The sequence below is a fragment of the Ostrea edulis genome, chromosome 6, assembly GCF_947568905.1.
Source record: "Ostrea edulis chromosome 6, xbOstEdul1.1, whole genome shotgun sequence".
NCBI lineage: Eukaryota > Metazoa > Mollusca > Bivalvia > Ostreida > Ostreidae > Ostrea > Ostrea edulis.
Window position 1 is genome coordinate 48,214,108 of NC_079169.1, and position 72,089 is coordinate 48,286,196.

The 72,089-nt window shown below is 35.0% G+C and overlaps 5 protein-coding genes across 9 annotated transcripts in view; 2 read left to right on the forward strand and 3 right to left on the reverse strand.

Moving 5' to 3' along the window:
- The first annotated feature begins 5,935 nt into the window (after positions 1–5,935).
- LOC125683066 (nuclear receptor ROR-beta-like) lies at positions 5,936–23,795 on the forward strand. Of its 4 annotated transcripts, none has more exons than XM_056139812.1 (9): positions 5,936–6,104; positions 6,338–6,412; positions 12,253–12,322; positions 13,019–13,203; positions 19,507–19,651; positions 19,797–20,317; positions 21,082–21,310; positions 21,734–21,958; positions 23,451–23,795. In XM_056139812.1, the coding sequence occupies exons 4-9, from the start codon at positions 13,027–13,029 to the stop codon at positions 23,696–23,698; spliced, it is 1,545 nt and encodes a 514-aa protein (XP_055995787.1). In that variant the 5' UTR covers positions 5,936–6,104; positions 6,338–6,412; positions 12,253–12,322; positions 13,019–13,026; the 3' UTR covers positions 23,699–23,795. The 4 variants fall into 4 exon arrangements, with proteins under 4 accessions (XP_055995787.1, XP_055995788.1, XP_055995789.1 ...); XM_056139813.1 differs by having other exon boundaries at positions 5,947–6,104; positions 11,093–12,322; XM_056139814.1 differs by having other exon boundaries at positions 5,947–6,104; positions 12,304–12,322.
- A 22,366-nt stretch (positions 23,796–46,161) lies between these two features.
- Positions 46,162–53,123, reverse strand: LOC125646821 (uncharacterized). Its single transcript, XM_048873367.2, has 4 exons — positions 52,739–53,123; positions 52,346–52,609; positions 49,170–49,415; positions 46,162–47,234 (listed from the first exon to the last, which is right to left on the reverse strand). Exons 2-4 carry the CDS (start codon positions 52,572–52,574, stop codon positions 46,471–46,473), a joined length of 1,239 nt encoding a protein of 412 aa, XP_048729324.2. The 5' UTR covers positions 52,575–52,609; positions 52,739–53,123; the 3' UTR covers positions 46,162–46,470.
- A 27-nt stretch (positions 53,124–53,150) lies between these two features.
- Positions 53,151–55,427, forward strand: LOC125646822 (uncharacterized). Of its 2 annotated transcripts, XM_048873368.2 has the most exons (3): positions 53,151–53,412; positions 53,607–53,625; positions 54,102–55,427. In XM_048873368.2, exons 1-3 carry the CDS (start codon positions 53,389–53,391, stop codon positions 55,283–55,285), a joined length of 1,227 nt encoding a protein of 408 aa, XP_048729325.2. In that variant the 5' UTR covers positions 53,151–53,388; the 3' UTR covers positions 55,286–55,427. The 2 variants fall into 2 exon arrangements, with proteins under 2 accessions (XP_048729325.2, XP_055995791.1); XM_056139816.1 differs by having other exon boundaries at positions 53,152–53,625; positions 54,184–55,426.
- Positions 55,428–55,562: 135 nt separating this feature from the next.
- LOC125646820 (uncharacterized) lies at positions 55,563–58,838 on the reverse strand. Its single transcript, XM_056139815.1, has 8 exons — positions 58,764–58,838; positions 58,236–58,411; positions 57,914–58,059; positions 57,518–57,737; positions 57,195–57,388; positions 56,863–56,931; positions 56,406–56,641; positions 55,563–56,255 (listed from the first exon to the last, which is right to left on the reverse strand). Exons 2-8 carry the CDS (start codon positions 58,258–58,260, stop codon positions 55,835–55,837), a joined length of 1,311 nt encoding a protein of 436 aa, XP_055995790.1. The 5' UTR covers positions 58,261–58,411; positions 58,764–58,838; the 3' UTR covers positions 55,563–55,834.
- A 9,387-nt stretch (positions 58,839–68,225) lies between these two features.
- Positions 68,226–72,089, reverse strand: part of LOC125647216 (MAM and LDL-receptor class A domain-containing protein 1-like) — a 35,744-nt gene continuing 31,880 nt past the window's right edge. The window contains exons 26-29 of the mRNA XM_048873910.2: positions 69,882–69,970; positions 69,587–69,707; positions 68,746–68,924; positions 68,226–68,595 (exon numbers count right to left, since the gene is read on the reverse strand). Coding sequence (XP_048729867.2) covers positions 68,509–68,595; positions 68,746–68,924; positions 69,587–69,707; positions 69,882–69,970 — 476 coding nt within the window. The 3' untranslated portion in view covers positions 68,226–68,508. The remainder of the gene's footprint in view (positions 68,596–68,745; positions 68,925–69,586; positions 69,708–69,881; positions 69,971–72,089) is intronic.

Genomic DNA, 72,089 nt, shown 5'->3' on the forward strand with positions numbered 1-72,089 from the left:
GTAATATCCATACTTCAGGTGCCTGTGACGAAAACCACACAAAAGGGTTTAACCAGACACAAACACCAAACAAAACCACACAAAAGGGTTGAACCAGACACAAACATCAAACAAAACCACACAAAAGGGTTGAACCAGACACAAACACCAAACAAAAACCACACAAAAGGGTTGAACCAGACACAAACACCAAACAAAAACCACACAAAGGGGTTGAACCAGACACAAACACCAAACAAAAACCACACACAAAAGGGTTGAAACAGACACAAACACCAAACAAAACCACACAAAAGGGTTGAACCAGACACAAACACCAAACAAAAACCACACAAAGGGGTTGAACCAGACACAAACACCAAACAAAAACCACACACAAAAGGGTTGAAACAGACACAAACACCAAACAAAACCACACAAAAGGGTTGAACCAGACACAAACACCAAACAAAAACCACACTTGTAAAGGGTTGGACCAGACAGAGACCCCCCCCCCCCCACCCCCAATCGTTATCCACATATAAGGTTCATATTATATGCAAACAGTGAAAACGAATCGCATATATTTATGTGGACTAAAAAAAACCTTACATAAGGCCTGGACCAAATACAAACATCAAATAAAAAATAAAAAAAAGTTAGAGAGGACTGGACCAGATGCAGACAACACACACAAAAAGAATCACACAGAAGGTTTGAATGATATGCGCACGCTAAATATTTAAGAAATAAGGTATCATTTAAAAATATTTATCGGGATATAAATACGGGTTGGTCACGTGATCAAATTCCATAAAGCCCGAATGGGCTTTATGGAAAATTTGATCATGTACCAACCCGTATTTATATCCCGATAAATATTTTAAAATGATACCTTATTACTTATATTTACATTTTTGGTCGGTAACATTGCTGAATTGTGTTAACAACACGTTTCCATACATTTCAAATTGTTGACGTCCACAACGAAGCGTCATAGATGTTCAAAATGACGACAACACAAAACAAAGTTCTATAAAATGAAGAACTGTTTTAATTATTAAGACGCTAGAAAGCAAGTATATCAACATATACTTATACATTAACTCGGGAGTATATAATGGAAAACTCTTCCATATGTCTAATTTTAGGGGGTGGGGGAATTATGATTTAAACAGGGATGCGCAGTGTTACACTTAGAGTTGTGATGCGCTTTGATTTTTGAAAAGTGAAGACGTTGAAGACCGACTTTGAAAGATATTCTATGGATATTACGGAGTTAACAGAAGACTGAGGAACATGAAGAACAGGGCGGCAGTCGTCAGGTGTAGGCAAATCATTTATAGACAGGACAGAGGACGCAGCACAGATGAATCTCCGGAAAGAACTGAACATCGCAGAGAATGTGGAACTGCACGAAGGTAAGGGACGGTTTGGATTTGGATATGTAATTGTTGATAAACATGAGCTCACTGAACGCTTCTTTTGACTCGATAATTTTTTGTAATAGGTTTTTAACGACGCCTCGCTTCGATGTCCCGACATAAACTTGGAAACCGACATCAAGCACTATGGCTGCTGTGGCACGGAAGCAGTGTGGTGTGTAGGTCTTAATGCACTTTGACGACTTATCGGCCATACATCCTGTGAATGACCTTTTTGCTAAAGCCTAATGTCATCGTCTAGCAGTAGGTACAATTCCGCATCACCGATGACCAGGGTGAAGTTGTAGCAGACGAAATTTTAGACATACATTAGGCCTAGTAGGCTAAAGACATTGTTTACAGAAATGCTTTTATCAATTATTGATGAAAGTCCACTGCTTGGAATACAAATAAAACCGTAAATACATTTTGTGATGTTGATTTCATCTATTGAAAGATTTCTGTAGTAAGTGAGAGCGATTGCTAGATGTGTATTGCCTTAGTAAAAGTAGTACCTGTTACCTACTTTTAACAAATGTTCATACGCACAGCCGTGACCTCTGTTGACCCCGTAGTAGATTTATCCAGAAATAAATACGTATTGCTCGTAATAGTGTTATGTAGGAGAAAACAGTTGCAAATGTATATATATATATATATATATATATATATATATATATATATATATATATATATATATTTTAGAGCACAATCAGACATTTTTCAATTTTCAGTAAACACGGTTTATTGTAGACGTAAAGTGATCCATTAGTGTATAGCCTGTTACTGAGCACACTCACAGATTTTCTCTGAAAGATTTTTTGCCAGGAACTTTGAGGAAGTGGGCTATAGTATTCGTGATCGAACTGAATATATTAAACCATAGACCTATTAAGCTAAAGCAATTTCCTGCATATCACAATGTTTAAAACTACATTTTGTACAACCTGTATTTAGTTTAACCTTTCTGTTGATAACTCGTACCAATGCTTTTCGGCAGACGGTAAATGTAGAACTTGAGAAAGTTCTGGATTGTGAAATTTTACTATTTCTCTTTTGATGCTGAATAAAATGAAATCAATGTTGTTTTATTGTTAAATAAGAATCATATATAAGTTTTCCATGTAATTCATATATATATATATATATATAAGCACTGAAAAGTCCACGACACTGTTGGTTATTTAAAACTCGAATTTTCGACGCAACCCGCGTCTTTATCAAGAGACATATATTACATAAACAAATAACACGCAAAAACGACAAGTATCGATAAACTACATTGGTGACAAGAGTGATACGTCTCTTGATAAAGACGCGGGTTGCGTCGAAAATTCGAGTTTTAAATAACCAACAATGTCGTGGCCTTTTCAGTGCTTTTATAAATTTCTTTACTGGCCTTGTATCTTCTCAGATCCGACACTTTAAGAAAGTAGGGTGTTGTTGGGTTTTTGTGCTTTTATATATATATATATATATATATATATATATATATATATATACACGGACGTATCAAAACAGAGTTATCACTTTCAAAGATGTCGAACACGGTCGATGATCACAACGAATGGAATCTAATTTCAAAATTTTTATATGTTGATGAATATTTTCCATGGAATTAAAGCAACTAGTGAAATAGATAATCGGTGTGTTTATATGCGATTTAGCTTTTCACCCAACATATGTTAATCCACCAATCAAGCATGTCAATGATTTTATCTTGTACCTGGTGAAACAAAGAGTTTAATGGACAGACCACCAAATGTATGAACAAGTGAAGATAACGAACGGTAAGCAATCTCATAAACTGTGTAAAGAATACAAAATTATAAGAGAAGGACAACAGATCCCTGGACATGTACCTATACGAGAGGTGCGGTAAGCCTAGGTGCCTTAAAGTAGTAGGCATCGGTCCCCTGTTGACCGGCTACACCCATCGTCTTCTACTCACGAGTAGAAGACGAGATCAGCCGTGGGTATCCGACGATGGTTACACCTGCCGTGAGCCCTATATTTAGATAGGGTAAACGGAGTAATCTGTAGTCAAAATCAACATCCAAAGGACGGCTTAAGAATGGGTATGAAACGCGTCAGACAGTATTCAACCTAGAGATAGCATGTCATATCTTATATTAAGCTGAAATGGGTCAAAAGGTACCTTGCAGATAATGAGGGTATATATATGGCAACATATGCTGAACAGTAAATTAAATCTTGGAAATATTGATTTCATTTTTCACTTATCCAAAGAAAAAGTCAATGAATTTGTAAATCATATTGACAATGTGTTTTGGAAAGATGTGTTTAAAGCACTATCAAGAGTTAAAGAAAGCTATCTTTGTGTGACAGATTATTTTTATCTAGATATAAGCAACTTTGTTAATGTTAAAGAATGGGGTTTTTATGCAAATTGGGTTGACAGGGGCATTAAGACCTCGAATGACTTAGTTTTGCAGAATGGAATATTCAAATGTTGTAATGATGTAAAAGATGTGGTTAGTACAAAGAACTTTTTGAGCTATTATTGTCTTATTTCAAAAGTACCCCAAAAGATTATAAGACAAATTGCTGCTTCCCACAACAAAGTAAATCATGAAATGTTGTGTCCAAATCAATGTATTGTACAGAAAATGAACTCTAGTTCTAATGTTAAATTTTTAAATCAAATTTTGAAGGAAAAGGAGTTCATAGCCCCACAACTCAAAAGAGAGAAGTGGGAAACTTATCTCAGTGAAACTATTTCAGAAAAATATTGGGAATTTTATTATATGAATGCATCATTATGCACAAAAGAAACGAAACTAATTTATTTTCAATACCGTATACTTATTTGTTATATAGCTACAAAGTCTTTCCTTCACAATAGATACTGACTTGTGTTCATTTTGCAAAAGCGAAAGAGAAACAGTCACTCATATTTTCTATGACTGTGTGTATGTGTCTGCCTTCTGGAGATATTTTGTGAAATGGTACAATGCGTTTGAAAAAGATCATAGAATAACAACAAGAATTGTGTTACTAGGCAATATTGATTGAAGTTGTTTGGAAAATTTTCTTCTTTTGTTAGCAAAAAAGCACATTTATTACTCCAGATCACAGGACTCAAAACCCAAATTGTCGGATGCAATTGATTTGTTTAAATACTATAGAAATTTAGAAAAAATATTGTAAAAATGTATTTCATAGCAAATCCAAAATATTTGGTAAATGAACATTGTATGATAATATAATGACAAGTAGTTTGTTGAAAATCATAATACGTTTATATGAAAAAGAAAATAACCTTTATCTTTGAATGTGTATGTATGTACATGTATATATGTATGTGTGTATATATATCTATGTGTGTGTATGAATATAATGTTATATGTATAATTCATTGTTATTGTTCTGGGTGCAAAAGGTGCACAGAGTAATTAAAAGTGTGAATGAGTGAGTGCAGTTGTATGTTTGTTTGTATAAATGTGTTTAAAATACAAAAAATCCAACAACAACAACCCCACCAAAAAAAAGAAAAAAAAAAAGAGATAGCATGTATTTGCAAATTAGGTCATTAAAACGACCATATCAAAGAATTTGCAAAATGCTGACTTTAAACGAAACCATTTAAACCCCTGTAACATCAACTTATTTGTCAATAGCTAACAGGTGCGTAACCAGAAAGAAAATGAAATGTACGCAAAGTATGACAAGGGGTGTTAGGGCCGCCTAAGGCCCCCATTGGGTCCAGGATAAAGCCCTGGTGGGGCCCAGGAAACAAAGCCCTCGGAACGTCTGGGTTTTACCAATGAAATCTATTTTTGCGCATAGAAACAGGGTTTCTTGTCAATTAAAAAAAAAAATTCCACAAAATTATTTTCTAAAGCGTGCTATAATGCCAACTCACTGCGTGTACATGGACTGACTTTATATTTGTTTATGAATCGGGTTGTTATACTCTTTTCGTTGTTATCGACTGGTATATGTAAATGTTACATATTTAAAAATGAATATCTTAATCCGTCTACTATTTGTACATATATGATGTATATTAAAGTGATATTTGACATGATATTGATAATTTGAAATTCAAAATGGACTTTAGTTTAATTGAATGGACATTATGATGTTGATTAAATTATAAATCGGAACTACATGTATATATAATGTAAAGTAAATATTTGAAGCACAGATATTTCAACGGCAGAAATCTCTCTCTCTCTCTCTCTCTCTCTCTCTCTCTCTCTCTCTCTCTCTCTCTCTTAAATGATGTGAACGCAGTTGCGTACAGACAGATCCTGGCTAATACAAATACATTTTATATCTAACATGCAGCCCGCCTCCCAATGACCGTCGGGGGAGGGGGTGTCTGTCTTTTAAAAATATACTTTATTGATTTTCAAAAACCATAAGAACCTTAATTGCACTTAAAATAGATAGATAAAACGGACTAACAAGGTAACGAGTCAATAACCCTTGACTTGTGAAGAGGATAATTTCGTCCCTGTGATCGATGTCAAAATCCAGAACTTCCGGTTTTTCGGCTCTTAGTTGAACTATATTTACCACTTTCTGTGTATTTGGATATTGAGGTTAACCTGAATTACCTGAGATGTGTAAACATTAGTATAGTCCAGTGTGAATGTAAGTGCGATAAGGTTCGTGCACCTGGAAGGACCTGTGAATAGTCCAGCATGTGATTACAGGGGATTCGGCAGTTTGGTATTTCTTAATTGTCCGTTCTTATTTCAGTAGGCTAGACGATTTACTTAGTTGATTTCGAAATATTGAAAGGCTTTGTCTTAGATCAGTTTGGCATTCATCAGTCCATCGTCTAGTTTATTACATAAAAGTACATGTTGTTTATCAAGCATATCATTGATTCATCGTTTAAGCCTCCTACACAACCCTACTATTCGATGATTGTAAATATTGTCTTTATTCGCCTTTTAAAGATAAAGAAAACAGTGGATCGTTACATTTATTGGCTCCAAAATTCGTTGATCAGTGGCGGATTTGCGTTTTTGAAAGTAAGTGTTCTTTTCTTGTATATTTTTAAGGGGGGGGGGGGTATCGTTACATACATATAGAGAATATACTAGAGAGACAGCGAATTTTTAATATTTCCTTTCTTAGTGTTCGCTCAGATTGTGAAATCCTGTGAAAAGGTACACAGTGACGGATCTAGAAAAGGGGTTGGGGTGTAAAGCCATGTTGTTGAAACTCTTTAACAAACTAGAGTCATATTCTGCCATTTTGGGTTCTGCAACCGTCCACTTTGGTTGGTAAAGATTCCGTTTAGGGTCACAGCTCCCGTTTGAAAATGTCATGGACCATGATTATATTCATGATATGTATATACATGTATATGGGAATGAGTGTACAAATTCTTCTAAAGGTATATTGCAAAGTGTTGTTTTTAAAATCACTGGTTTAATTCAACAAATCAAAAACATATATTTAAAGGTGAATACATTTAAGTCACTCAGTTGAAGCCAATATAACTACTTAGTATAGATATTTACTTCCTTGTTTAAAAGGTTAGGCCAGACTACTGGGACTCAGGGACGCTGCTTTCTTTGTGTTTAATGCTTTTTTTCAGACATAAACAAGAAGTCTGAACATACCTGTATATTTATATTACAAATCGCATTTTTCTCTATGAACCAACCAATTTCAGCACGCGACACAATCCGTTTACATTGACTATGAACGGATTATGAACTAGCTTAAAGCACGCAACAGAAAGAGCATAATGATTTGAAAAAAAATAGAACGTCTGTTACAAAGATCTCGCAAGTCACACCTTTGGATTAAGATTGTAAACTTACGTGGATTATCATCCCAATCTTGCGGTCTCCTACCTCCAAAATACAGTGCACCTTGCAATGCTCATAAAAGGCATGGCGAGACTAAATGTGACGTCATGTCTATGTGTTGACGTACGTCACAATAACTACTGTGACAGAGGCTAGGAGTTCGTTTTATGCAACAAAATAGAAGCAATGTAAACAAACGGTGTTTTAGTAAATGAATATAAATATAAGAAATGAACATCACTTTTGAGCTGTTCATGGTCAATATGAAGGAATTTGGATTTGAGGCAAATTCTCTATGAATCGCTAGCGCAATTCACAGAATTTGTCTCAAATCCAAATCCGTTCATACTGACCATGAACAGCTCAAAAGTGATGTTCATTTCTTAGATACACATATATAATATCACACACACATTCACACACACACAGACACGTGTAACTGGTATACACATAATATCACACACACACGCATGTACATGTACACACAACCTCCCTTACAAAAGCACTTTCTTTGTAACTGCATACATTATTTTAATAGTATTTGATGGCTGATCCATATCTAAATGGTATTCAAAAGATGCATATAAACAAATTCATAAAAGTAATAATAATGTAGCGATCAGCCAGGTTTGATCGCTGGTAGCCAGATAACTCATTTGATAGAACACCTGACAAGAGATCCAGGGACCAGAGTGAGTTCGAATCATGGTCTTGTCGGTTGTATTTTCTCCCTTCCATTTACATTTGGTGCCATAGACCAGCCCCTGGAACTCACAGGTGAAAATGCCTGCCAAGGCATATAAGATCCTGGTTTGATGTCTTCAAGTGTAAAACCATTTAAGGAGGGAGGAATGTTGAAGTCGGACTGGTTTGATAGCCAAGTTTGTAGAACACCTGACTAGAGATTCGGGGCCCCGTCAGGTCCGTTGTATTTTCTTCCCTTTCTGTCACAATTATAACAAATTAAGGTCTGTTTGTTTTTTCATCACTTACCATACACAAAAAAGAATAATGCCCATTTACTCTATTATTTTGACTTTACATCGAAATTCATTTTCACAATATTTTTCTGTTTCTGTAGTACTTAAAAATAATATCACTGCCTTAGAAATAGTTTAAGGTCTTGTGATCTGTAATGATATATATCAAACTTTTTTGTAAACTAATATAAAAAAAACTCTTGATTTTCCATATTAAAGGGTTTTACTTCAGCCAGCTAGCTTATGGAATTTCTCTTTCTAAAGAACCTGGGTACAAAAGTATCACCTAAAAAAACAGAGTCCTTATTTCTTGCCACATATGTTATTACCTTACTATGGTTAATATACAATTTTTAAATGACAATTTTATTGGGTTTCCCTGGCAACTTTTATTATGTTGTCCCTAGTATTACTTCATTTTATTGGGACAAAATGAGAAACATAACAGCATTCCATGTAATATCAAAAATACCCTCAAAATTCAAAAGAGCTATCATTGCATAGAAACAAAAAGTCCACAGGCCTTATACATGTTATAGGTCATCAGAGTATTAGTTAAAAGTATAGTCCCATTAGGGCTATGGAATTTAGAAAAAAATCCTGATCTGCATTATCTAAGCCAAATTCTAATATTCAGCAATATGTACTTAAAATTCTGAAATTACTCCCTGAAAGTACCTTTTCTGATTAAAGACTTTACATAATATTTTTATATGTAACATTAACACAATATGACTAATTTGAACCCGTCTTGCAGTCAAAATCCTGGGGTTGCGAAATTCACAATTTTTGTACACCCTTTTCCTAAATATGCAACAAGTCTTCTGAATGATAAGGACAATATTACTATATCAACAATTTTGGTCCCACCTTGGAACCAGATATAATATTGCTACCAACTACTTTCTGAAATGAAACTTTCAGACAAAATTCACAAAAATCTATGTACATGTACATTTTGTAATTATGAAACAGACGATAATTCACATGTTCTAAAATTGTGTATATGTCAACTCATTTTGGAATGATTTCATGCAATGATTCATGTAGTTTATGAAAATCATTTACTTTTTACAATATTAGACAAAAATAACTTGTTCTACATTTAATTAACTATACTTGCAAGGACCCACCCCCCCCCCCCCTCCCCCCACCCCCCCACCCCCATCTGGAATATGTCAAAGTATGTACCATCGTTGAAGTAGATATTTTCAAGTACAATCTATGAATAAAGACTATTTAATTGTTTATCAATAGTTGTGATTGTACATGTAACATCTTTTTCAGACTCCAGGTCCTCCACATTATTTTTTTAAAATACCTTTATCAAGCCCTATTTTTTTTTTTATAAAGAATGCCCATCTTTTTTTGATTTAAAAAAAAATAAATTATTTTACATTTTCCGTGTTTTATCCCCAAATGAATTGTAAAAAATATTTAATTTATTTCATTCGAAATGTTATTTGGAGGGTACGACAAGACAAAATAAATTACTACTAAATCAGTACACAAAATCTCTGCCATACCAGCTCTACATATGTACTAACAATCCGTTATGCATGTGATTTTGTAATATACCTGAAATTCTACCAGACTTATCAAAACACTCACTGATTGTCTTAGACTAAGAGAGTATTCACTTCCATCTAATACTGAAAAAGAATCATAAGCATATTGCCCCAATTTATTTTCTTCCCTTAGTTATACCCTTGATATTTCATTTTCTTTTGAGTGAAATTGTTAACTTAACTCTACTGATTAGGATAAAACCAGATGGAATCAGAGGATCTCCTTGTCTTTAGACTGTCTTAAGACTAAAAAAATCTGATAAATGGCTTTTATTTATTAAACAGCGGATGCTAGATAGATAAAGTGTAAGAAGCCTATAATTTTTGAATCACCAATAATGAATGGCAATGAAATCCCATTCCAGTGAGTTAAAAAGCTTTTTCAAAATCTAGAAGTATTGCAGTCCAAACTGCTTTTCTTTTCTTGGATAGTCAATAAGATCATGTAGAAAATGAGTAGTTTAAGCAATGAATGGTCAATTTTTATGTCTCCTTAGTATACTCTTGTGACCCATTGCTATTGCCAGGTTTTCTTCCATCGTTGTGCATTGTCTGTTGTGCATTGTCTGTTGTGCATCGTTCAATAACAATTAGAATATATTCAACTTCTTCTTGAATATTATCAAACCAATTGTCTTCAAATTTGATTAGAAGCATGACAAGGATAAGATGAACATAAATTGTGGTTTTTGTAATCATTGTATCTCTGGGAATCCAGGGGCAAGGGAAAAACTAAAAATGTCTAAATGTTTAAATCTCTTATACATTTGTATCCCTACACACATCTTGAAGAAAAACTGAATGCATATGAGGAACAGCATTAAGCTTTCTACAAAGATTGTCTATTTCATGACACCCCCCCCCCCCCCCCCCCCCCCCACCCCCAGGCCAGGGGTTCTGTCTCTAAGGTGAGCCAAAATGGTCGTATATTGAAAATATACATAATCTTAGATAATCTTCTTCTTTACCCCTGCTCATCTTGGAGGAAAACAAAATCCATAATTAGGAAGAGCATTCTTTCTACCAAAACAGTATTTTCATAAATTTCAGGGTAGGGGTTCTTCTTCCTGGGGGCTGGGGTTCTTCCTCCAGGGCAGGGGTTCTTTTTCCAGGACAGTGACAGAATTAGTTTTATTGTGAAAATGTACATTATTTTAGAAATCTTCTCTTCTTCTGTACAACTGAATGCATGGTTAGGAAACACAGGGAGCCTGCTACCAAAATAGTGTTTTTCATGACCCCCAGAGGAGGGGTTTACTCAGGTGACCTATTTCAATTGATCTGACACTGTCTCTATCTTTGTCCATCGATTGAAATAACAATTTTAAAAACATTTTTTACAGTGAGTACTCTTACAATTCTTTTCAAATTTGATCTGACGTATCTTTTGGAAAAGGGGGACTTCAGGGCCCAGCTGCACAAAGCTCAGCTAAGTCTGACTTACAGTTAATCTCTAGTTATTAAACACTATATATACATGTAAGAGTTAATGGGAAGTTAACTGTCTCTTAAAGTTAACTGTCATGCAACTGGGTCCAGGATTCTTGTGCCTCTGGGGCATTAGGGGTAAAGTAATCTGTGGGGGAAAACCAATTACATAGTGTGAATTTCATGATCCTTGGGGTAGATGTTATGTTCTTGACTCCAGGATGGGGCCAAACTTGGCATATATATACTGTTCCAAGTGTATAACATTTAAAAATCTGTAATGCAAATTATTCTAAATTGAAATGAATGGACATTTAAATGGAGCAGGTAACCCTTTACCAAAATTGTAAATTTCATGATCCCAGGGGTTTTGATACCAGGGTTTGGCCAAAATGGTCATAGTGAATGATACTATATTCAACTATAAATACACAGTACATAATTAGGAAAAACAGAAAGGAGTGTGCCAAAATTATTAATTTTGCAACCCCAAGGTTCTGACTTTAGGGGAAGTCCAAAGTAGTCATAATATGTTAATATAACTTATATTTATATGTAAAGTCTTTCATCATTGGAGGTTCCAAGTCAGGGACAAGGTCAATAAGGCCATATACAGTAACTGTTGATGTCCATTACATTTAACAACTTCTTCAATAATATTACAGTCACTAGATGAAAGTAAAATGAGTATTTACGAGGAGCATAAAAGAGACCACCATCTGAATTATTCGGTATGATGAATTGAAAACCTACTTTATATTGTAAAATTCATTACTATGCCTCTCAGTCAGGGTCAGACTGTAGGGAAGGGCTAATATAATAATGATTTGTAGTAAAATGTATTGAGAAGATCTGGCCAGTTTTTCCATATACATGTATATGTACATGTACCGCCTATTTTTCCACTTTGCAAATTTTATACCTTGGGATTGAAACGGATACATTTGTTCTGTAGGATACATGTATATGCTTTGTTCAAAGGATGATAAACAAACACACGTAAGTCCATCCAAAATCATTTATGAAATTCTACAGTAAAACTAACTGAGCCAGGCAACATTTTGTTTTTCATAAGTTTCAGGACTTCTAAACACTCTGAAAGCTTCAGACAGGGATATTTCTGTAGATTTTTGGGGAAGAAAGTTCCCAGAGCCACAGATTTGCAGCTGGGACACCGCATGTCTAGGCCTACAAAAGGCGCGTATTTAGTCTTTAAAAGGCTAGAGTTATTTTCTACAAACAGATGTTAACTTTACATGAATCAATTTTGTCAGTGGGTTCAGGAAAAAGGTTACAGTACATTTCCTTTGTGTAGACAGGGAGTTGTGAATATCAAGACTTCAATGTGTAGTTGAGTTATATTTTTCTCTCAATCTCTTTTATAGTAAAGATGGTGTATATGGAGAAAAAATTACCTTCTATCGGCTTGTATTAGTTGGAAATTCCCCTTGCATAGGTGGTACAGGGAAATACACTTCTCAAAGTTTATGTTTGATCGAAATTTCCATTGCAAAAATATACACATGTATATTCCCCAAACAAATAACCCTATTACATTGTGTCATGTACATTGTATTCTGCTTTAAAAATCGTTTGCACATGTTAGTTTTTTATTGTTGCTCGGCTGCGAATCCAAGATTCTGGAAACAAGCGCAGAACTGTCCTAAGTCTGAGAGCCAATACAGACTTTGTGTTAAATTTTACCAATTATGTTAAAAAAAATAATTTGTTATGAAATATTCTTGCTGGAATGCAATGCACATGAGTACCCCCCCCCCCTCTCAACTTTTTACTAGTAGAATGCTACTAATGACTTCCTTTTTGGTAATGATGTAGAAATACGGTAACAATGAATAAAGAGAAGATTGACTTGGGCAATGAAATCCACGAGGGCGTTAAAAGGAAAGGAAAGAAGCGAGATAAGTACATCCCTTCGTCAGAACCACTGGAGCTACCTTTTTGTCGTGTCTGTGGTAAGAGGGCGTCTGGAATACACTTTGGAGTGTACAGCTGTGAGGCCTGTAAGGTATTTAGATCTTTGCTCATGTTTTATTTATTGTCTTTCTAGATAAGTTATTTGCAAACCGCAAACTACAGAATGCAGTATACAATGTTTTTATTTAATCACGTTTTTAATCGCCGAATAGGGTACTATCTCTGTGTTAGGAGTTAATTCCTTTCTGTTATACATACCAAGGGTACTCAGACATTTGAAGGGCCAGTGGTGATTACAGGAACTTGCCACTTGTATATTTAGCATATCAACAAACGAAATCATATAAAGCAGTGAGTTCGGTTCACATGAGGTCTTGATGAACTTTTGAAGTTGTGTTTAGATACAAGCGTTCATACATGTAATGGGAAAATATTCGAGATTTTTTTCATGTTAAACTTTTGAGACGACAATACAACGATATAAGACCTCATTAAACCATGTGCTGAAAATAACCTACTCCGTAAATCGAAGATTATTAAGGTAGTTCCATCCTCATGTGACTTATCAATATTAATGGTTGAAAGTGGAAAAACTGTATTAATTTTTACTCAATATAATTTAATTTAATTAATAACCAAGGAAAATGTGTATGTTGCCACGTTTTTAAGATGTCCGACATACAAAATTTATAGGTCAAGGTCAGAAAATCACACATGTTAAAAAAAACAGAATAAAAGAGAAATAAAAACTTGTTAAAATTACAATGTGTTAATGTCAACGGATTATAAAACCTGCTTATTTATAAATATGTATAAATTAATGGTGGATATTAGGGAAACCATTGTATGATAGACATACAGTCGAGGAAATACCAGCATAGGAGTTATTGCCCTTGGCAACGTGTGATGACGTCATGACTATATACATCTAGTGACGATCGATGAGACAAGCAAGGAATTTGTTAACCGTGTCATATAAATATCGATAAGATATAGAGTATTTGAATTTTATGTCTAGGAATATATATGTGAAACACTGAGAATTTATTGATATTATGAAGGCATGTTGATGTCATTTGCTCACAGGCACTTGTTTCTGTAAATGACTTATGACCTCTGTATACTAATAACAACACAAGGTACCTAGCTTCAAATGACACAGAATGGCACCCCTTGAGAATGTCGGCCTGTTGAGCCTCCAAGGAATATGCGATGCTAATGTATTTACTACTGTTGTATTGTACAATCATTCAACTTAAAAACCATGTATGACATGACTGCATTCATTGCCTCTTATCGCCGAAAATTGCAACAAAAAATGGCTTTTCCCTTTTATACCACGAAGTGCTATGTACTGATACCGCACAGAATACGTGGGCGATTTTGACTGGCTAGCACGCTCTTCTAAAATTACGTTTGGAATTCTTTAGAGTTATATATAGAAAGATAGAGCATCAGAGATGAATTAAAAATAACAGGCAAAAGGATGATTTTAATGGTGACCATTAACCACAATTGATCTTATTTTATATAATTTAGTTACTAACATTAGGGGGGGGGGGGGATGCTACAAAAAATAAAGGGGACTCCATCCCCCCATATTAGACACCTGATAACTATAATCCCCCCTTCTGATTTTTTTTTGCAGTGACAATTCCTCCAAAATGTGTGGATTCCTTGTCTCTCTCAACCCAATTTCGATTGATGTAGTTGTTTCACACTTTTCAAAAGCTTTAGAGATTGGCCTTCTACTGGACTGGTATAATATAGAATATACTTATTATAAACAGTATAAGGTATTTAAGGCTTACAAAAAAGCATGTTTACGATTACATAAATCGAAATTAGGATGGAATAGACGGGGAATCCACACATTTCGGAGAAATAATCGCCGCCCCAAAAAATCAGAAAGGGGGGGGGGGGGTGTTCATACTTCAGATGCCTGTGAATTTTTCCATATCGGCACAGATCCGTAATATTAGGGATGCGGGGGAGGGGGTTCGCCGGAGAAGTTGTAAGTTGCACATGGCTTGTTTAAATTTCCTGACAGACAATGATAAAAATATGATAGTCATGATAAAGACCTTCAGAACCTTAATCAGTGTGTGCATGGGGGTTGGGGGGGTTGGGGTTATATAGTGTTCGTCATTGCTGTCTCAATTTTCCCCCTCAGGCTGGGAGGGGGGGGGGGGGTCATTCTTTGCTCCAGGGCTTCAATTCATAACTTTCAAGCTTACATGCATTAATATCTTCTCATTCACTACTACATAGTACTATCAAAAATAGTGGCGGGGCCATTCTCGCAATATATCTTCATTTGCATGCATGAAAATAAAACATTGATATATGCCTGCAGCGTTCTTGGTACTTATGGTGGGTTTCATAAAATTTCAATGTAACAACAGGTACTTGCCACATCAATACATACCACAAAGTCAAAAACACACCACTAAAAAACTTTCCTTGCTCTATTTTGCATGCTTCCAAATAATCTTTTATCTGTATTTTCTCCGACTTTCCATAGATCTGCATGAAACATGCAATTGGCAGAAATATTTCTCATACTAGTTAACGAAGTTGTATTTACAGTAAGTTATAATTTCATTATTATCTTCATCAGAAATGATTCCGACACGAAAATATTTTTAAATCTCCACTCGGGAAGTCTTAGCTTCTATCTTCTGATGACATGTAAAATCCCGAAACGTACGAACAGCTTTGGTTTTTTTGAGTAACTAAAAATAGCGTACAGCGTCTTCAATTCAAAATTTTTATTTTGTTAAGAAAGCAATATGTTCAAGATTTTTTGGTAATAAACATCGTATCATATTTATTATGATAATAAAACAATGGGACTTTATTTTTCAACACAACGAATATACAATTTTCATTCTGTGCGGTATCAGTACATAGCACTTCGTGGTATAAAACGGAAAATCCATGTTTTGTTACAGTTTTCGGCGATAAGAGGCAATGAATGCAGTCATGTCATACATGGTTTTTAAGTTGAATGATTGTACAATACAACGGTAGTAAAATACATTTACATAGCATATTCCCTGGAAGCTCAACAGGCCGACATTCTCAGTAGGTGCCATTCTGTGTCATTTGAAGCTAGTTACCTTGTGTTGTTATTAGTATACAGAGGTCATAAGTCATTTACAGAAACAAGTGCCTGTGCATTTGCTCCACGGATTCCATTTCGCATGTCCTTCCGATTTCCCTTTATCATACACTGAAATAAAACTGCAAAAATATAACATCATGCCGCATACTTTTATAGCCTTTTTATACATAGGGTGAAAGGTAATAGACTAAAGTACACACCAATTGCTTCTAAAATCGTCTGTTAAGAAAACTTTCAAAGAAAACTCTAGAAGATCAATTTAGAACGTAAAACACTGAGATGGTTCCGTGTTAAGATGTTTAATGATCGTTTTTTACTGAAAGTGGTAGGATTCTAGCAGCACTTTTAATAAACGTTGGATGTTTTGTCGTTATTATCACCAGTTAAATCAAGTTTTAAACCCTAGGGTACTTTTCATTTCATTCGTAATCTATTAATGCAGTTGCATCATATCGAAGCGCATACGAAGGCTGTTCGATATGTAATGTGTATTGTACGATATCTCAAAAGCATTCGACTCAAATAATGAAATGAACATCACATCCTTTCAGAGTATTCTCCACTGTTTGAAATACATAATTTCAATCTCTGAATCCATTTCTGAAATGTGTCACGGTACGCTGATTTAGGTAGAACTCTGAGGTATTGACTGATAGCTGAACCAAGGGCTTGTCGGGACTTGTAACGACGACCAGATAAGAACTTTTGTAAGTTTTGGAAAAAGTCGCATGGGGCTATATTTGGAGAGTATGGTGGGTGTAGCAAGACGGTAACCTTCTCCGACCTCAAAAATTGCTTCACGCGCTCAGATGTATGTGATGGAGCATTATCATGAAGTAGACGAACATGTCTAAATCCTGACACAGGGCGTCGTTTGTGATAATATTTCTTGAGCTTTTTAGCCGAGTTGCAACGAAGTTGAACTCGGCTATTGGTTTGGTGATAGGGGGGGGGGGGGGGGGGGGGGGCGTCATGATAACTCGAAAAGTTTACAATCTAATCAAATGAAACTTTGATGTATTGTTGGGTACCAGGTAAGGAAGACCCCTATTGATTTTTGAGAAAAATAGTCAAAGGTCAAGGTCACAGTGACCGAAAATAGAATGAAAATTTTTTCAGAAAAATTTGGTTTCCGGATGATAACTCAGAAAGTTTAAATCCGAATCAAATGAAACTTTGGTATATTGTTGGGTACCAGGTAAGGAAGACCCCTATTGATTTTGGAGAAAAAAAAGGTCAAAGGTCAAGGTCACAGTGACCGAATATAGAATGAAAATTTCAGAAAAATTTGGTTTCCGAATGATAACTCAGAAAGTTTAAATCCGAATCAAATGATACTTGAAGATATTGTTATGTACCAGGTAAGGAAGTCCCCTATTGATTTTGGAGAAAATAGGTCAAAGGTCAAGGTCACAGTGACCGAAAATAGATTTAAAATTCCAAAAACATTTGGTTTCCGAAGGATAACTCGAAAATTTTTAATTTGAATCAAATGAAACTTGGATATATTGTTGGATACTAGCAAAGCAAGGCCCCTATTGATTTTGGAGAAAAAGGGTCAAAGGTCAAGGTCACAGTGACCGAAAATAGATTTGAAACTTCAGACAAATATGGTTTCTGGACAGCAACTCAAAAATTTAAAACTGAAATTAGTTCAGAATTCAGAATTATAATTATGCCACATCATTCCTGACTTTACAATATATCCCATGCAACTCGGCTCATGCATCCCTAGGTGCATATATTGAGTTTTTAGTATAACATCTCAGTAATACCGACCTGTAACACTTTTGCCCTTTGGCACCGAGATTTGTTCGACTATACCATCACATGAGAAGAATATGCAATAAAGAACCTTCTTTGTGCTTATGGTTCTTTTGGCAACTACAGGCCTTCTACCGTGTTTAGATAGCCACATTTTGTTTCTAAAATTTTTTACTGGTTCGAAATAGGGAACCCATGTTTCGTCACCAGTAACAATGTTTGCAAAATGTCTTCTAATGAATTTGGGAAACATTTTGAGCAATTGCTTAGCGGTTTGTACTCGAACCCGTTTTTGGTCATCTGTCAATATATGCGGTATCCATCTGGCAGAAATCTTTCGTACTTTCAAAATACGCTTCAAAATGATATGTACTCGCGATAGCGATATGCCATGCCAACAGCTTTGACAATATCACGAATCGTGTATTTGCCATTACTTTCAATTATTTCCCTGACTTTTGAGACAGTCACAGGTCGGCTAGATTTTGCTGCATCTTTGACAGACTCTGCCAATCAGAAATTTCTTTCTCCACCTACGAACTGTCTTATAAAATACCTTATCAGACCCATAAACTTAAAAATCTGTATTACTGAATGATCGAGTTCTGTGCGAGCTTTGATATAAGCTCTAGTTTCTTCAATATTCTCAACCCGTTTCACAACGAGTTTTACAACAAAGGTCAACGACTGGCTCTATTTAAATGAGTTTAAAACTATGTGGAGCTGAAGGCTGGCTTGTGTTTATAACGTTGGAAAGGTATTGAATAGAGCTATTCAAGAGTATCATCATCCACAAAATCATGCAAAGCGTTATCACGCTGTGGTACAATACATATTACATATCAAACAGCCCTCGTATTTATAACGTTGTTATATGATACAAAAAGTTCTCATGTAAACACTAAAAATAGTTTTAGATTACATAATAGTCTTAACATGCCAGTATATTTTGATATACATGTACATGTATACAATGTACTCACACGCAGTGCTATCGGATTTGTATGAATGTATGTAATATTAAGTGCCCAATTCATCCAATAATATATTGCTGTCAATCCTCATATCGTAGATATCGAACGTTTACACCCTGTGCTATTTTATAAGGAGTTTCAACTATCATTTTCCTCATTATTTTCAAGTAAAAAGCAATGAAGTTTTGTAATTAACAAAAGAGAGAAAACGCCAATATAACATTTTGAAATGTACACTTGTTATTTCCTCCCCTTTTATTCCCTTGTATGTCAGTGTAGTGTTGAAACCAAAGACAATTTGGTCATTGATGTTGTGTTGATTCTATCTCAAGTTCAAATTCCAATACCGTATATGGGATCAACATTCTCGAGCTTATGAATGGGCATTGCCCTATTAAAACGACCCTAGAATTGCACATGCTGATGTTATAGGTGTCATCACGGTTAAAAACAACTCCATGGATGCATAATTTATTTGTACCGTATTGTATTTGAGGGAATTGGTAAATTCTCTGGGTTTTTTTTGCAGGCATTCTTTCGGCGATGTCTCCAGCGAAAAACTCCGTATAAATGTGACAAAGGTGGAGACTGTGTCATCGACGAGCAACAGAAAGGGCTCAACTGTTCAGCATGTCGCTTAAAAAAATGTCTGGATTTGGGCATGTCAAAGGAGGGTTAGTTCAGATATACTTTGATTTGAATATGAGAATTTCCTTCACACTTACAAAATAGTGTGGATGCTAGACTTCTTTGAGATGCTGATAGTATAGTTGGTGCTATATTGCCATTTCATGAAAGAGAATGGTGCTGTGTTTTCAGGCATACGACAGGGTCGGTATACGGTTGCAGAACGAACGAATGTCATAATGGAAGTGAAGAGACTACATCGGAGTGGTGTTCTGCAGCAGAAACATCGACAGGACATTTTGTCTTCAGATTCCAGCAATGGACTTTCAGTTCCTCCTGAATACACATATAGTTCAGATTCTTCCAACCACTTTTCTCCCGATTTGCCTCGTGGGGATGAGGTTTTTACTCCCCCGAACTGTTCTCCCTCCCCATTATGTTCAAACGGATCGCCTTCATGCTCGTCCGTCCGCTCCACCGACTCTTTGAATAGTAAAGATTCTTCTTTTGTTATTGATCTTTCGGAAGAGGTTATCAAGCATGTAGCAAGACCTTGCTCAGTGGAACAAAGACTGCCGTGTGGTTCTGAGTCCGATTCTAGTCAGGAGGCGAGAAAGATCATCGAAAATCTCATTATAGGTTACAGTGCCCTAAAGCCCTTTGAAAAGTCCTTGAATGACGACGAACTTGAAAAGCTTTTTGAAGAAGGATTTGTAAGTTGAACTAATTTATTTTGCTTTAAATATATAGAATTACATACATGTTCCATTATAATTATGAATAATGTGTTTTAGAATTAAGGCAAATATGACCGTAAATTATCCATTTTAAGTTCAAGGCAATGTTCATTTTGAGATGGACTGGTCGTTGTAGCCTTGAGGTTAAGGCGCTAGGCTTCGCAATTGGGAGGCCCGGGGTTGATTCTCGATCTCGGCGCAGCGTCAAACCTAAGACGTTTACTGTTTTCAGTTACTTTCGCCATGCACCCGGCAATAGTAGTGAAAGCCATGGGTCATTAACATTTGGATAATACCTCAAAAACGGGGGTCCGTGTCAGGGTACATGTAGGCGTGGGCAAGATAAAAAAACACCTCACTGTTGCGACCGTAAATACTAAGGATGTCTTGGCGTGGGAGGTCATTTGTGGAGCTTGTGACGTCTCTATATGAGTGAAAAACTTAAATGGAGACACAAAACAACACAATACTTATTGGTATGAAGACAATAAAGTAAGGCTGAACTCCCGAGAGTTTGAAGTAATCTTGTCCTCTGCTCGGCAGCTATGGAAGTGAATGTAAATCTTCAAATTGTAGCAATCTAGAATCAATCCTGTTAAAAGATATGTGATGAACAACCTAAACTGCACTTCTGATCACGTCATTTTGGAATGGGGAGGGTGTCATATTTTATCATTTTATAAATAATATTTGTTTGATACATTTCCCAGCTTGATATGAGTTCTGACATTTTGATACAGAAAAATTACGAAGAGAAGACCCGACTTTTTGGTAACATGAATTTCTTACCGGCGGATGAATTTAAGGAGATCTACGAGAAAACGCACGTGGATGTTGATGGGCGGATTAAATTACTGCAAAATGGTCGACGGGATATGGTCCGAATTGTAAAGGAGTACGTACAGTTCACGCAAGGAATACCGAACTTCAAGGCGTTGTCTCCGAAGGACCAGTCTACTCTCCTGAAAGGTAGTCTTCAAATATGCTTTTGTTTGCCCTGTATATTGGAAGAGCAGACCCCTGAATTATAACCCATAGCTCCACTGTTACAACCGTGAATTATACATTTCTACTTGATGATAGAAATATTAAAGGGCGCGTTATGCATGTGCGGCAATAATGGATCAAAAAGCTTAATGATACAATTTTATCATTAGACCTGTCATTAAAAGCTGAAATTTAATCGTTGATGCTATAATTTTGACCATGAAAAACACAGGACATTTTCCCTCAATTTGCGAACAGAAAAGCCACAAAAGAATCAAATAACCCTTGTTTAACTCTGTTGGCGGATGTATAGGGTAGTATGCAAATATAAATTATTTAGAATAAAATCAGAATACAATCTCTTGGTTTCCTGGAATATACTATGCGTGTCAATAAATATTTCAGCCTCCCGCTTTGAGTTCTTCGCCATTCTGCAGTACCGGGCCTTCGATGCGGAACGAGAAGTTTTGATCAGTTACACTGGGAAGCCATATCATTTTACACAAGTTTGTCCCTACACGCCGATAAACATATGCAAAAGTTGGTTCGAGTTCTCCAAGAGAGTTAAGGAACTGAAATTGACACCCGAAGAACATGCATTGGTGCTCGCCATCTCTTTAACATTCCGAGGTATTTTGCGTTTGTAGTGAGATATTACTATTGTAGAATAGGTTGTATCCCACATTTCTAAAGCTTATAAAACATTATCAAAATACTAAACATGATCTTGAAGGCTTTGTTGCATTTGTAGAAATTTCCTTAATTAGATTTATTATATACCACAGACAATCGCTTGGGGTCGAATTTACTATTAAAGAGTTAAGGTATAGAACTATAAATATAGGGTACCCAAATTAGCCGATGTAAAAACAATAAACCAAATGATATAAAATTCTACTCTGTATTATAATATACTCATACATACTACCAAAGTTCATCCTGAAATTCCTTATACTTCCAAAGATATGCAGAAATGAATTTGGAAAAAATGTCTATTATTTTTGGGTCGACTTTTAGCTGATCCCTGGCACTAAACTACTAAACAGAATGTTTAAGCATTGCAACAAACTATTACATAGAATGTGCAGCATATGATATCATTTGTAAAATTAATTTCTTAACCCAATTCATAAAATGAAGACCATAATAGGCTAGCTCCCATTGACTGAAAATTATAAAATCCGTCTGTACTTTCACTATCACAACCATTGCACTAATTACCCAAAAAGGATAAAAGGACTTATAACGATTTAGAAATTCAAATACTAATTTTTATCAATATTGATTCATTATAGTACATAGATTATGCTAATAACAAGTCTTTATAAATATACAAATGTCTTATTATGTCTATTTTTATCTAAACCACATTAACACAGGTGTTTGATGATTAATTAGAATGATGCTAATTTGGGTAGTTAGTGGCACCGATCAAAATGACTATGATAAGTGAAAGTACAGACGGTTTTAAAAAAAAATTTGGGAAGTATACGGAATTTCGGAATGAACTTTGGTATTATCGTAGATTGATTAGGAATGAATATATTAGAATACAGAGTAGAATTTTACACCATGTGAGTTATTGTTTTGACATTGATTAACCTGGGTACCCTATATTTAGAGTTCTATACCTTTATTCTTTGATAGTAAATTCGACCCCAAGCGATGCTATTGCCTGTGTTATAGAATCCATCAATAATCCGTGTGTTGATACTGTTTAAAAGGACATAGGATACTTCCAAACATTTTTATGGAATTTAGTTAAACTACAATGTATTTGTAAATATTTTAATATTGCTAAAACCCCATATTTAGTACAAAATTTTCCTTTGAAACCATCCTTACTTTTGCATTATTCACAAATCTTCATTTGAAAATTCAATGGAAAATGGAGGAGACTTATACCAAAAATTAAAATCCTTCAAAAACGTATTTTTATTGGTGTATTTCATGTATTGGTGACCGATTTACATTGTTGTTTGATAAAATAGGTAATAGAAAATCCCTCTAAACACAACAAAATCCTACGTCGTTTGAAAGTTAACGTACATCTATATAAATTTGTACGAAGTATGCAGGTCTCAAATATTCAAAAGTACATGGATTATCTTCATCCCAACAGATAGGTGTTCTTTGGAAGCTCCGGACAAAGTTGAGGAAATTCAGACGCAGTTGATCGAAACCCTTGCAGCTGTTTTAAAGGAAACACACAGAAATGCAGAAGGCAGACGATTGGCAAAAATAATGGACTTGTTTGTCCGTCTAAGGGTACTGGGGGAGGAGTACCTCCAACTGTACAAAACCTTGTGTAAGGACAAATTTTTGACCGAGGTCATTCCGGAAATGCTTCAATTTTTGTTCGATGAATAAGCTTAAAAAAATGACTTCCTTTGTTATGAAAATGAAGAATGCAATTGATATTATAGAGAAAAATGTTATTTATGCAATAAACCGTACTTTTACTGTACATGTATATTTCCTTTCTTTGAATATTTATACAAATCTGAATTGTTCAAATTTCAGGAATACGTTATACATATATGTACATCTTTGTGAGTTGCATGTACATACATTTGTACCACATGTTTAGATAATTAAGTCACACGTACTGTAGAATCATTAAGTTCGTGGGGGGCCAATTTTCGTGGATTGCTGAATTTTTACGGGTTCATGGGGACGTAATTTCGTGGATTTATATATTTGTAAGATAGATAACTCTGGAATGTCTTTATTCGGTGAGGGGTGAGGGGTACCCACGAATTCCACAAACATTGAGCCACCACGAATTCTAATGATTCCACAGTACACGACGTGATGCGTTCGTAGACTAGGTGCAGAACTGTAGCTCTCTTGAGAAAATATTGGGACGGATCACAGAGCTACAGATCCACCCTTTATAAAAACCTTCGATTTACGAGGGACAAAAAATATGTACGGTTGAGACCTTGTATCGCTATATTCTTGCATCACCGTCTCATGAATTTGGTATAAAAATTCCTAATATATTTTCCTACTCTACTTATGCCCAAACATACCTTTAAATATTCATTAAAGCCCCACACAACCCGAAAACTCACAGCTCTAAGTGAGTTTCTTTAGTGCGAAGTCTAAATAATGATTAATTCAGATATACAAGTATATACAGCACAAGCTAATTAAATTCAGATCTTCTTTAATCGCTACACTAGAGAAGGATCGGACAGCATTGCGTTTGAGGTCATGTTATTTCACCTTTCACACTTGACCAGTCGAGTGACTGTTTTCGCTAACATGACAATAGTGCCGTTATATCGGAACATACTTGAACAGTGCGACATTTAACTCTGGACACGACAAAAGTCCGGAGTTTCGCCAACCCTTTTATTAAGGATACAAATAAACCCTTTACAAAAAAAGATGGGATTTTATGTCCACAAGACATGCACCAACATTTACACTTGTAACTATTATAGTTTTTAAGATATTTCACCTGAAATCAAAAAATCCCATGGGATTTTGGAGGGATTTTTAATCCCACTTGGGGGATTTTCACTCCTACCAAAAATCCCATGGGAGAAAAAATATAATTTCTCCCATAGGATTTTAACTCCCATATTTAAATTCAAAATGGGATACAATGTCCCATAGGAGGAAATGTCCCATAATGAACATGAAATGGCAGTGAATATCCTATTTGAGCATGAATGGGAATAAATATCCCAAATAAAACACAGGATGGGGACTTTTATCCCATGAATATAGTAATAAAGCAGAAAATTGTATCTTAAAGAGTGTTGTTTGTCATGATTCTTAAGAATGTACTTGCAAGCTAAGGAATGACATTAACTTTATATCTAGTAATTACATTCCTAAATTATGTAGACCTATACATGTGTTAATGGATAAATGTCTAAACAACATGAGAAATTAAATTATATTAGAGCTCTGCATTACTAAACTCTTTCCCATGCAATTTCAATTGTATACATATAACCCTATCACAAAAATATTAGAATAAAATTGAACGGTATTAAATTATGCAGTTAGAACACTAACTTATTTACATGCAGCTGTTCACATTCTCTATTTACAACCCTTTACAGTAGGGCTGGGACGATTCAGGGTTAGCTCGATTCGGTTCGGTTTCGATTCAGAACAGCACGGTTCGGTTATTTTCGATTCGGTTCATGTTAGATCCAATTTATCTAATGACACCACAAAAATTAACAATTTTAATGAGTAGCATATTTGATTTGATTTAATTCAAGTTATATAACTATATGTTGTCATTTGTAAACATCATATCTATTCATAATGGCATTTTATAACTTTGATAGAAAAAAGAAAACACTGACAGTCTATCAATTTTTTGTTTATATTAATGTGCTGCATAAGTTTTGGATTATTAAACAAATCTATAGTGACTCTAAAATGTATATGATATTGTTTTCATTGATATGCAAAAATTCAACAATTCTATCAATTGAGAGTCTTTGAAAATCTCTCCTTTATTGATTTACTTCTCTCATGTTAACTGTCAAATCTGTGTCATTACTTACGATGTTGATTTCACTCCACCACTGACAGAAATGCTATATGTCATGTAAAGATAAACTGCAATGATCTTACGGACCATATTCTGTTGGTATCTGAGTGGTGAAAATGCTAACTCTTAACACAGTAGTGATTTAAATCTCCGTTGCATAAAAAACCACATGTTTTCAACATCACTCGGACGCCATATTTGTTGTTTTGGTGTAAGTAAAATCTAAACCGAACCGAACCGAAATCCGGAATTTGTAATCGGTGCATCGAATCGAATGGTATGAATCGCGGTGCACCGAAATTTTCGGTGCACCGCACAGCCCTACTTTACAGGTCGTCAGGTGTGAATATTCACAGGAACCGGTATTTTTGTCTGTAATAATAATAGTAGGCCCTATGGTACCATCCCCAATGAAAAAAATAACCCAAAAGGAATGGCACCATTTCTTACTCAAAACTTAGCTTCAAAATAATTCGAAAATTCTGCTTTTATCGTCCCCACCCCAATTGTCATTCTGATTCAGTAATCCCAGTGCTTTTATTAGGGGTGTGTGGTATATACCCCTACTCTTATCATTATGTACAGGCTAAATTACCGGTTCCTCTGATATGTTGTGGAATTTTGGAATAGCCTAGCTTACAGTTACAATTTGTTTACAATATATTAAAATTAGTGTTAATTAAGTGCTTACGGTGAAATCTGCTACTGCTAAATGATGCTAAGTTGTTTCGTGAACCGAATCAGACATCTCCAACAAGATTCTCGAAGATTTAACAACACAAGAATCATTTTACAAAATGCATGCTTCGGTCCATCATTCTCCCTCTGACAATCACATTCATTCTGAAGTCAAACCTGAAGCGTCAAAAAGACTTTGACAGGGAAATACGAATAAACGGTTAACAGACATCTCGACCCTAAGAAAGTTCAGTCCTGGATGTTCTAGTCCAAAAAGAAGTACGATCCAATCTTATGCATTCATTTATTACATTTCCGGTTGAGCAACACCCAAATCCTCTAGAGACATTGTTTACAGTTATATGACATTACCTAAATGTGTGACACAATATTAATCCACCCCTGTTCAAAGGGGCATAAGCACCGAGCATAGACCTAAATGTTGCAGCCCTTCACTGGCAATGGTGACGTCTCCATACAAGTGAAAAATTCTCAAACAGGACGTTTACGTTTTTTTTGGTTTTTTTTTTTTTTTAATTTTGTTTTCATTTTTTTAAATGTTAAACATGAAAAGTATAACTGAATCTGTGTTCACAGCCAAAATTTTAACCTTCTGGATGCAGGAATAAAAGCAATATTTTAGCCTTCATTCTGTGTTATGTAAACAAAGACTGGAGTCTTTTTATGTTTACATTTAAGGTGGCTCACTACACCGGGAAATAGTTTCTCAAATCAGTACAAATAGATTTAATATTTTAAAAAAGATCTGATGATATACAATAAGTGTGTATGCCAAAAACAGCAAAAAATGCAAATTTGGATAAAAACATGATTTTCAAAAATATTATTTCAACACATGAACAAAAGACTGGTGGATTTGAGCTCAAGATCTGTAGTTCACCAGCCCAATGCTCTCTCTCTCTCTCTCTCTCTCTCTTGCCCAATGCTTTATTAATTAACCACTTAGCTATGGTGTTATAGACGAATATATCGATCAATACAAATACTTTCCCAAAACATTTAAATCGCCATCTTGTAACATAGTGTCATAAAGCTTTAGTGTAGTGAGTACCTTAACAAACCAGTGAAATGTTTAATTTTGTAATTGAATTTTCAAAGCATCTTTACTTTTGCACATGCAATTTTACAAAGATTATTCAATAAAGGGTAAAAAAAAAAACAACACTTAAAATACTTGTTTTTGATCCACTGTAGATTTTAGGAAAATATTAGATTCCTAGGTCAGAGAAATCTAGACATCATTAAATGATAATGAAGTATTGTATAAAAAAAAAAAAATAAAAAAAAAAAATTCAAGACTCTGCAATATGTTTGCAACTAGGAGAAATGGTCACAAGCTATTTTACACCCGCATCCCTCTTGGATCGAACCACTATAACTTTTAGGATAACAATAAATCCTCTCCCAACAATGTGCACATCTGCAAATGGCAATGAAGCATTGTACAAAGTTTCAAGTTTATCAGATAATCCATACAGGAGGAGAAGCATTTTAATGCACAATTTAAGACTTTGTGACAGACAGACTTACAGATATGGACAGAAAATACAAAAACCATATAATTATATGAAATGATTTTGCATGTAAAAAGTACATGAAGTGCACAATTATGATTTAAATGTAATTATCATTTTTATTAGGAATTTAGATGTCTCCTCTTTTTGCAAACAATTACACATCTATATATGAAGATGACATATATAGTGAGCATATAAAACACTCCTACCAAAAATGTAAACAAATATGTGCAATGCAAGTTTGAAAAATATGTATGTCTTAAAAAGTGATTGACTAGATATCAGGAAGCAAGCAAGCTCACTCCATGTTACTGTGCTACAACTAACTGAAATTCGATCACTACATTATCCAAAATCCACCCAAAAAGAACCAAAACCTACCAACACTAAATACCAATATATATCCATGTGAGGTCAAGGTTTCAGGAGTGAAACAATGTGTTTTTTAAACTTTAAAATCATTATGTTTTACTTTTGTAGGATATTCATAATGTTGAAATTGATTTAAAGCAATCAATTTTCAATTGGAGATACAAGGTACATGTATGCACATAAATGTACCACCCTGAATCTCATATCATACCTTATTATAGCTGGCAAAATTATGAAATGAAATTTAATGTCACCACAGAATTTATAATTTCCGTTTCTTTCTCTCAATTCACATGGAGACCTCCTTTTTTAGAGTCTTATTTTCTTTTACTTGAATGTTCTAAATTGAAATCTAAGGAATAATAATCTTGGAAGAAAAATCTACATGAAAATATTTTCTACTTTGAGAAACAAAATGACAAACATAACTGTTTTAAATGTAAGTAAGAAATAGAAAAATAATTCAATTTAATGCACTTACATATGTAATTGAAAGAAAATTCCTTTGAGTACATGATTTTAGAATGAAAATAAGATTGATTAATATTCAATAAAGTATTTCAATTTCTTCAAAACTTCGATCTTCAGATGATTTTCCATCCATTGACACCCCAAATGTATGATCACACACATTTAGCAGGAACATATGTTCCTCAAATCTCCTTCACATAACACTTGACTACTTTTGAAATGCAATTTAAGTCGTTTTAGAAATTAACAAAGATGAGTGTACAGATTCATACCCTAGCTGTTGATGATTGCTAAAACTGATCACTACTCAAAACTCTGAAACAAATCTTTATGGATTTTTTTGTATTTCACACACACACGCACACATACACGTACATGCATACACACATCAAAAATATCAACAAGACACTGACCTTAACTAAATACCCGAGTTATTTAGTTAAAAGTATTACTAACCTCAATATGAATGAAATCTATATAATACAGTAACTTTTCTTGCTCTAGGCATGCATTTATATGCTAAATTCTAATATTCAGTAGAAGTATAATACATGTATAAGGTGTAATTCATTCCCCCAAAAGCGTCTATACTGATGAAACATTTTACAATTATAAACTTGATATACACTTTTAACACTATTTGGATCTGACCTTGAATCAGAACCCTGGAGTTGCAAGTGTCACAATTTTTGTACATCTTTCTGTTTTTCTTGACAATGCATCCATCATTTATAATATTCTAGTGTCAACAAAATTAAAGAAGGATTCTTTTAAATCATAAAGACATGTAATTACTATGACCATTTTTGGTTCCATCTATTTTAAAGCTAGTATCAAAACCTTTAGATTCTAACATGTATATATAAACTGTGTTTTTAATTATCAAATACCAAAAAAAAAACCACCCAAAAAACCAACCAACTTTTAGCCATTAGTGTTTTATTTTGATAATTTAATTTACAGATACATGTATAAGTTGTCATAATGTCATTTAATTCTATTTTATTGTTGCATTCCTCTTCTTGCCCTTGTAAAGCACAATCTCATTAAAATAAGATCTTTGATCCGCTCCGTTATTGTTATAAATAAGATCTTTGATCCTCTCCATAACAATAACGGAGCGGATCAAAGATCTTATTGAAACGACATAACAATAACGGAGCGGATCAAAGATCTTATTTTAATCAGATTGTGTAAAGCACCTTAGAGTAATAAACTGTTTTATATAAGGCTGCATGTATATAAATTTTATTATTATTATCACTGATAGAGGTCATGAAATTTACAATTACCTGTTCCTTCTTTACCTAAAAGTATCAATAGCATTAAGGAAGATGTTATCTAAATTTAAATGTTTTACACATAAACACTATATATCAAGTTTGGTTCCTCCTGGAGTCAGAATTTCTACCCTAGGAATCATGATATTTTCAAGCTTGATGTTTTGTTTACTGTCACAACAGAAGCTGATCACTAGCAATAGGTCACATGAGAGAATCAATTGACCTAAAAATCTATTAATTAACATGATTGAAATGTTTTAATCTTTATATCCATGATAAGATATTCTTTATATATTTTATATTGAATTCAATTGGTACTTTGACCTCTTTATTTTCAAAATAATTGGAATTATGTCTATATACACACATGTGAGAGTTGGCCTCCATGTGTCCAATGAAGAAATTATGAATAATGGAATGACAAATTAATGATTGTCTAATGCTTACAGGGATGGATCCAGGAATTTTTGAGAGAGGGGAATTTTACCATTAATTTTGGTTATCAAGGGAGGGGGGTCCACCCTCAAAATGTGTTATTTTTACTTTATTTTAGCAAAATTTCCTGAACCAGCACCCCCTCTGGATCCACCACTAGGTTATCATTTACTCCTTCATTCTTGATTACAAACCTAAGGACAATAAATTGTAATTTCACATTTTTTTTTAATTTGACAATATTTCATTATCACACAACAGCAAAATTATGAAAGCATATACATGTACGTACAATATTAGCAAATTGATTGTTCTGACATATCATTTGATATACATATATATTCATAAGAAAATTTGAACTATCATGCATATTATAGATTATCAGTCATCAAGTTTTTTGTTGTGTTTTTTTTTTTTCAAAGTAATTTCACATTTTGAATCTTGCTTATTAATTGATATGTTGATATGGAATCAAATGACATGCATGCACGCAGAAGCTATGTGAAAAATGTCAGATCTTGTGTAGCAATTTGTAAACCCAATGATTACAAAGCCTATTAGTATTCTATATCAGTAAAAGAAAATCCTATTTTAATTCATATTTTGCAATAGATATGATAAAAGGAATAAGCATTTAATAATAATTATCAAAATCTATAGTATAAAATTGAAAAACAATCTCATAAAAATATAACATATATTTTACACATGCATTTTTGTAAACTTTACAAAAGGAACAGATTTCCCCCCTGAATTTATATAAAAATCAGTATTATGTCCTGTGACATTTTGTTATTATGCTTTAATAAACTTCTAATATTGACTTTGTCCTTGCATGGTCATTTTGTCCATTTTTTTTTTTTATATCTGTACCCAGGTTTTGTCTGGTGAATTTTACCCCAACTAATCCCTTTGTGTATAATACACATGGGATGTTCTTTACAGCTCAGCAAGCCCCTGACTTTGTTTCTCATTGTTCCTTATCTACAATTACTGGGTGAATGACTTTGTGAGGTTGTAATTTGCCATCTAATACTTTTATAAGCATTTCATATCATGATCAACATATCATGCTATTTCAGTCAATATTATAAATAATTCATTTGATACATAATATGTAATATTGTAGGCTTATATGGTGATATTTGGAAAATAATGGCAAAGCAATTCTCAGCATGAACATTGAAAATTATGTTGCAATATACATCACCCAATACAAAGACAAAGGATACATTTTAATTTTTACGTTTAAATTCATATGAAATATTGTGAAATTCATAATCATGTGAATGCAATAGCTGCAGAACTGTAGCTCTCTGAGAAAATATTAATTGGTACAGATCTGTCCCAATATTTTCTCAGAGAGCTACAATTTTGCAGTTAGTGAATGTGGTTAACTTATACTACCATTAAGATATGTAATCTCTTTCTAATATTTGTTTAATTTGTACCTTTTTCATATTGTACAACAAAGTATAATTTAATGCACATTAATCCTCGGATTATAATAATTTTTTTAAATTATTTTTTTTAGGCTTAATTTTTTTTTAATTTATTTGTACAAATAGAAATTAAGTGCGTCATAATATATACTTTTAAAGGTAAGATGTACAATTGATATATAATCACTCATACCAACCATTCATTATACTCCACTCAAACATTTCAAAACTATGGATTATAAATTTTGATTAGTGCAAAATTTGTTAATTTCTATAAGGTCATCTCAAATCTTTTAAAATCATTTTAGTGACTTTTTGGGGGAAAACACCTGAAACACTTTTAAAGCCAATTTAAATTGGTCCAGGTCAAGCATATTTTGCTTTTAGGCCAAATCTTTGTAAGATCATTTGTGCACTTTGACAATTATTTCTAAATATTCGGGCTAGTATAATGAAGAAGTATGGATGTTTCAATTTTCATTAACATTTAATACCAAAACCATATCTCCTTTGCTTGACCAAAAAAGCCCCCCCTCCACACACACACAGTGAGGTCTAGATCCGCCACTGTTTAATCTGTGATTTTGGGGCGAAGTTGGATCAATTTCATTTTATAAACAAGTCCAGTGGTACGATGGATTTTTCATTTTCAAGACAAATTAATAGAAATATAAATTGTTAGCCAGTAAAAAGAAGTAATGATTTAAATCAGATACTTGGAACAGTGTTGATGTTAACAGGGACCCATATACTAGTTAGTATATAGGTCCCTGATGTTAACTTATGAAATTCTTATATTGTATACAAGATATTATCCAACTAACAGATAGACTTTTGGAATTATATCTTATGCATTATGAACTGTAGCTAAACAATATCACTATTAAAATCTTATGTCCATTTCCATGTAGTTGGGAATCAATTAAGCTTTCCTGGTTCCAATTTTGATTTAATTTTTATTTTGTGAATATAAATCAATATTTGTCTAATCACAGGAACCGGTAATTTTGTTTGTAATGATAATAATGAGAGTCTATACGATACCACCCCACCCCCCACCCCCGTGTTTTTATTAGGAGGTGGTATTGAATACACCCGTAAATACAGGGCCGTAAATTACATGGAGGCGGAGGAGACAGCTGCCTCCTCCAACTTTTGAGCCAAAAAAAATTAAAATTTAAAGTTCATTAGAATTTATGTTGTTTCCAATAACTAAGAACATGATACCTCCCTTAAAAAGCATTCCAAATCTTTCTTTTAGAATGAGTTAGTCAAGTAACATCTTAGAAGGCCCTAGAATCAAGGATTTTGCACGAAACGTGTTCAGTGTGCACAAAATGTGCTCAGCGTCTGGGGGCCTCAGCGGCCCCCAGACCCCCGCCTAATTTCCTGCCTCCTCCAAATTGAAGGTTAATTTACGGCCCTGAAATATCATTACAGACAAAATGGTAATATATTTACAAGTGCACTTTACGTATTGTTCTCCACGGGCAAGGGCACAGGCACCGGAAGTATGGATACATGTATTTAGAGATTGGCCTTCTACTGGTATATAATAAAATGAATTTTATTATACCGGTAGAAGGCCAATCTCTATACCGGTAGAAGGACAATCTCTAAAGCTTACAAAAAAAAAAAAGTATGGATACATGTATTTAGAGATTGGCCTTCTACTGGTATATAATAAAATGAATTTTATTATACCGGTAGAAGGCCAATCTCTATACCGGTAGAAGGACAATCTCTAAAGCTTACAAAAAAAAAAAAAACGTGAAACGATTACATGAATCGAAGAGGGATGAAATAGACTACGAATTCATACACTTCAGAGAAATTATTCCCATAAAAAAAAATATGAAAAAACGTTGAGGGGGGGGGGGGGGTAGTAATATCCATATTTAAGGTGCCTGTGGGCAAGGGCGCATCCAGGAATTGTTTAAAGGATGAGCGGATTGCGACCCAAGTTTGTGCCTATTCCGCCCCGGCCCCAAAGAGGGGTGAATATCGCAAACTGGTAAAATGACCAGTTTTGTTTAAAACTATGGAAGTAAAGTGGAGTGACTACAACCCTCTCGATCCGCCACTGATGAACAAGAACTACATTACGGGGATTAGGAAGCACAGGGTTCATTTAGAATAATTGTAATCTTTAAGGAAATCTTCGTGGAGCACATTATCGCAAATAGTTGCTGAAATTGAACCTTACCATAATTCCGCCGGCGAGGATTGCAGCTATTTTCACTTTCACATCGCAGGAGGTGCGTTTGATGAGCTATCAACTTATACAGACAGTATCTCCTCATATCTACATGTACAGGGGCGGATCCAGGAATTGTGGTTACGGGGCGCCACTTTATGAGGCAGTGGGTCCATGGCGAAGCCCTGGTTGGGGCCCAGGGGGCGAAGCCCCCGGAAACTCCTGGGTTTTACAAATTTTATGGGGCTTGAAATATTTCTCGTATTTAGTCATTTGTACTACATGTATTTTCTATCAATTTAATAAGGTGAAATTAATAAAATGACCCAAATTTTAAGGTTTTTTTGGGGGAAAATATTAAGTTCTCCCAATAAAGTAATTAAAAAAATTAAAAGATTTTGTCATTTATTTCTCCGCCTACGCCCCCTCTAAATCCGCCACTGATGTATATTGCAATAATCTACCAGAATATACTGACACCTTATAGGTGATACTTCATTAGTATAAATGGACACCACCACCACCACCATCCCTCCAAAGGGAGGGGGTGAGACTAACAACGAAAGGGGAAAAACACATTCCGCAAATTATAATATACATGTAACAGGCTGTCTTTGCATTTAGTCCGAGTGTTTTCAGTTATCTTTTTAAAAATTCTATATATTGATTGCAACACAAACATCCTATTATAATTACATGGCGATGATAAAGTCTCAGTAAGTTTCCACAAAGCTGAAAATTGGTATACACCATATTGTACAAACTGATACAGAACTAAAATATTGCGGAAACTTATCAAAACTTTGCGGTAGACTATCAGTATAGCAATGTGCATACTAAAACAGAACAGTTTCTGCAAACCGAAATTTGCGCAAACTTGATCAGCTTTCAGCAAATTGTCGTTGCGGAAACTACTTGAAAACAACGTAGATATATCAAGTTTCAGCAGGACACACCAAGTTTTTGCAGGGAGAAAGCTATCAAGATGAAAAATGAGTGCGGAAACTTGACGAAAACCACTTGTACACCTAAGTCTATGTAGTGAAATTTGTATTTTTCATCCATTTGTAAATTCCATGTTTTTAATGAAAAGAACTTATAATAATAGACATTAGTAAATACTATGTAATATTGCAGGTAAATTTTGTAGGGTATATAAGCGAGTGGGGGGGGGGGGGGGATTCAGACCAGCTTTTAGTGTTAGGAATTGCATGCTTTAGTCCCAGTTTGTGTTACTCTGAAGTGAAGTCCCAATTGGTTATTAAAATGCACGTACATAGATCTATACATTTCCATACACCTATATTCAGTGCAACCCCCCCTAAAATTTTCAAATTTAAGGTAAATCGCGGTATCTTGTTTAGAAAAATGTACTAAACGATAAAAGAAGCAATAATTTCTTCCACTCCCGGAAAAATAAATGACAAAATCTTTTGATTTCTTGCATTACTTTATTGGGAGAACTTAATTTTGTTCTAAAACCCATAAAATTTGAGTCATTTTATTAATTTCACAAATGACTAAATAGAAGACATATTTCAAGCCCTGTAAAATCCCGGAGCTTCCAGGGGCTTCGCCCCCCTGAACTCCACCAGCGCTTTGCTCTGGATCCACTGTGGGCCTCAAGGCGGCCCCCAGACCCCCTGCCTCATAAAGTGGCGCCCCCTCCCTGTAACCGCATTTCCTGGACCCACCCCTAATATTACGAAGTTCATACAGCCAGAATCATCGAAGCTTAGACTGGGTATTTTGAATTGAAGATTTCCAAAACGCAGTTTGACAAATAAAAACGGGTGTGTAATGCTCTAGTATGAAATTATATTGGAAAAGAAGAATCTACACGCGTGCACATGCGCATGCCTTTCTGCTGTCTGACTGGCTCTATCCTTCAGACTCTCGCGTTATAATCTAGGGGATAATTGAATTATCTCTCAAGATCCATGCAAATGGCCACATTCAAGTAATAGACAATTGTGTAGTATTACATGAATTTACATTTGTTGATTTTAAAGCAAGATAACCATGAATTATGTATTGTATTCAGAGGCGGGTGCAATATTTCAGTTTGGGGCCCGGAGAAATTGCTGGGTGGGTGGGTCTAAAGACCGCCTTTAGACCTCAGTAAGTCCAGGACAAAGTCCTGGGTGGTTCCAGGGGACAATGCCTATGAAAGCTCCCGCTTTTTTCTCTCTTCTTTTTATTGCAAAAACTAGCACCAGTACTCTCTAAAGTATTTTGATTGCATATCTTTATTCTTAAAAGCTGTATATTTGGCATGCGCATATTTAATATACATTAATGAAAAAAAAGTATAAAACTATATCGCATTAAAAGTGTAGAAATTAAGTTTACTTAGTTCATTCCCAACATTGGGTGCATGATCTTTAGTTCCTTAGAATGTATTAAGTACTAGAGACACACGTTACATGGATATGAAAACAGACTCAGATTTGATTGATAGGATATTGTTTAAGTTTCCTCTCGAGAATTTTTCACTCATATGAAGACGTCACCATTACCGGTGAAGGGCTGAAAACATAGGCCTATGCTCGGTGCTTACGGCCTTTGAGCATGGAGGGAATTTATCGTGCAACAGAAGTTGAGACAGTGGGCCTCGGTTTTTGCGTTCTCATCCGAAGGACTGTCCCATTGGGTCGTCTCTTACGACAGGCAAGGAGTACTGAGGACCTATTCTACCCGGTGTTGTAAAGCATAAGATTCTCCCCCGCATAGACTTTCCCTCCGAAAAAACGGGCCCGGGATAGACATTCCCCCCGGAAAGATGGGCCTGGAATAGAATTTCCCCTTACGAAGAATTAACCCGGGTCCAACCCAACCCCCCTTGGAAAAACCGTCCCAATATAGAAATTCCCCCTAAATGACAGTACACCCCCATTCTTACATTTTAGCTATGTATCTGTTTCCATTTCTATTACTAGAATTCTCTTGCTTATTTAGACCCAGTAATTCTTCTGATTATTTTTGTGTGTGTGTATCGTGAACAATCATCATCTTATGATTTTTTATAAAAAGGAAATTGCTCAAATCGTGTAATGGTATATCAAAATTCATTCAGACATCTTAAAAGTCTTTATCGTTATTTACTAGTATCTAACATTTGAATTAGTAAAGTTGGGAAGAACTTAAATGATTTTTTTAATTTAAATAAACGAGAAAATTTAATAACTTTTATTTATACAGTTCATCTATTTTACTTTTCAAATATTTTAATTATACATCTTATAGTCGATTTTTTACGAAAAATCCTACTTATATTGTCTTTTGGTAAGGCATATTGTATTTACAATATGCATTTCAAAGTTTTCAGCGTGTAAATCCAACTTCATCATGTCAACAACAAAAAATATTCGTTTGTTTTATGAATATCGTAATATTAATGAGCGCATATCTATTTCCTTAAACTATTATAACAAATGAAATCCGGAAACAGGGGGGGTGGGGGGGGGGGGGGGGGGGTTCTATATATACCAGGGTGATTTTTCCGCCAAAGGGGAGACTCTTTACTGACTTTGTACATAGGGGGAAATTATATGCTGGGGCGCAATTCCGGGCCCGTTTTTCCGGGGGGGGGGGGGTCTATGATACAACACCGGATCCCCACGGGATAAAACATATCTGATATACATATTACATGTAAAAGCCCTACATTAACTGGATACTGGATATTGGACTACAGGGGCTTTGCAATTGAGGACTAACCAAATCACGGTTAGGGTGGTTCGGGAGGGGTTGTCCCCCTCCCCTTACGGGAGAAAATATTGAAGCAGAGCAATTTCAAGCACATTAAATTCTTATCTTTGAAATGATGGGGGGGGGGGGGGGGGGGGGGGGGTGCGATCTCCACACCCCTTAATTCCGCAAGTGAGACTGTTAGTTAACTCTATGGTAAAATTTAGAAGATATAAAACAGAAAGAATTTTGATACAAGTAAAAAGTTTCATATATTTTTGGAAAATTATCTAGATGTGCAATATTTAGGATTAAGCTCAATAAAAATCCGAAGTATGTAACATTTGATAAGGGTAATTTTCGCATGGGGCGCCTCTATGCCGGCTTGATTAGATCGCGTCGTTTACGTACATTTAATGACAGAGTGAAATTTCAGTGTTTTTATTGAAGAAAATATGTGGTTGTCATAGACAAAAAACTCCGCACTTTTATCGTGTCCAGAGTTAAATGTCGCACTTTTAAAGGTATTTTGTTGATTAGGAATATGCATTGATTGATCACTATTTTACGATCAAGTGTTGCATCTATATATTTTGGAAAATGAACTATACGTGATGGCTGGTCGAGGGGTTGGGGAAAGGGTGGGTGCTTTGATCAGTCCGCTACTAAAGTTTTCCTAGTAATGAAGACAGTATTAGTTCTTCATTGTATAATCTATTTCCAGTATCAACCGTAACTATTTCAACTCCAGTAAAGCTTCCACCAAAAATTACAACAAACAACAAATCATCAATACATAAATGTTCGAGATTATGTCTCTAGGTAGTGTCAAAAATAACAACGAAATCTTTCTTTGGAAGCGGAAGACCATAATGATAACAGAGATAACAATGAGGTCTTCAGTTGGAAGCGGAGGACCTGAATTACAGTAATAAAAAAACCCATATATACTAGACTAGATAGGTTAGGGTCAATGACTTATGATCTCGTATCTGACGAAGCGTAACGTGTAGAATTTAATAGGGTAGTTTGTTAATTGGGAATACAAAATGACTGACTAGTGAGACCACTATTTTTTTTAATTTTATTATTATTATTTAAGTAGTGTCAAGAACAACGGAATCTTCCGTTGGAAACGGAAGACCTTAATGATATCTTATTCAGGTTTCCATTTGGGAGCAGAAGACCTTAATTACAAGACTTGTTCGGTTAGGGTCAATCTGTTATGTTGTCGTGTCTGACGAAGCGTAACGACTACGATTTAAAAGGATAGTTTGTTAATTGAGAATACACAATGACTGACCAGTTGGGCCACTATATTTTTTTTTTTATATCCGTGTGATTATTTCCTGTACATATAGTATTGAAATTGTACATTGTATAGAATATCAGGGGACTAAGTAGAGTGATTGATCAGTATTTTCCGTTCAAGTGCCATTTCTATCTGGTCAAAACGAGCCTTTTGTCAATTTTGGACAATAAATCCTGCAGGAGGAGGGGTGGCTTCTGCTCCTCCGCCGCTAAAGTTTTTTTTTTTTTAATTTCAAAATATTCAAAAATAAACACGATTATCTATTCTAAATATTTAAATTATTCAAAATGTTAACGTTGTCTATTTCAACTTCCAATATAGTTAGGAAGCTAAGTGAATAACGCTGAATATTACCGCAGATATCCATTGACTTCATTTACCTAATTATTATAGATCAACACAATTATATTTATACATTTACTTAAAAAAGTGGCGGATCCAGGGGGTTAAATTGCAATATGAATACTTTACTTTTGAAGAAGAAGAAAATAGAAAACCCAAACAAATAGAAACTCCAAATAAACAATGAAACATACTAGTAAAGATCACAGGAATTTATCACGTACAAAATCAGTATCTAGGTAGTATTAGTGGGTTAGTGTCTGACGAAGCGTAACGGTCAGGACTCAATGGTGAAGTTCGTTAATTGGAATTACACAATGACTGACCAGTGCTTTACGTTCAAGGGTAAAAATGGGCCACTTGTCAATTCTAGAAATTGAATTGTGCGAGGGAGAGGGGGATGTTCGCTCTCAGTCATCCACCACTAAAGTTAATAAACATCATATGATGAATTCCTTAACATGTATATATGTAAAGTATTCAAAATGTTAACATTATATCTACTTGTATTTTAACTTCCAATAATGTTACAATGATAGATGAGTACCGCTGTTATAGGCATCACCAAAATTATCTAGCTAGTGGCGGATCCAGAGGGGTAAGAAGTAGGCATAAAATCGTGATAACAGTACTTTGCTTTTGGAATAATGATAAATAAACCCTGACAAGACAACCCTGATATATATATAAATGTCCGTGATCATAGAAATGTATCACATAAAAAATCGATGACTAAGTGGAATAACAATTAATTGTCAATGATAACAGGTTTTCATTGCGAAGCAGACCTTAATTACAATAAACAAGTACATCCATACATACAAGACTAGTTCGGATATGTTGTCATGTCTGACGAACCGTAACGAGTAGGATTTAAAAGGGTAGTTTGTTAATTGGGAATACACAATGACTGACCAGTGTTTTACGTTCAAGGGTAATGTCTATCTGGTCAAAATGGACCGCTTGTCAATATTAGAAATTGAATTGTGCGAAGTAGGGGTGGGGTGTCGTTCTCGGTTATCCACCACTAAAGTTAATAAACATCATAACATCATATGATGAAGGCATGCCTTCATCATATGATATATATATATATAGTATTCAAAATGTTTACATTATATCTACATTTATTTTAACTTTCAATAAGTTAGAATGATAGGTGAGTACATGTACGTACCGCTGTTATAGGCATCACCAGAATTAATTTAGCTAGTGGCGGATCCAGGGGGGTATTATAAGAAGTAGGTATAAAATCGTTGTAACGGTACATGTACTTTGCTTTTTGAACACTGATAAATAAATCAGATAATCCTGATATATAAATGTCCGAAATCATAGAAATGTATCACAATACAAAATCGTTGACTAAGTAGTGTCAATGGATTGATTTAAGGTTTCATGTCCAACGAAGCGTAACGATTATGATTTACGAGGGTAGATTGTTAATTAATTGGGAGTACACAATGACTGAAAAGTGCTTTACATTCAATAGTCGTGTATATCTGGTCATTAAGTGGCTGGGGAAATAATTAGTATTATGCGTGAGGGATGGGAATGGGACGGGGGACCCGCCCATTCGCCACTGAAGTTATAATTTGAAAAATAAACATCGTATAGTTAAATTCTTTTGCGTATACAAGGTATTCAAAATATTAACGTCATCTATTTTATCATCCAATGAAATTAAAATGATAAGTGAAGACTGTTGTAACCACACAACTTGTGTAACTAATTAGTGGCGGATCTCGGGGTTAATACATTTGTAAGTAGACCTAAAAATTTGCGATAACATTGCTTTGCTTTATAAGTAAAAAAGTCTACAATATTCATAAAACATTGATACACAAATGTCGAAAATCATAGAAGTTTATCACTATAAAATCGCTCGAGATGTTTAGAACACTTAGAGCCGAACTTCCCTAGAGTCGAGACGTCTGTTAACATTTTATTCTGACACGCCTGTCAAAGTCTTTGTAAAACGATTCTTGTGTTGTTAAATAATCGAGAATCTTATTTGAGATGTCTGATTCGGTTCACTAAACAACTTAGCATCACCTAGCAGAGTTCATCTTTCACCGTAAGCACTTAACACTAATTTTAGAATATGTAAACAAGTTGTAAGTTAGGCCTATTCCGTAATTCAACAACATATCACAGGAACTGGTAATTTAATATGTAGTAATAATACTGCTACCCTTTATAAAACCACAAGGATGGTGGGTGACGATAATTATAAGAACTATTTTGAAACGAAGTTTTGAGTGAAGTATCAGCCCTTGTAGCCCCCCCCCTCTCCCCCCCCCCCCCCCCCCCCCCCCCCCAATAGTAGCTGATTAGGGGATGGTACGGTATATGGTATACCCACACTATTATTAATACACTGACAAATTACCGGTTCCTGTGAACATATTTTAACACCTGACGACATATGAAGGGTTGTGAATAGTGAATGTGAGCAACTGCATGTGAATGCACGGGCAATGGAAGTTGATGTAAATAGATACATGTAGTATGTGCATGTATATATATTTATACATGCACATACTATATATTTACATTAACTTACAGTGCCCGTGTGTGAATGAGTATTTCATAGTGTTCTTGTCTGCTTGTTGCAATAATATAGTCCCGTCCAATTTTATATGGAGATTTTTGTGCAAGGTTATATGTATACAATTAAAATTGCATGGGGAAAAGTTTAGTAATGCAGAGCTCTAATATCCTTTATTATCTCTCATGTTTTTTAGACATTTATTCACAAACACATAGGCCGACACATAAGAGTTTATAATTACTATATATATTTAAAAATTAATGTCATGCCTTGGCTTTTAAGTATATTTTAAGAATCATGACAAACAACACTTTTTAAGATACAATTTTCTGTTTTATTGTTATATTCATGGAATAAAAATCCCATCCTGTGCTTTATTTGGGATATCTATTCCCATTCATGCTCAAATAGGATATTTACTGCCATTTCATGTTCATTATGGGACATTTCCTCCTATGGGACATTGTATCCCATAATAAGTTTAAATATGGGAGTTAAAATCCTATGGGAGAAATTATATTTTTTCTCCCACAGGATTTTTGGTGGGAGTGAAAATCCCCCAAGTGGGATTAAAAATCCCTCCAAAATCCCATGGGATTTTTTGATTTCAGGTGAAATATCTTAAAAACTACAATAGTTACAAGTGTAAATGTTGGTGCATGTCTTGTGAACATAAAATCCCATCTTTTTTTGTAAAGGGTTTATTTGTATCCTTAATAAAAGGGTTGGCGAAACTCCGGACTTTTGTCGTGTCCAGAGTTAAATGTCGCACTGTTCTTGGTATTTATCATACGCATGTCAATAATTACCGAGAAGCACGGGAGAATAACCGAAGGTCAATAATTACAGAGAAGCACGGGAGAATAACCGAAGAAGATGGTGGCGGCCAAGAGCGATGTTTAGAACGCCACAGAAAATATATTTTAAAGGGCCCATGCAATGCAATCCAATTCTTCGGTAGAATGAACATCTATTCAAATCAAACACAATTAAATACGATTTCATTACATAGACCCTTTAACAATAATGGATATATAATGTCCTAGATCTTCCTTTAACGTACTTGGAATTGTTTAATCTTTTCATGGATTGACGCCATTTTTGTGTCGACTCGCATAGCGAGCTACATGTGTACTCCTTGGCATCAGGTCCGTCCTGCAGATTTACCTATTCACTACCATCCTCTTACGCAACTGAATATAGTTAGAGTGGCAGTGTATGTTAATTAATTTGTTACATGAAAGCATTGCCGTGCACATAAAATTCCTAATAATGTCGATGGAACGCACACACGTGAACATGTTTTAGAATCAGGCATCGATAGCAGGTATGCATCTTAATAGTTTAAAAAAAAAAGATCAGACTCTGCGGATATGAAAGCAGACATTGCATGTCTTTCATTTAGTTTAAGATTTATTAATAAAGTTATGTATGATATCAAATTTTAGCCAAACAATGATTGTGAAAGGCTTCTTCTATAGGTCTATCGAATTATTTTTAATAGCGCATGAATACAAGGAAGTGGAGGGGTTGGTTGGTTGTATAGTGTTTAACGTCCCTCTCGAGAAATTTTCAGTCATACGGTGTATTTATTGAATTATTCATGAGAATATGACATCAAATGCAATGCTGTCAGACCATTCTCCAGTGTAACCGTTAGAGAAGATCTGATTTAAATTAGATTGATATACAGCAGAACTGATAAGGGGGAAAATGGGCCCATTCGAGATTAATTATACCCCCGCAACAAGTTGTGGGGGGGGGGGGGTATACTGGAATCGGGTTGTCCGTCTGTCTGTCCGTCCGTCTGTAGACGCAATGGTTTCCGGGCTCTAAAGCATTATCCTTTCCACCTACCGTCACCATATCATACATATGGACTACCCATGGGATGAAGATGTTCCCTATCGATTTTGAGGTCAAAGGTCAAGCGCACTGGACATCGAAGTAGCAATATGGTTTCCGGGCTGTAAAGCGTTATCCTTTCACCTACAGTCACCATATCATACATATGGACTACCCATGGGATGAAGATGTTCCCTATCGATTTTGGGGTCCAAAGGTCACGCGCACTGGACATCGAAGTAGCAATATGGTTTCCGGACTCAAAGCGTTATCCTTTCCACCTACAGTCACCATATCATACATATGGACTACCCATGGGATGAAGATGTTCCCTATCGATTTTGGGGTCCAAAGGTCACGCGCACTGGACATCGAAGTAGCAATATGGTTCGGTTTGTCATGCCATTTGTTTTTTACACTCAGAAAAGAGGTAGTTTATACCTATTACCAACACCCTTTGGGAGATTGGGGTAAGTGGGGGGTATTCTTAGTGAGCATTGCTCACAGTACCTCTTGTTAAATCTATTTTTATCACTTCGTACATTTTGGATCAGCTCTTTGGAGAATAAGGCATGTCCTAATTCGCTCCACTTTTAACATTGATTGGCAACCCTAAAGACCAAAAAAACAACAACATGTAGTCTGCGTTGTAGATACGTTAAATGTAGATTAGTGTTGTTGTAGTGCTAGATGTATTTATATGTAGTTTTTGTTTTTATTCTCTGTTGTTAAAACATTTTTGTTACGCAGTCCTTTGTCTTTTTAGGTTTTTATATAGAAGAAAGTCCACTTGTAGTGAAAAGGTTACCTGTAGGTGTCCAATAAGTTGACAATTGCTGTACATTATTTTTAAGAATGGACAGATACTGTCCGTTCTTTAAAATAATGGACAGTAATTGTCAACTTATTGGACACCTACAGGTAAACCCAATAACTTATTAGACATCTACAAGTAGGCTGAAAATAAGAGAAAGACAATACATTTGTCAAAGAGATACAAATTTAATTTTAAATTCCCTACAAAGTAAGAATCAACACAGAGATCGGAAAAATCACTGAAACACTTTAAAATGATATTTCCCTTTAGTAGAATTCTCTGCTTAAAGCTTCAACTCGTAAGATTAACATTTTTTAAAATTCCATTGGCCATTACTATATCGCATCAAAACTTAAATTTGAAAGACATATTTCCATACTGTATTTGAATTTCGCTGGATTCAGAGGCACATACCGAAACTTCTTCACAACACTTTTTTATGTTTTCTTTATTAGCATAGTATCCTAATTTTGAATTATTATTTTCGCTTTCATGAATAATTTCATTTCACGAGATAGGTGTATTGGGTTCTTTTGGCTGGTGTTAGTTATTTCCTCATCCAAATATTCGAAAACACAATGCTTTTTAGATCATTTGGCTTCATAACTTTTTCACCCTCCATATCCAGAATATTTGCAATACTTTCACTAAAATCCTTAAATTTTGATTGTGCAATGAAAATGCTCTCCCTATCAGAGGAAGACATGTTGATATGGCTCACAACTATAGAAAGAGTGAATATAAAACCTGCAGTAGAAGACAACTCACCTGACACTGTCCAATAAGTGAACAAAAGAAACAGAATTCTACGCAAGACTGACTATATTGTCAGAGTATTCAAAATAGCATTATTCATAACTATCATTGTCATTGGATTTACATGAGACTGTCCATTCTTAGAACAAAAGATGTATTGTTTTAAGTAGGATATAAGCCTCAAACTGTCCATTCTGTGAGAGAAAGAATTGATCTCGGCCCTACGGGCCTCAAGCAGTTCTTTCTCTCACAGAATGGACAGTTTTTGGCTTATATCCTTTACATATTGGCCACATTATGTATTTCTTTTCGTTTGTCCTGAAGAAGGGACGGGTTGTCCCGAAAATTTGACAATCTGGTTGTTCGTGTCGTTGGTCATTTTAGTGCTTTGTATAATTTTTTGTATCTGACATTGTATCCATGTTGTGGATCCGACACTTTAAGGTATCGGGTGTCGTTGGAACTTTAGTGCTTTTATATTAATATATATATATATATATATATATATATATATATATATATATATATATATATATATATATCTGTGTGTGTGTACATGAACGGAAAGTAAGCAAAAACCATTCAGCCCATTTATTTGGATTTAAAACATTCATGTTCCAATCCTCGATGAAATGAAATGAGAATGCAAAATATTGTTATTGAAAGGGTGTCTTGTCATGTAGAATATGATAAAGCAGTGTTCTTGGATCCGCCTCAAAAACTAACCAGGCATATATATATATATATATATATATATATATATATATATATATATATATATATAAGTTCTTCTGGAAAACAAAGACTTTGGTTGACATTGTACATTCACATAGCTACGAGGTATTTGAAGGTAAATTTCTGTTCCTGTTTTCATGACGTTAACTTTTAAACTCGGTAGACAGTTATCTTCTTTTCCGAATTAAAACCGGCGTACAACTCTGTATCCTGATGGAGGTAAAGACTGAATACATCCTTTGACCCTGTAAGAATATATGACAGAAACTTGCCATTTTGATCTATTACGTGGATTTTAGGTGTATTATTGCACACAAATATACGCCCCTTTGAATCTGTAACCACAGCCCTAGGAATGGAAATGTTGTACGTAAAGCGATGTTTTCCATCATGAGTTGTTGCTACCACTCCGCCGTACCAGTCCGAAGTAACGATGTCTGCGTTATCATTCTCTGTGATGTAACGAGGCCACGTGTACATAGCCTTGTCGTTGGCATCACGCTCTACAGTGTGCTTGTGTTCTCCCGTTTTGTCATAACGTGCTAATTTACCAATTCCCTTTTCTTCGTTTTGCAGTCCAATAATGATATCGCCATTTCGATGGCTGGCGTAAATACTTCGCGCCTTCCAGCCTTCAACATTAGTGCCTGTTATGAAGTTTTCGGAAGATGATTCTGAGGTGTATTTCTTCACCGAAATACCACTCAAGAAAACTAGACAACCGTCTTCAGTTATAGAATGAGCCCCGAAAGTAAATCTGAAGCGCTGAATTTCTTTGAGTTTGTTTCCTGATTTGTCGATGAAGGCAATTCTGTTTTCAAAACCGATCCAGAAATTGTCAGGAGGGAGGAAGGCAATGTGTCGCACACCTTGCACGTCATTCACTAATATTTCATCTATGATTTTTGAGCTTCCTACAAAAGAAAACTTTTATTAAGTTATAGCCTAGGATACAGTGTAGCTATCGTTCAGAATATGGTATATTTTGTTTCTTCATGAATTCGATTTTAAAGAATTCGTCATACGAGGGCAATTCATGAACAGTTTATCCTCTATTGATCATATTTTAACTATATCATGTCAATGAAAAGTTTATACTCTGTAGATAATATTTTACTTGTATCATGTCAATGGAAAGGAAAAGGTAGGATGAGGGCTTTATGGGTTTTGAGAGGTCAGCAAAGATAAAACTGAAGATTTGGTAAAAGCAGATCATGTCTATCTCAAAATAAGTTTCAGCTTTGATATATGACAAATTCCAAATTCACAGGAAGGTCACAAAGTAAATCATGATTTCGAAATTTCTCATTCTGACCCAAAATTGACAAATTGAAGTATATATTGCTTCATAAAGCACACATTTGCCTACCTCTCAGACTTGTACAATCTGTAAATCAGTAAAAGCTGCAGCTTTGGTGGGAATATAGTACCTAGGCAAACGTGTGATCGATGTTTCCCAAAGCAAAATACATGTATATGTATAAATGATATACATGTATGCCAGTTTCTCTCGAAACCTTTGCCCATAACTTTGACAATCCCGGGGCTTAAGTTACTTAAAATTCGGGTCCCCGTAAAATGCGAAACGAAATCTACCGAAACGAAACGAAATCTACCGAAATGAAACTCAACAGATTGTACAAGGATAACCGAACTCTTTTAATCATATCAATTAAAAATGGTATCCCAGGCCCCTGTGAAAGTTACCAAATATAAATGAAATTCACCTCCCCTTTAATGTAGGCTTTTGGACTGACTGATACAAAGTTTTAAAAGTTGGAAGGGGTAAGTAAGCACAAAGTACATATCCGAAGTGGATTAAATTATACCATGTGCAATTAGTTTTGGATCCAGAAATTTCAGAACGGAGGTTTACAGTCTCACGAGTTGGAAGTCTGGGGGAAACACACTCAATGAGGGGGGGGGGGGGATCGCCGGCGTTGGGTGGGCAAAAATGCATGTTTCAGTATTTTTTGCTCTAAAGACAAATCTATGTATACATGTGGATATTGTGTATTTGTATGAAGTATATCAAACGGTGGATTCTGAGTATGTTTTCCTGTTCTCTTTGTAATTTCTGCTTCCCTATTCATAACCTTTTTGATTTAAAAAAAAATGCTGACCTCCTCCTAATATTATCATATTTTAAAATATGTTCCGTTCCCTTTTCAATTGGATCCCCGTTTTAGCAACACCCCAAAACTATAGACTTGCTGCATATCAATAATGATTTTTAATCATATATGTCTAACCGAATTGTATTCATATAATATGGTACTATATGATTTTTCCATTATTGAAAGTACTCGCACCTCAGCAGTCAGAGATGAAATATATAAGATGTTAAACGACTTCCTGCTTTCAACTTTTTCAGACACCGGCTTCTTCAAACAATGTTTGATGTTAACCGATGGACCGCTTAAAAATGTATCAGTCAACCCGAAAGACCACATCAACGGGGAAGCGAATTTCATTTATACATGTATTTGACAACTTTCACAGGGACCCGAGATACCATATTTTATCATCATGATTTTACAGTTCCGTTATACTGTTTCGTTTCGGTACGTTTCGTTTCGTCAGATTTCATTTCCTTTCTATTTCGTTTCGCATTTTACAGGTACCTACTTACATTCATGATCATGATTATTTACCGTATGACGGGGTTTATTTTGCGGGTGGAAAATTTTGTGATTTGATGCGTTCCCAATTATTATTATTATTATTATATATATATATATATATATATATATATATATATATAGTGATTGTTTATTTTTATTCATTCGCAAAATATGGACAACCGCAGAAAATACCAGTTACACAGTAATATTTTTAATAAAACATACCCGGTCCCCTTTTTGCATCTTTAGGCTTCGGAACTTCTTTGGTAATGTTTTCCGGCGAATCTTGCCTTAGCTGTGTTTGGATCTCCCGCAATAGTTCTTCCATTTTGTCTTCAAATGGATATTTCCCAGAAAACTCGAAGAAGAGTTTGGTGCCAAGAATGAAACCAAGCCATCCTTTTGCATCGTATCCTCGTTGCATTTTGCATGGTATAATGGATTTCTTAAGCTTTTTAGCATACTCCGCCTCTGAAAAACACCCCAACTTTACTTTTATTAAATGAAATGAATGCGAATTTAAATATTTCATAAAATTACAGTTGCTGATCTTTATTCATACATGAATATATAGAAGTCCTACTAGTCATTACAGCAAAGGTCAAATTCATTTCCTTTTTTGATCGTATCTTTTGATTCTATTCGTTTGATTATACATACTGCAGAACGTATGCATCGCTTCATCGCACACAACTTCCCCACAAGAATGGAATAAGTGCAATTGTCCGTATACTTGTAAATTGTTTTTAATTTTGAAATCAATTCATATAAATTGTTTGAAATTAGATTGAAAATGTACAATTAAGATTGACTTTGATTCTGAGAGAGTGATAATGCTGATTATAGAAAATATATATGGTTGCTATGAACAATTTCTGGACATTTTTATAGTACTGCATAATCAAAAGAGAATGTCATATTTCGTTTATCAATAATTTATTTTTTTTTTATATATATTTGATTTGTAGAATTTGATAACTAGGAAAGGAAAATGGGAGAATAAATGATGATAATTTTATAAAACAGTCTTTACATGAATTAAATACTCATTAGGCAAATAATTTTATTTGGAATTCATATCACATGTATAATGTCAACAGACAACATAAGAAAAAATTCTCATATACTATGTCCATATTAAATTAGGATTTAGAAAAATTTAGAGAAACAAATCCTTCAGTCTGATATTCAGCCGTTTGGGTTGCTACGTCATGCATTTTTTCTATGTTGACACCAACATTATATAATTATACGCCCGTCAATAATTAGACGGGGACGTATTGATATGGCGCTATCCATGCGTCCGTCTGGCTGTCCGTCCGAGGTCATGTTTTACGGACTTTTTCAGCTGGATTGGTTCACTTTGGCCTACTTTAGGCCTATAAGAAAGTCAAACAGTTTTTTCTTTCGTTACAGATACAGATATTGCCCTGAAATTGACCCATAAGCTTCCTCTAGGAGAATGGATTAAAAGTAGGTCAAACAGTTAATTTCCGGACCCTTTTCATTATGGATACAGATATTGCCCTGATATTTCGTCACGTGCTTCCTCTTGAATGAATACAAGTTCAGTTAACATTTCATCTTAATTGAATCGTCCTTGACCTACTTTCGGGCTAAATATAGGTCAAACAGTTTTCCGGTGTTTTTTTTTTATCATTACAGATACAGATATTGCTCTGAAATTTAGTCACACTTCCTCTTGGAAGAATACAAATTGAGTTTGCACTTCACCTTGATTGGTTCATTCTTGACCTACTTTCGGTCCAAAAATAAGTCAAACAATTTTCCTTGCTTCTTAATTATGGATACAGATATTGTCCTGAAATTTAGTCAGAGGCTTCCTCTGGGAGGCATTCAAGTTCATTTAGCATTTCAGCTTAGTAATTGATCCGTCCATGGCCTACTTTTGGGCTATAAGTAAGTCAAGCAGTTTTACAACTTTTTTCATCCCGAATATAAATATTGCCCTGAAATTTAGTTGCAAGCATCCTCTTGGAGGAATACAAATGCAATTGATATTTCAGCTGGATAAAACCATGACCTACTTTAGGATAGAAGTAGGTCAAATAGTTTTCCAGATTTTTTTCGGTATGGTCATGGGCATTGCCCCGAAAGTTTGTCACAACCTCCCTCTCAGAGAAATACATAATCAGTTTACATTTCAACTTAATTGGTGCACCATGACCCACTTTAAGGCTTTTCTATTCAGGATGTGTGTGGTATCAATTCAGAGTGCACAATATGCTTCCAGATTGAATTTCACTGTCCGACGGGCGTATGTTGTACCGTTTGCGGTACTCTTGTTTCAATAGTAACAGTACCGGTATATGATGCATTTCAAAGGGAAAGGCAACCCAAATTCTTTTTACATGATAAATGATAGGATTGATTATTTGATGAAGATTTGGCATACTATTCTGTTGATATACGGCCTAGATAAGCTTCAGTACTAATTCCCGCTATCTATAGAGGCTGCCATGATGTGGAAATCTTTTGTATTCTAGACCACAAAAATTAATAATGTTGACGTCACGCCGTCTGTTCTGGTTTTGATGAGATTCTAAGATCATCAAAGATGTTCATGTGGTAGATTTTACGAATACATTGTAAATAGGTTGATGCCTTCCTGTCATACATTAATGCGAAGGGGTGATGTGAAAAAAGGGTTCTTTTTTTCGAAATTCCTGACCCAACCAAGTCTTTTGAAATGAAAATACTATGTAAACTGTGGATCCATCATTTGCGTAATGACAAGTTGAGGTTCGAGATATTTGTATGAAGAAACGTGTACCGTCTGCCTGGTCTGCGACTCGACTGACTGTCTTTTCTTAATTTCTTCTTGCGAAAGAACGGGTTCAAGTCTATACGGCTCCAAACTTAACTGTTCGTGACTAGTCATGTTTACCGTGCTACTGATGAAATAAACCGGAACCGACGGTGTGACGTCATAAATCAAACCGATCTCTTAGCGGCGGACAATTTAAAATATGATAGATTAATATTGATTTAATTGTTCAGCAAGGATTTTTGTTGTTAAAGATTGTCATTTACGATATCAGTAAGTAATACTTTATTCATATAAGCAACAATGTCGTCAGGGTTGCCTTTCCCTTTAACTCTGAGTTCTCTATCTACGTTATTTTACTCCTTCCCCATTTGATAGCACAAAATTTCTCAGAAATTTTAGAAAGAAAACTTTTCATTTCTAAAATCTTAAAATATGTGTTTGTAATGTAATTCCATATGCCCCCTCTCCCCACCTTTCTTTAAAACCCGTAGATCTAAATAGCATCATTTGGTGCCATCGAAGCAAAACTTTAAAAGTGTACACTTATGGTATCTGAAAAATGATCTGAAACAGGGATTTGTTTAACTGATCAGTCATTAGGGCATCTTACCTGCTTGACAATTTTCACTTTCAGAGTACTTCTCAGAGTAACACATAAGAAAAATGGTCGAGTTCTCTACCGCGGCGCTCATGGCTTCTAAAATGGAGCCCGACATATTTTCTACGTCGATCCAGCACCGAATGTCATTTTCTTTCAAACTTTCTCGGATTTTGAGGACGACTTCTTTATGTTCCCAAGCATAGCTGATCATAACATCATATGTTTCAGGTTCTGCCATGGCTGTTCTTGTAAGCAGAACTATCTATTCATACTCTGCAAATAATAATCAATAATTTCCCTGTGTTGACAGCACAACTTGAATGGGCATGTTAGACAAATGAATTTCTCTAGTTGTAAAATCTTCTTAAACCGTAACAAGGAGTAAATATAAATGTAACTTACAAGTCGTGAATGCTGTTCACTGCAGGTTGATAACGATGATATTTGGAAATTTAGATTATCTGATCGGGTTCGCTGTTATATCCAACATGGCAAATAAAGGATTTTACAGTTGTTTAAATGTTTACCACCGACACCATGGAGTCATGTTAAGTACATGTACTACCACAGACTATCAGCATTGAAAACCGACATGGACTTTAAATACACATTCAAGGAATAAGTAGGTTAAATCAATCGACAGTGAAACTACATGTGCATCATTTATCTATGAAGTTAACAGTACGTGAACTGCCACTTGAATTTTTAAAATAACTTGCATATATACAACTTGATTTTGATCCGTTATACTGCAGTTTGCATACATGTGTAATCCACGTCAATAGTTTACGCCAGCACCGTTTCCGGTTTTAAATATTAGTCACGGTTTATGGGGGATACTGAAAACGCTTTATCAATTAGACGCTTGAAGTAAACAATGGTGAAATATTGTTGTGTTCCACTTTGTGGTGGTTTTGGGGGTCACAAGTTTCCCACAGATCAGGAATTACTCTTGAAATGGAGGGTAGCGATCAAACGGATGGATAGGAAAACAAAAAAATTATGGAACCCAGGAAAAGAAGACGTTGTTTGCCATATACACTTCACAGAAGATGACTACAAAATCACCGAATCAGGTTAGATCGAGGTCCTATCAATCAGTTATATAAAGCTGCATCGTCAATTGATTTGTTGAATTGTTTGAATTTTTCCTTCTTTCAAATATTGATTTATAAAGTTTCTTCATTTTGTCTTGTATTCGTGTATTGATAACGTTCTTTTTTACATTCTTGAATGCGTTGCTTTGTGGTTTGTTTTTACTCTTTTTCAGGTGCAACTACTGACATGTGGTATGTATCACAGTATTCATTTAATATAATACTAGGCTATATGACGAGACATATACTGCTTTGATAAAACGTTACAGGATGAAAGAGTGCTATGATACCATATATGTATATATATCTACACACATATAACCAGCTGAGTCCTGGTCTCCACACAATGTAATTAAAATTAGATCTTCCATCCGCTCCCCAAACTGGGGAGCGGATGGAAGATCTAATTTTAATTAGATTGGGTCTCCACATTAACAATCACCATTTTCTGGTGTTATTTTCATATATTTGGTGACACCCCCCCCCCCCCCACCTAATATTTTTTACAGTAGAAGTGACTGCTAAAAATGCAAGGTTGAATTTGCTACATGACTATTTATGTAAATCAATTATAACAAATCTAGTTTATAATTAGCGAATCTTAAAGCTTTTAAATATAAAGTATAACTTACAACCAACATTCCTGTAACATATTCAATTTGTGACAGGTGAACGAAGACGACTTAAGTATGGAGCTGCGCCCTCTGTTTTTGACTTCAAGAATACCAGTACTACCCAGGAGTCTGACAGAGCTAAGCGAAAGAGGCTGCGAGAGTCTACTCAAGATACATGTACTCCAATGATTGAAGACCTGCCCATGTATATGGATGAATTGATTGTACATCACGAAGTTGTCGTAGATCAGTCATCTACAAGTATGTCCACATCCATGCCAGAAGAAATGTGTTCAACAGCTGAGAAAGAAATCCAGTGTGACATACCTACCTTAGGTAGATTTTCAATTGAAGGTATGAAACTGGACACTAAGATGCTTTCTTATTACACTGGTTTGAATGGCTATGATCATTTCATGCTTCTCTTTAATATTCTTGGGCCAGCAGCTTTTGAATTGAATTACAAATGTGGCTTATTAAGTCCACAAGATCAGTTGTTTTTAACTCTGATGAAACTCAGACAAGCAAAAGAAGATGTGGAACTTGCTATGCTCTTTAAAGTCTGTGAATCTACTGTTTCTAAAATTGTAACAACTTGGATTAACTTTTTGTATTTTCAATTAAAAGAGTTAGAGGAACAATTCTGGCCTTCTAAAGACATCATTAAAGAACATATGCCAACAGATTTTGCTAAAAAGTTTCCCAATACACGCGTAATTTTAGATGCAACCGAGCAACCAATTCACAAACCATCAAATGTTGAGGCACAATCCAAAACATGGTCTTCTTATAAACACAAAAACACGTTGAAAACCATGGTAGGTGTAACTCCAAATGGAGCAGTATCTTATGTATCCTCTACTTATGGGGGCTCTGTGTCTGACAGACAAATCATTGAACACTCTACTCTGCTAGATGTAGGCAAATTTGATGCTGGTGACAGCATTATGGCAGATCGGGGAATTCTTGTTCAAGATTTATTTGCGAATCAGAATGTTTTTATTAATACACCTACGTTTCTCAAGGGCAAAAGCCAACTTGACCCCGAAGAAATAGTTAGAGATAGGCGAGTTGCCTCAAAACGTATTCATGTAGAGAGGGTGATTGGGCTTGCAAAGAGGTTCAAAATTTTGAAACATGAGCTACCAATGTCAAAAATCCCCCTAGCTTCCAGAATTGTGTACATTTGTTTTATGTTGTCAAATTTTAGGAATTGCATTGTTGATAAAAGTGCTTAAACATGTGCCAGTAGTATATCAAAATGTACATGCATACATGTCTAAGTTTAATAAATGTATGCCCTGCACATACAGTGAATCCCTTGAGAGTTGTGTTCATATTTCTGCTTACAAGTTTTAAATGTATCGTACCTTTTTTGTATCCTTTATGCAACATGTGCTGTCAATATTCAAAGGGATACATCATACAAGGATCTTGGTAGACATATCAACTTTTAAGTGTAAAAGCTATTTACCTTGAAAGGGTCAAAGTACAATATCTTTTTTTAAAAATCAATTTAAAAAGTTTAACACTTTATATAACCAACATCTATGCATTGTTACATGTATATTGTCAATACAGAAAATTTCATATCATGGATATGCAATGTATTTCATCTGAAATTGATTGGCATTCTGGGCAGAAACTTAGGCAAAAAAACATGAAGAATCATTTGCAGACTCTAATGAAATCATGAATACAAAAAAGATTCTGTATAAAAAAAATGAACTGTCTCGATAAATCATTTAGAAGAAACTTTTACACAAGTTTGCATATATGCTTCCACTTTACAGCAAGGATAACAAGTATGGCATGAAAAATTTATCATAGAATACATCAAGCTTTGGAAGAAGAGAATTCTGGCAACATTCTACATCAATATGTACTTTCTGGATGAACAAATCTTTGAAAGTGTATACAACAAAATAGCAAATTTGTTTTTTGGCAATAAGCATTTGGCCTTGTATTTGGAAAAAATATTTAGAGGTGGGTTTCAATTTCATTTCACCAGTTACAGAGTCCATTGTTAGATATGGGAAGTACTTTCCAGGCTGAATCTTCTCAAAGCGACCAGCAAAGGGACATTTGACTTCAATTAGTGCATCATTGCCAACGAGTCCATCCGGTGATGCCCCCAAGTAAGGTCGATCCATATCAACAAAGAAACCACATCTTTGAACACCTTGGCCAGTCTCTCTTTCAAAGGATCTGTAATGAGAGATAAAAATAAGAAAAGGCATATAATATATGTAAATAATAATTTACTGATTTGACCAATGCTTATATAGAGCGTTAAGATTTACAAACCAGGTCTCTGCTGTACACGTGATTGTCTGACTAGCTCACACTAAAACATACCTAATAGCACGTGTCTCGTAGGTACTTCCATGGACTAGAGCTTCACTGCGAAATACAGCAGCAGAAGGCTGGTATAGGGACTCGCAGAGTTTCTGCCTATTACGCCTGTCTGTAGCTAAACAGATATCTCCAAATCTTGAGGCTGTGATCCGCCATGATCTCTCCTTGAACCAATTATTTGAGCTGGCTTGTCCACGTGTCTGCTCCTCAATGGCAACTACTTTATCTGCTGTTACCTTTAAAAAATTGTATATAACAAAAACCATATATCTTGTACTGTGTTTTGTAGTATAAAATTGCATGGTATTAGTAATACATATGAACATGAGAAAAAATCCTTGCAATCAATTTACATTGCACATTATATCTTATTTTAACACATATACAACATTTGCACAAATGTCATAAAATTTAATTTTGTTGAAATGCAGTTTAAACCAATTAACAAAAGACCTACCTCAACAGCTCGTTGAACCCAATACTCTGTGAAGGGTCTTTCCAAATAATCATGGTCCAATACTGCTGCCTAGTGAAACAAAAGGTGTTACAGTTTGTTTGTTATTAAACACTTTATTTTATATGTGCAGTTTTACCCATCACTACTTACTGCTTTAGATTAACAGACTTATAATTTTAAAATCAACATTTTATATGCATTACTAATATAGCTTGCTATAAGTTCACTATCGAGATACTTTTGACTTGACACTGCTTATAATTAGCGATGTACAGGGACATTAAGTGAGATTCTTGCTTGTGTGAGTAATGCATTTTCATGCTTATGTTTACCTGAATATTTGCTTTCTCGATGAGATATCTGTATGTCAGATTGTCTGAGGTCTCTGCACAATGGTTTAAGACCATATTGCGAACCCTATCTGGGTAACCAGCTACACCTTTTAGATGTTCAGGGCGGGGATCATTTAAAAAATCATCAGTCAGATTCCGCTTCCTGGGCAGATCTTCAGCTTTGACTGGTGAACCTATATCAAAATTTGAATATGTTAAACATGTGGAAAAAAAATAAATTATTGTACTTGATTCAATATATGGTCATAAAACTATTGCTTCTGTTCATCATGGAACATCACATAATATTCATGTATTTTTACCTGAGTATGAATGTTTGGGTTTATGAAATGTCTGCAGGTTTTCTGTGCATGATCTCTGAATCCTCAAACCTTTTCCTTCAGAACAAGAGAGTAAAACTATGGCAACAGCAGCAAGATGCTTGCAAGTTCCATGGGGACCTCGTCCTGCAGGACACTCACAATGGCTGTTCAAGATGTCTCCCGAGTGTTTGTCAAATTTTAATTTGAAGTTGTATGTTACCTTTAATATGAAATACATACATGTATTCTGGGTAATATAATTTTTTTTAGTTATTTTTACAAAAATATCTCAGTACAGAGTAATAAAATAAGAGAAAATAACTGATAACATACATAGTACATGTACAATTAGTACTACAATGTATATTATATCCACAAATTAAATGTAATACTTGCCTTTGTTTTCATGGCTGCGCCAACAATGCCTGTAAAGAACAGGGAATTATCTTCCTTTAAATATGACACAGCCAAGACTCTATCACTTTCAACAAGCAGCCTTCCTTTCTCGATAGCCTTGACATCACCAGTGCTTTGTCTGTCACCTACACATAAGTACAAGCTCATGATTTTAAAATTTATTTACTTATAAACACATAATTATATATATGTACAAATTATTCTATAAGATATTGCACATTCATTAAATGACTCCTAATGTTAGATGTATGTTTTACAAAAATGTTGTTCTTAATCATACAAGTAAATTATAAGAACAAACCTGCTAATCTATGTACAAAATACATGTCTATCTGCTCAATGCCTATCTCTGGGATTTCTTCTTTATGTGATTCCTGGAGCTGTTGAAATCCCCTCGTTGGCCAATCAACTTCCAAAGGCTCAGGTATATGAATTGGGTCATTCTTGAAATCTTTATTTCTATCATATGCCTTAAGCCTACAATAAAGTACTGTACAATGTCCACTTCCCATAAAAAAATATTAGGTACCAAGACGTACTAGTACATGTCAGTGAATGCCATTGTATCATGTATTACAATATTAACAACAGTCCGTATAGTACTATAATTATTACGTATAATTGATGACATAAATATAACTTATATCACATTAATTTATTGAATTTTGATGCATTTTGATAAAAGAATTGTCGCACTGAGCATCAAAACAATATTTAGGCATAATCATGCCGGCGTAAACATCCTCCGTCGTCTGCATGGGTGCAGAGCTACGAATTTGTTGAAATATTACAAACGAAAATAACGGCTATGAGGTATGAAACTACAAACCTGTCTATAAGGTCGGCTTTTCTGCCTCTCGTGGTGGCTCCTTTTTTCTTTAACTCGCCTTTGAGTCGAGAGACGGAAAACTTCACGTAAGTAACTGTCTCTTCAAATGGGCATTTAAAAAAAAATTAGATGCTCATTTCAATTAGTTAAACTTATTGATTATATGACAAGTAGAGTTTTTTTAAAAATTTGTTTTCGCTGTTTTCCCTTGACGTACATGTTTTGATATTATCATACACGCTTGGCTTTCTCAGTGCGTGTGCAACAATCCGTGACAATACCTGAACGGTTACGCAGTTTTTACAGGAATCTTGGGGATCGTTAATACCTTTAGTAGTTGAAAAATTTGAAGGATAACTTTAATACTGATGATGAACTACAAAATGGCCCAATTATTGTTGAAGAAATTTTATTGCTCTTGAGAAATTGAAAATGTATTAATTGAACTTATTCGTGCGACAATTTCAACTGTTTTTCCTTTGCATGAAACTTCACTCAATATCATTATTGATGTGATCGATATTGTGTCGATTGGCGTCCGGTAGGGCCTGAAAAATATCGCCTGCGCGTAAAGATCTACACTAAATTAAGAAAAGTATGCAGAAGATGTATGTCGTTTTAAAGAAAGTCGAACTAGATATTCCACCTTGGATGATGTACTACTTTCACGGATATTTTCGCAAACTTTAATCAACAATAGGTTGAACATATCACGTGGCTTTTGTTGAATTTATACAAGCCTTTGATACATTTTGGAAATATTTGAGTATTCAAAAGTAGCGATATCGATGGTCATTAGTACTACATTAAGTGTGCTTAATTAATGACGAGATCAAACGTAACGGTGCATGGGGCGTCTTCTGCCTTTCTTTAAATGTGGCACATGTATTTGAAATATTTATCAGTTTTTGTTCTTAGGTTACACAAATGAAATGGGGAAATAACATATTTTGGATAAATTATTGGTTCTGTATAAAATAATTGCATTCTACAAAGGGGGGGAGGGGGGGGGGGGTGGTGGTGGATACATAAGATTTATATTCCACAAGGAAATAACGTGAATGTGATGGGACTCTTTCCCAATAACCAAAGACGGAAACGCAGTCCTGGACATCGTTCATATAAAAGACCAAGTATAAATGATGTCACGTTTGATTCACTTTTGCCCACAGGCAATTGCATCGCTTGGAGGTCGAATTTACTATATAAAGAGTAAATTCGACCCCCAAGCGATGCAATTGCCTGTGCTTTTGCCTTACGTCAACAGACAATTAGGTCCACATCATATTCGTACAAAACTTTACTCTGTTCCATTGAGAGTTTTGTACACGTTATTTGAAGTACATGTAGCTATGGGTAGTCTATACTTGGATTTTTCAACACCTGGATATAGACTGAACTCTATGATTATGGATGTTGCCCATCACAGGCTCTTTAAACCAGCACTGGTCATGGATGATATTCCTTCCAAATTATGCCGCCAGTTCCTTAAGCTCCAATTTACAAACAAAGGAATAGATGCCGTCAACATAAGCAACATTCTTCGTCATAAAAGGGTTCAGTCGTGTATTCCAACTTATTTCAAGTTCAAGTCTACACCCTGTATTTCCTACAGCTATACTTCTACTATTGCATCCAAACTTTTTAATTATAAACAAACTTTGCAGTGCCTAGATATAGACCATCTTATACGTAATCCACCAACGTGTTCTTCATCTCCTGTCAACTATAGTCCAGCTGGACATGTCATTACTGGTAATGTTGATATGGTTGAAAATGCGGACCTCAAATCATTTATTCTAAAAGGTCCTAAATACAGAGAACTTCGGTCTTTTAATTGGCGACAAAACTTTATATCTCTATTATGAATTCTGTGGAAGATTATGCCAGACGATGGGCTAAATATGAAAAAGAAGAACTTGATACATTGTCAAAATGGGTTAAAAGCATAAGAGGAATATTAAAATCCCGGATATGACATATGAAAACAAAGGTACGTACCATCTATCCTTCTGTGTTTAGTAAACCAGGAGTGATAAAAGAATTAGATAGGTTACATGAAGAATATGTTTTGGTTCCAGCTGACAAAGCTAGTAACAACATTGTCTTTGTTTGTAAGGCTCATTATTACAACTGTATTTTCAACGAATTTGGCATTAATTTCACTTTTGGTAATCGTACTTGTACTCCAACTGCCCTTTCAAAAGATGAAGTTCTTCAAAACCATGCTTCAATTTTAGACACATTTAATATCCCAGTCAATGAGTCAAATGAATATGAGTTACCGTACCTATACTGGATTCCTAAACTACATAAAAACCCTTACAAACAAAGATACATTGCTGGATCCAGTAAGTGCTCTACCAAGCCCCTATCTTTGCTCCTCACGAAAATATGAACAGCTGCGAAGGAGAAACTTCAAACTCACTGTGCGACTACATATGCCAGATGTGGTGTTAATCAAATGTGGATTCTAAAAAATTCTAAAGAACTTTTAGTAAACTTGAAATCGCAAGAATTTTTCCTAAATTAGTAACATTAAAACCTATGACTTTTCAACACTATACACGAACATTCCTCACGATAAATTAAAGACTAGACTTTTTGACATCATAGACAGTTGCTTCTTCAACACAAATGGAAAACGGAAATATTCATATCTAGTGATCAGTCATTCAAAAACGTACTTTGTTAAACACCACTCTGATTCCACACAGAAGTACTCTGAAGTTGAAATAAACAATATGCTAGAGTTCCTCATTGACAATATCTTCGTGGTCTTTGGTGATCAGGTCTTCCAACAGTCTGTTGGAATTCTCATGGGCACGAATTGTGCTCCTTTGTTAGCTGACCTGTTTCTATATTCATATGAAGCAGAATTTATTCAAAAACTTCTACGTGAGGAGAAAAAATATCTCGCTGTGGCCTTCAATTCGACATTTCGATATATCGATGACGTTTTGTCTATTAACAATAATAACTTTCATTCATATGTCGATTTGATATATCCCTATGAGCTCAAAATAAAGGACACCACAGAGTCGTCCATTTCTGCTTCATACTTAGATATTTTATTGAAAGTAGACATTAACGGCAAACTGACAACTCAACTGTATGACAAACGGAATAATTTCAGCTTCTCCATCGTCAACTTCCCATATTTATGTAACAATATTCCATTATCACTTGCATATGGTGTTTATATATCTCAACTGATTCGATATGCAAGAGCTTGTTCTGCGTATAGTCAGTTTTTAAATCGAGGTAAGCTACTGACAAACAAGTCGATGGTACAGGGGTTTCAACATTCTCGATTGAAGTCAGCATTTCGCATATTCTATGGTCGTTATAACGATCTAGTTCGTCAAAACAACCTATCATTGGGTCAAATGCTGTCTGACGTGTTTCATACCGATTGTTAAGCTGTTCTTGGCACACTGATTTTGAATGTGGATAACTCCGTTTACCTGAATAGGATATAGGGCTCACGGTGGGTGTGACCGGTCGACAGGGTATGCTTACTCCTCCTAGGCACCTGATCCCACCTCTGGTGTGTCCAGGGGTCCGTGTTTGAACAACTATCTATTTTGTTTTGCTAATAGGAGTTATGAGATTGATCACTGTTCGTTATCTTCACATTTCATTGTATTACAATTTATAACTCACAAATAAACCCTGTGAGGGGTATCTCTAACATTCATTTTTACGTGGTTTTATTTACAAAATGAATTGTGTAAATGTTAAAGGTACAGTACACGACACGAGTTTTATGCGTGTTCCACGCAACGCGGTGGAACAAATTTGCCCCAAACACGGTGGACCTTTAAAATTGTCGGCACCTTTGAAGTCCTATTTTTCCGCGCGAGCTAGACATTGAAGTCCACGGAGGATCTCCGTGGATGCCACCGCGCATCTCCGTGGATGTCACCTGTACCTCCGTCGATGCCACCGTGTACCTCCGTGTGATAAAACAAAGAAATAATTTCCGAAATGATTCACCCAAAAAACCTTTTCGCTTGGCCAGCATACATGCCCACACCCCATTACTTATTTAGAAATTAGCTATAAATCATTCATTTCTTGTAATTGTTGTTTAATGATACGTTGGTGTTTTCGGTTCATATCCGTATGTAGACTTCCCTGCAGACGTTCACACCTTTTTATGAAACGCCCAAATTCTCGACATCCTGTATATAAACACCTGTGTTATTCCTACCACTCGTCGGTACATTGTTTCACGGCACGTGCAGCACAATTTCACCAAATAAAAGAAGGGTCATGAACAACGACAATCACATGCCAGTAATTTCAATTTGATAAACAGCAGTTCAAAGAAATGTGTACCATAAGCAATAGTTTATTTTTACGTAAAGTTTTCATTGTAATTAGGAATATGTGATTAAGGTCAGCTATATACATGTACATGTTTACATTGGATATGAATTTCATTATGTACTCAACTGTGAAGCAATGTGAGCAAAGAATCAAATTTTTATCACATAAACAAATAAATATTAAAACTATCTTTACTTTTAAACAAACCTTTAGAAAATTCCGTACTTTCATTAAGAAAATTTCATTAGAATGCCCATACTTCACATTAATAATAACACGTTTTTTAAAGTTTTTTTTTTCTAACTTGATAAATACTTTATTACACGCATGTATTATTTACTAAATGTATATATAACAGCTTTTTGTCTTTATATTTTTGTATACCATTGCATAATGGTGATGAGATCCAATAAATTGAATTGAGTACATGTAGTCTTGAAATATCACAAAGGAGTTGACAACGATTGAAATAAAAATGAAGACGTTTTCTCGTTTATTCAGTAACTCAATAACTTCTGAATCTTCTGAATGAAAGTTGTAAAACAAACGTACTAGGTTTTGGTCAGTTATAACATAATACGGGGGTAAAATTCATCTAATCTCCGCTAGCAATGGGTTTTGAGTCAACTGTGCCTTCGTGCACGAATAATCTCGGCTAACGAAGATGAAAAAAAAAGAAGCCTAGATAGTCCGCTTGCATTAACATGTATTATGAAGAATTATCCAGTAAATCAAATGATGTTGCAGTATATATAGCATGTATTTATTTTATTTTTGACAGAGAGGGAGATAGACAGCTAAGCACGTAACATCGTTTTAGAAGGGGGGGGGGGGGGGGACTCATTCATTAGTCCTAACCCGGACCAGCCGAAAAATTTAACATGTAAAGAAAACAAAATGGGAAATAAAAAAAATATCAGAATGAAAGGGGATGGATAATTAATCAGAAAGAAATTGTACTTTCAAGATTTATACTGAACGTATTAAACTTCCCGTATCTGCATACATTCATGAATATTATAATCAATGATTACCAATGCTCTCTCTCTCTCTCTCTCTTGCTTTCATTATCTAATGCATCTAAAGATTAAATTAAAGATTTTAATAATCGATAGCGTATATGAATAAAAGCAAATAATCGTTAAGTCATTTCTGTTTATATTTATATTAGTGTTTTTTTTCATGAACTAGTTGCATTTGACACCGAGGATTTACATCCTTAAATATTGATTACAAGCACGTAGAATCGGAGAGGGTGTACTTTGAAAACTTGAAAGGTTTTCGTAATCGGAAAATTTAAGCACCATTTTTGTTGTTATTTTATTGCTTGTCAAGAAATTTATACAACTTAACCGACAACATACTCCTTCTGATACATTGAAAAATATAAGTAATGTTAGCACGGGGCTCTTTAAAGTTCAATCTGCAGTTTGGTCATACTTCGTCATTCAATAACTTATTCAAAATAAAAAAAAATATTTGTCGGATTAGCGGTACTATGATGTATGACTATAACAATGACCTGTGCATAACTCGTACATTCCATGCAAATTCGAAGGGGTTTTCGCCTCAGTAGAACAATGGGGGTCAGCTAATCCGTGTATTTGAAATCAACAGAAGTGCTTAGCTTCTTGCGTGTGAAATATATTGGGTCGGCGTAAGATACCCGTGATCTTAGACTAGATCTGATATCGCGCCGACCCAATATATTTCACACTTTTTATGAGAAGTCAAAACCCAAACTAGCTAACCGTAATTTAGTTATACTGTGAGAAAGACCCTAGGAATTTGCATGGTATATACTTTTTATACAAAAATCATTGCATTATCCAAACACTCCCGATGAACATTTTTTTTATGAAAACCTCTATCAAAGTACATCGAACATAAGTCTCGGTCAAATGTAATTAACTCGGGATTTTAAAAATAAATCAGTCGATGGTTTGTATTTTTGCTTCTATTAATTACGTAATAAATTAATTCCAATTTGTTAATCATCGACAATGCTCTAATTTCTATATTGGATCAAGTTATATTTGTCAAGATACATATCAACACAATATGATGCAGGTAATTATGTTAAACAGCGCATTTGTCACAGAGAGAGAGAGAGAGAGAGAGAGAGAGAGAGAGAGAGAGAGAGAGAGAGAGAGAGCACATCGGTAATTAATTAAATATCCCTATCACATGTTGTACATGTATGTTTTTCATTTACTGAATATACTAATTCGCATTCAAAACAGGAATTGACTGCAAGTACGCATTATTTAAACATAGAATTTAAGAATATTTTAATGAAGAAAGAAGGCTAAAAGAAAAAAAGTCAAAACCAGGTTTTCTTAAAAACATAATATATAGTGTTTGGTATCGTTGGAATCGGCTCAATATGTTGAAAAACAATATAAATATCAGGGGGGAAAATATTGACATTTTTTCTTTTCTTAAAATTCCACCCTTATCTTGATTATTTGGCCTGCGGCACATTTTCACATCTCCCGCAAGGCGCCCGTGGCCAGAACAAAGCTCTTAGCAGCTGTGTGTATTCGCAAATAACACACACCGTGGAACACGGAGGACACGGTGTATCTCCGTGGATTTTCCACCGTGGTCTTTCCACGGTGGGGTGTATAAAACTCGTGTCGTGTACTGTATTTCCAGCTAGTTGAAATATATATTTCTAGTTTCATGTTTCAAGTTACAGTGGCCGTATTTTCTGATACATGTATCAGTGACGATGTCATTTTCAAAGAATTTCGTCAAAACAATAACAATCTCATTTAAACTGAAACAACAAACTTTAAGTATGTTTTGACGTTTTATTTCCGATTGGATCAGACATTTTTTCCATGTTGTACATCGATCACTCATTACGAAATACATGAAACACTCCAAAACTGTGTGTTGGAGACCGAATGTTTCAATGTCTATAGAATATTGAAGACAGTGTGTTTTAATGTCTATAAAGTATTGGAGACCGTGCGTTTATAAAATATTGGAGACCGTGTGTTTTTATATGTATAAAATATTGGAGACGGTGTGTTTTAATGTCTATACAGTATTGGGGACGGTGTGTTTTGATGTCTATAAAATATTGGAAACCATGTGTATTAATGTCTATAGACTAACAAGAACGCGGACTTTAATGTTATCGATTGTTGGAGACTGTGAGCTTCAATGTCTATAGAGAGCCAACAACTAACTAATAAGTGCATTCATTCTTGGAAAATTCCAGGTGTTTTTGTTGTTGTTCGTATTCTCTGTTTGCTTCCTTTTGTTAAAGCATTACATATAAATGAGATAAGTTGTGTGATTATTCCATTTTGTATCGAAATCACGTATATACCGAAATTACCAACAAAGACTGTGTTACACCTTTTCTGGAGATTGGTTATAAAACTTTTCTGAACATGTTCCAAATTGTGCTCGTTATTCGTGCTCCAAAAGTCCAGATTATAAACCCTTAAAAGATACGCCATTGGAGTACATACTCAGACCACCAAATATGGCAACGCACAAGCGAGTGCTTCGATGACGAAAGACACGCCGTTTCCTATCGCTGCAATGTTACTGCCAAGTACATGTACGTGTATCGTAAATATTTCTATCAAGACTCATCAAACATACCACGTAGTGCACCAGGAATGTAGATCCGAGAAATCATAGACAATATTAAAAACTTGTGTGACTACATGCAGCTGTACCCATAAAAAATGATACTCTTGATAATTGAATTTCTAGATATATAAACTTATGTACAGTAAAATTCTAACATACAAACGGTGATGTTCGCCCCCATACGGCTTCTGTGGATCTAGAGGCGTGGTTACTGTAGTTTTACCCACTCAATCCGTATTTTTAACAAAAATGACCATTTTGGAGTCTTCAACCCTCCTCCATCTAGGGCAAAAAAGATACAAACTTGGATTGCAACCTACCCGTTTCAAATTTTGGCTCACATTGTGGGCGATTTGATTAACAACAATCAAATCATGAAGAGGGTTTTATATATCGGCGTTCACTTCAGCAATCTTCCATGATCGTTTTCATATCCCCCGTAACTAGAAATGTCGATTCAAACTAGAAATATTAATAATATTTTGTAATCTAAAGTATAGGTATTTATGTTGAGTTTGAACAGCTACTTTTGTGCCATATATCAGTGATATACTATCAAAGGTTTATTAGAAACAAGTTTTGCTCGGCCTATCCCAAAACATGGTAGTTCGAAAACTTGTGAATTATACTCATAGAGTTTTCACCTTATACAGATTTTTCGCATTTGGGAAGCAGTAGACGACATTTAACGGTTGATAATAGCCGATAAATGGACTTTATTTCCAGTTCACCATGACTATGTGAGAGGTAAGACCTTGACAGATTTGCTGCTAGACGAAAGGAGTCTAATTATCATATTAAATCGCCAAACTTTTCGCCAAAAATTGCAAGGATGGTGCTGGTAAAGAAAACCAAGATGGCGACGTGATATACCTTGTAAATATTATGTTTACAGGAAGACAATTTTTCTTATTTAAGTATATATATCTAAAACGTTGAGCGACTATGTGAAAACTTTGTTTACAGTAAACTGGAGTAGATTTTTATCAACTTTTGACATGCTCCATACGTTCTACAAATACTTAAAAGCAGAATTTGTTTTATATTGATCAACTACTTTCATTCATTTGCTCTATCAAATATCAAAGTTTGAACAAAACCTAAATAGAAGAGTAGAATTAGGTTGTCCGTTCTCAAATGAATGAACGCCAGGAAAGGCGTGTATTGTATTACGTTACCGAATATCTCATCTTGCTCGCAACGAAAACAAAAATGCAACAAAAGAAATTGAGTGTTACGGGTACTTCGTAACATGTTATATGCAGTCGATATTCATCAGTCCTAAGAATAGCCCGGGGTATTTGATATCATAATTTCTTAAACGACAATGACGTACATGTACATGCATGTACAATATGTACATATGTATTTTTAGGCGAAGGTCATGTAAAATCCAGAAGAAAACAAAACGAAGATATTTACTAAATTCTAGAACGTTTTTGCTAAATCAAATAATAGAAAACCAAATATGAACACATTAACAATTCCATTTCATAATACTTTTGAATTACTTTTCAAATTACTTATACCATGATCTAAAGTTTAACTGTTGTGTTTTCATAATAACAATATATCCAAAAAATCATAGAGAATCTTTTTAGATGCAACAATAACAGCAATAAAGAATTTTAAAAAGTTTTGTATGCATGAAATCGGCAAGTTGTTTGGTCGTGATGCTGTTCAGTTGCTGGCACTTTGACGATTGTACTAGTTTTAAGACAAGAAAACTGTTGGTTATATCTGTTATCTTTCAACATGTCACCGGAAGTGCATCAATGTTGAGTAGTTCCGTTTGTCAGGAACATGATCCAGGAGTCAGTGACACGTTATCTATGGCAATATCACTTCGATATCCCCATCCTCTGATTGCCAAAAACTCAATCTACAATTTAGAAAAAATATCCCTTTTAGTCACGACATTAACACAATATGAAACAGAAAATATTATAGTTAGGTAATTCAGAGAACATAATGGAAACCACAATGAACATATATAATCGAGAAAGCAGTTGCTGCAATAAATACTAGTTACCACCAGTCTTGGAGCAGCTGCAATAGAGACTCTCTGGGATTGCCACTGTGAACCCTTTTCACCAAACGTATACCAACGGTACAATACTGCTCCTCCGGAGGACCCGGATCTCACGGCAAGGACCCCCATGTTCCATCCATACATACAGTAATCAAAGGACAAACACCAGTTTTGGTTAGCTGAAAGATCATTTCTAAATGGCAGAAGTGTGAAGATGAAATCATTGCTATCTTCATAAAATGATCAGATTTAGTGAGGTATACGTTCATATTGTATGAGTTGCTATCAAGTTATCTCCGCCTTCTCTCTGTCTTTTTGTCTGATATTAATTTTTCACTTTTGCATTTTCTGCTCAACAACCACCGAGTCAATTTAACCAAACTTACCACAGTATTCTTGCGTAAAGGAGATTCCGAATTATCGACACGGAAAGTCGTGTTTTCCAAAAGGATTTGATTCAGAAATTTTAAAAATAGTGACAGGTTATCAAAAACCCTGCATAGATCAAACTGTATAAGACAGACCTTGATGCTTGAAATTGATCCTGAACAGTGAACTCTGGGGGCAAGAGCAAGAATCACATAGACATTCACAGAAAAATGCTGTGAAAAATCTATTCCCAATATCCACTGAATCCAGAGGACAACTTTACTAATATATAAATGCACTATGATAGTATTATCCTCATGTAGTATGACTTGCTCCTAACTATAATAACACCCCTCCCGGGTCAAAGCAGAGCTTTAATTGGGATCTATCGTTTTACTCTGGAAAATGAGCGATGTGACCCATGGGGTTCTTGTTGATAACCAGACTGAATTGTCAACACGAATTACGATACCTAACTGAGTTCCACCAGTGCTTAATATATAGGTAGTTCCTCGGCTTTTAAATGTGGATTCTGTATAAGCAAAATTGCCATCCAGCGGTGTCTGTGGACCTGTGTTAGCACTTGGCGTAGACTGACGAAAAGAGGAATTCATAAATAGAATAATGATAACAATATTAACGGTAAAATCAATAATCAGAAGAAAAAGTTACTTTGTTATCAACTTCTGAGTGTCTAATATAGAGGGCTCTAAAATCTTGGTTAATTTTGTTTGTAAAAGGACCACATTTAGTTGTAAACAACATACCATTCCAACGCTCCAGTCTGCATCATCGTCTTTCGATTGAGATAGAAAAGAACAGATTCCGTTTTCAAACGTGCACGTGGTAAAATTGACTGTAAAAGTAATTTAAAAAGCTATAAACACCATTAGTCAAAATGGGCCCCGCGATACATCTGAAAACTTGCTCTGTCTAATCCAAGTATTATACATGTATATAAAATATGAAAATGTTCTCAGGCATTTTTAAAGTTATGCGTGCCATAGAAAGTTTTGACGGAGGACAGACGGATGAACAAAGTGATTACTATACGTGTATTGATATTATTTTACTTTGCGTTGTATTGATATTTTTAAAGTGTCTATAAATATCTACATTGGGATGTTAAGCTCCATGGCAACTGCATACCGTTGAGATTTTACAATTGTTTGAGTTGACGTTACTTTGACAGTGTCCATGCAGAATGAAAAATTCAAAATACGATTGTATATGTGTGAGTGTATAACGTAATTAATGTCCCTGTGTGTTTGTGTGAGTGTATAACATAATTGATGTTCCTATGTGTGTGTGTGTGAGTCTATAACGGAATTGATGTTCCTATGTGTATGAGTCTATAACGTAATTGATATCCCTATGTGTGTGAGTCTATAACGTAATTGATATCCCTATGTGTGTGAGTCTATAACGTAATTGATATCCCTATGTGTGTGAGTCTATAACGTAATTGATATCCCTATGTGTGTGAGTCTATAACGTAATTAATGTCCCTGTGTGTTTGTGTGAGTCTATAACATAATTGATGTTCCTATGTGTGTGTGTGTGTGAGTCTATAACGTAATTGATATCCCTATGTGTGTGAGTCTATAACGTAATTAATGTCCCTGTGTGTTTGTGTGAGTCTATAACATAATTGATGTTCCTATGTGTGTATGTGTGAGTTTATAACATAATTGATGTTCCTATGTGTGTGTGTGTGTGAGTCTATAACGTAATTAATGTCCCTGTGTGTTTGTGTGAGTCTATAACATAATTGATGTTCCTATGTGTGTGTGTGTGAGTCTATAACGTAATTGATATCCTTATGTGTGTGAGTCTATAACGTAATTGATATCCCTATGTGTGTGAGTCTATAACGTAATTGATATCCCTATGTGTGTGAGTCTATAACGTAATTGATATCCCTATGTGTGTGAGTCTATAACGTAATTGATATCCCTATGTGTGTGAGTCTATAACGTAATTAATGTCCCTGTGTGTTTGTGTGAGTCTATAACATAATTGATGTTCCTATGTGTATGTGTGTGAGTCTATAACGTAATTGATATCCCTATGTGTGTGAGTCTATAACGTAATTGATATCCCTATGTGTGTGTGTGAGTCTATAACGTAATTGATATCCCTATGTGTATATGTGTGAGTCTATAACGTAATTGATATCCCTATGTGTATATGTGTGAGTCTATAACGTAATTGATATCCCTATATGTATGTGTGAGTTTATAACGTAATTGATATCCCTATGTGTATATATGTGAGTCTATAACGTAATTGATATCCCTAAGTGTATATGTGTGAGTCTATAACGTAATTGATATCCCTATGTGTATATGTGTGAGTCTATAACGTAATTGATATCCCTATGTGTATATGTGTGAGTCTATAACGTAATTGATATCCCTATATGTATGTGTGAGTTTATAACGTAATTGATATCCCTATGTCTATGTGTGTGAGTCTATAACGTAATTAATGTCCCTGTGTGTTTGTGTGAGTCTATAACATAATTGATGTTCCTATGTCTATGTGTGAGTCTATAACATAATTGATATCCCTATGTGTATATATGTGAGTCTATAACGTAATTGATATCCCTATGTCTATGTGTGAGTTTATAACGTAATTGATATCCCTATGTGTATGTGTGTGTCTATAACGTAATTGATATCCCTATGTGTATGTGTGTGAGTCTATAACGTAATTGATATCCCTATGTGTATGTGTGTGAGTATAACGTAATTGATATCCCTATGTCTATGTGTGTGAGTATAACGTAATTGATATCCCTATGTATATGTGTGTGAGTATAACGTAATTGATATCCCTATGTATATGTGTGAGTCTATAACGTAATTAATGTCCCTGTGTGTTTGTGTGAGTCTATAACATAATTGATGTTCCTATGTCTATGTGTGTGAGTCTATAACGCAATTGATATCCCTATGTATGTGAGTCTA

Coding starts and splice junctions, on each gene's coding strand:
- LOC125683066 (XM_056139812.1), top strand. CDS start 13,027: ATGAATAAAGAGAAGATTGACTTGGGCAATGAAATCCACGAGGGCGTT. Junction 13,204..19,506: donor ACAGCTGTGAGGCCTGTAAG/GTATTTAGATCT, acceptor TTTTTTTTGCAG/GCATTCTTTCGGCGATGTCT. Junction 20,318..21,081: donor AGCTTTTTGAAGAAGGATTT/GTAAGTTGAACT, acceptor ATTTTGATACAG/AAAAATTACGAAGAGAAGAC.
- LOC125646821 (XM_048873367.2), bottom strand. CDS start 52,574: ATGGCAGAACCTGAAACATATGATGTTATGATCAGCTATGCTTGGGAA. Junction 49,416..52,345: donor AAGTGAAAATTGTCAAGCAG/GTAAGATGCCCT, acceptor GGTGTTTTTCAG/AGGCGGAGTATGCTAAAAAG. Junction 47,235..49,169: donor AGATGCAAAAAGGGGACCGG/GTATGTTTTATT, acceptor TTTCTTTTGTAG/GAAGCTCAAAAATCATAGAT.
- LOC125646822 (XM_048873368.2), top strand. CDS start 53,389: ATGACTACAAAATCACCGAATCAG.
- LOC125646820 (XM_056139815.1), bottom strand. CDS start 58,260: ATGTATTTTGTACATAGATTAGCAG. Junction 58,060..58,235: donor TTTTGTACATAGATTAGCAG/GTTTGTTCTTAT, acceptor ACTTATGTGTAG/GTGACAGACAAAGCACTGGT. Junction 57,389..57,517: donor ACCCAAACATTCATACTCAG/GTAAAAATACAT, acceptor ATTTTGATATAG/GTTCACCAGTCAAAGCTGAA.